Source organism: Argentina anserina, chromosome 1, assembly GCF_933775445.1.
Source record: "Argentina anserina chromosome 1, drPotAnse1.1, whole genome shotgun sequence".
In the NCBI taxonomy this organism is placed as follows: domain Eukaryota; kingdom Viridiplantae; phylum Streptophyta; class Magnoliopsida; order Rosales; family Rosaceae; genus Argentina; species Argentina anserina.
In genome coordinates this window covers 7582856-7635316 of record NC_065872.1, presented here as the reverse complement: position 1 = coordinate 7635316, position 52461 = coordinate 7582856, and the positions used below count along the sequence as shown (strand labels likewise).

The window sequence follows — 52461 nt, the reverse complement described above, 5'->3', positions numbered from 1 at the left end:
GTAGTACAGATACAGACACGAGTGTCCGTATTAGACATAATCTGATACGCGGACACGGCACATGAAATTTTTATTGGACACATACACGTTTTGGACACGTTAATTGAATATATTTTTTAATATATATACCTAATTAAATATTATTTTCTGAAAATTAATTTTGGGTTTGGGTTTTGGTTTAAGAGCCTTGTGTGCAACCCAACTCTTGAAATCTAAGACCCGAGCCCAAATCATTTCCATATCTAATGCATACCATGAAGTTTCTCACACTTGATCACAACCTAAGTATAATAAGGAAAAGTGAATACATATTCCCCATTCTCTCTCTTCTACATCTTCTCTGCCGGTATTTCACTTCACCTTCTCTGCCTCTTTTTAATTCTCTCATCTCTCTCTGTGCAATGTGTTTCTTAAAACATTTATGAAATACCTATTTTAAAAATATAGAAATGTCTTATTTATAATAACAAACTACTCAAAAGTAACACACAACAATTTAGTTTACAAATAACTCAATACTTAATTTGATAAAGCAAATAAGAACCAAAGTTTACAAATAAAGACAAAATGATGACAAGTTGCCACATGTCATAAAATATTTTATTTTTTTACCTCTCTTTTGACCCATAGTGTTTGGGGTTTGCTACTATCAATGGAGAGGTTATCTGCTACTGTCAACTATAAAAACTAACTGCTACTGTCGAGTTAAAAACTAGCTGTTACTGTCGACTTGGAAGACACATGTTACTGTCGACTTGAAAGGTACATGCTACTGTCGACTATGAATTTAACTGGTACTATCGACTTAGAAGGTATCTACTACTGTCAATTATAAATCTAGCTGCTACTGTCGACTGAGAAACTAACTGCTACTGTGGTTTTTGGTGAGCAAAATTTGAAATTTCAAAAATTTTCAAAACATATGCAATATGGTACTTAAATGAAAGCCCATGACATAAAGAACGACTTTATATATTGGCTCACCTCTAAATTACCGGTGGTTTGACCGGAAAATGTTAATTTGCTGGAAAAAAAAACTATAAAATAAGGAGAGAGAATTTTGTTAAATCTAAAAGTGACATTTAGTAATTTTCACGAAAAAAGAGTATTTTAGATATTTTTGCATTAATTATTCAATCAGTTTTGTTTTACTTATTCTTTGGGCTTTGACTTATATCCTAATTTGTATAAGAAATATGAAAAGTGAGTTTTTAGTTAATTTAAATGTAGTCTAGTTATTCTAGTACCACTAAGTAATTTTCTATATTTATAATGTTTTTAAATATAAAAATTACTTTATTGTAATGACCTCGTTCTAACGTTTCATATGAGTTTAATATTTGATATGTTAATAATTTTGTACTTAAATTTTTTTTTTGTATGATGTATACTCATATGTGTTATTGGTCATGTAAATGGACTAATTTATTGATAGCCTCGTCAAAACCATACTTGAAAATAAATTTCAAGTGGGAAAAAAGAGTACTAGGAAGTGAAATACAAGTACATAAACAACAACATAAAATGTGTGTGGGTATATATTTATATGTATATATGTGTATATATGAGTAGTCAAACTAGCTGTTTGTACAATATTTGACCAAATGGCCTATGATTTTTAGTCTATGATGAGAATGCTGATTTTAGCCTATAGGTTAAAAAAACATCTATATAGAAATATACTGAATTTGTTAGGCTAAATCAATATGGTATTTTTCCCACTGGGGAAGATGCCCTTAGAAACACATTGCACACTGATGCAGACCCTTAGCTGATCGGCCTTAGACAGCTGAATTGAATTGGTTGTAATTTGTAAAATCAAAAAGGAAAGTTCCTATTCACATCGTTGCCGACGGACCTCTCAATCTGGTCAATCTTACACAGGAAAGGTAAACAGACATAACTTGGAAAATCATAAACCAACAGAAGAAAAAGCAGCTTTGGTTTGCTGAACACGATTAAGGCATATGAATCTCGTCCATATATATATATATATATATATATATATATGTCATCACTTCCAGGTCGTTGAATCCAATCAATCTCTTGAAAACTTTTAACAATTTGATTGGTATTCCATGTCAAATCCATGCACGTTACCACCCACTCTCATCAAACAGTTTTAGTAGAGAGTCAAGAAGCAGAAAGGATATAAATCGGGAAAATAAGAGTATCGAGAAAAGGGTGAAGAATAAAGAAAAAGGTTTTGAGATGGATCATCGACAGACTGGTTGATATGCATGCAGGGGCCAGGTCAAAATCCAACAAAGTCCATGTTGCCCTAGATTTTATACTACTATAGCTACTGTGAAGTTGAATATTCGAATATATATTCAGGTGGTCGATCGATCATCAAGCTGGCCTAATCCACAGTTGGAGTAATTTTCTATACCTTTTCGAATCGTATAGTCTAAGTCAATTTGCTCGTTTTGAACCACTTTGCAAAAACATGGCAAATAGAGTGTCGACTGAGAAAAATTATTGTATATACCCGCCACATATCTAACGTTGTATACTTCTTTAACGTTATTGATTCATTTTTTATTATGATTTATTTCTGATTGGTTTTTATATGTAAATAAACTTTTGACATTTTCACTATTTTCACCACGTGTATGTTAATTATACCATAACGTAATATGTTTGGCTGAGTACATCACATGATGTGTGAGATACACATAATTATTACTCGTCCAATGAATATATATAAACGGCAAAGTGAAGAAGAAACTAAATCTTAGCCGCAATGATGGATTGATGGGTATCCTAGAATTCACTCGTGTGCATACCGTAGCAATTGCCACTTGGATTAATTTTGGAGTTTTTTTTTTCGACAAGCGATTAATTTTGGAGTTGCTCATACGTTTTGTAAACCACTTTGTATAATACAAAAAAAAAATTAAGAAAGATTATTAGAAATTCGGCGCCTAACGTAGTCAAGTTCCATATTCTCAAGCTAGCAACTTCAGTAGATTGTACGTTTAAATTATCAATTATATGATGTGATATTTGCGTCACAATGAACTCATTCGTGCATAGCATATATATTACCTGTGTACACTATTCTTGTTTTCTCAAACTTGTGAATTGTGATGCTGTTAAAGTAGTTGCGAGCGAATCGAATTATATCTAGGTGATTGATTAATGTACTTCTAAATAGAAATTATGCGATATATTATAGAGTCGTCGACCCAGTATCTGTATTCATATATAACTCCCTGATTGTGTAAATATTTCACTACAGTGAGCTAATGGAATACTGTTTCCATTGTGTCATTTTACGATTTTACGACTGTTTAGTTAGGAAGTGGTTGAGTGTTTGCCCCTAAATTGTTTGAATTCTTATTAACCTACAATGAGATGGAGAAATATCATCATTTTCATCCAGTTTTGTCGATGTCATTGCATATTTTTGCATAATGCAATATTCTACTTGAAGATAAAAATTCTTCCTTTTTTAATCCTATTACGGATGGAATGTTAGACTTACGAAAGAACAGCTTGCGTTGAATTCAATTTATCTAATTAATGCCTCGTACTACAATAACATTTTATTTTTACTGTTGCAAATTCAATGAAAGGGAGCCCCCATCGAGTTTATTTCATGAACCCGTCGCTGCTAATGAAATGTGTACGCCACAGATACAAAGTTGTACCTACCATATATCTAAGTACCACTAATTCACCAATTAATCTACACTAGAGTAAATAATTTTGTCCATTTGGTACATTTGTAGCTATTTGTACATTCCATACTGTCATATCCACTTCAAACTAGCTAGATGGTCAAGAGATGTTCTATGATTGACCACACTATCGATGTCTTACATATATGTTAAACTCTTAGAATAACACATCGGATTCCTGGCATTGGAAATTTATGCTCTCACCTACTGCAAGGAGATCTCTGACACATTAGAACACAACTTGAATGAAATGTTCCTATTGTGTTTTCATGTGATCGATATATATTCACATTCCCATCGACACTAGTTGATGAGCCTACCTAGCTGTACACACGTATGAGTTATGAAAGGTGTCGAACATTTATGTTTTATATATATATTGGAGATCGATTTTCGAATTTATGTCACAATCTTCGTCCCTAGTTTGTATTATTGTTTCTCACCAATTAACTGGGGTTAAATTACATAGTAAACTGATAACGAACTACTTCATCGACTAGCGTCTGTGTGGCATGAATTAGAAAACAAATCAACCTTAAAGTCCTAAACATATTTAGAGGATCAGAAATTATATCATCGCAATTTCATTAAGGATTAAGGGCGGGCGCCAAAAAAGTATACCATCGCACTACGTATATCTACAAACTTCTTATACTATCTAGTATCTACAATGATCAATCATCAAAACAATTGTACGTCATTCAAACTTTTCTAATTCCATGGACAATGAAAAGGAGCTGAGAAATAAGGACAAAATGGCAGAAAGAGACAAGCAGAGACAGAATGGGTCTTTGATGGTACGTATAAACATTAATTGAAATTGAACCCTGTGCACGCAATTGCCCAACAAAGGCATACTGTATCACTGCACAAACCAAAACAGAGCGGCAGACGGGGCCGGACTAGCCTCTGGTCTCTCGGCGTATGCCTCGGCCTCACCTTCAGCTTCAGGCTCAGGCAGACGACCCCCCCCCCCCCCCCCCCCCAAATCTCGATCTCAGTCTATCTCAGCTCATTGATGTGGTTTTGTTTGCATTACCACCACCACCTCCCATACTGACCGGCCACCTCTCCCAGCCTCCGTTTTGTCTTCCCCCTCACCTCCCGCAGCCTGCCCTACTGTTTTCGCTTCCACAGTTCCACCACTCGATCGACTGACAACACGTTTGCCCTGACTAGCTGTCGTCCCGTTAAAGCGAAGTGATCGATCCTACGCACAACGTACAATAGGGCTCTCGCAACAGCGTTAGTTTGCACAGAGCTAGGGTGATTATGTGGGACGCTGAGTTTTACTGTTTTAGCTAATATGTAATGTATGTATGCATGCATGGGACTCTAGCTAGAAGCAGCTTCCATCACCTGGGGATATTCACTATTTCGATCTCTGTTCGATCGATCAAAGCTGGCTGAGTGAGTCAAACACTCAAACTCTTCGGGTTGTATTATATGGCATGGTGATCGATTTGATAGGTCGTTTCCTTTGAAAAGATATGCTTTCGATCGGTTATATACTTATATATCCTCTAAAGATATTCACTGCTTGGAAAAAGAATGACAGCATAGTACTCACAGTTTAAAGAGTTCGGTATTTCCTATTTGGATTTACAGATTAAAACTACACGCAAGAAGATTTGCTCTGCCTTTGATCATAATCGCGCTAGTTATGAAATAATTTGCAGATTATTCTGTTAAGTATTTTGCAACGATACTCACTGCCAAAAGTAGAAGATTGACATTGTCAATGAAATCATTAGCTCTCATGATGATTTGAATTTCCCTATATAATGGAAAATGATTTGATGAATATGAACGAACATCACGGTTCCTTTTAAATTAAAACACCAAATCGACTGGGGAAGACACACACACACTAATTTCAAACTTTCAAATCCAATCTAGTTAGTTGTGTGCGTAATTATTTGATCTTCTTTAAATTTGAGAATTATAAAAACTTGTTGGAATGAGATTTCGCAAATCACACACACACACACACACTTTTGTTCTAGCTGTATCCAATCATAATTGACAAGGGAGGAAATTATATCGCATCTTTTTTTATCTGTAGGTGATTCAATTTGATTTGATGTCACTTTCTTTTATCACTTCTCAAACCGATCATTTACGTTGAGATTTTATAAACATTGATATTATACATCAATTATTTATATGTACATTCGGTACTTTCTTTAGTTTAATCAGTAATCATCATTTGATTAAGCATGTACTTAGAGTTCATACCATTACAATGTGAATGTGATTGATGAGTAATAGTTTATGTGTGTGAAAATTGTCGCTCTCGTTTCCCAAAATTGTATTAGAAAATAGACGAGTTAGGTCAAACAAACTCACCAAACAAGCAAAGGTGTACCATATCAATAGCCACACGTGCCACTCAGTTTATGCTCAAATAAGACCAACCAGGTTATTGTACCCGGGGCCAATCTCACGCTAACTTGTATAGACTCGTTTACAAATGCCCTAATGCACCTCAATGATCATTTCGGGGCCTAGAACATCTCGTAATCATTGTGAAGTCCTCAATTTTCACGTATGCATGATTTAGATCACAAATCGACTTCGCATTAAGATCGATTATGAAAGTTTAGAGCGAAATGAACCACTCAAGATAAGTACATAAATTACATAAACCTGCAAAAAAATGTTAGTAATTAACTAATTCGAAACAAGTATTCCGACGTGAAAAAGGAAGAGGGGGCATGATTGACCGGTTGGACAGTGGAGTGGTGAAGTGAAGTGACGTGATTAGGCGGTGGCTGCCTGGCTGGTGGACATGGCCTGACGGCTGAGGAGGCACGAACCCGTCAGTCGCTAGGGGGGAGGCTTAAGGTTCGATCACTTCAATACAATGATCGAAATAGTGACCACTTGTCGAGGGGGAGTCGTGGTACGGACGACGGTGGTGGCGGTGACCGGCAATAGCCTGTGGAGGAACGGAACCAAGCCCATACCACCCACCTGACGGATTAGCCCGTTTTGATATTTTGTCCGTCTCTCGTGACTCGTGCGTCGATGATGCAACGAAGCTTGGAGAAGGATTGAAGGAAGCATTGATGATCGAATCGAGAAAAAATGAGCTGAGCAGGGACGGGAGGGAGGCGGGTTTACATTTTTGCCCCTAGTTGGTTTGAGAGACTGAGTGTTTTCGAAAGAGACAACTGTCAATTTCGCGAGGGTGCGCAGTGGGAGGAGGGAGGGAGAGTGGCAGTTTGGTAAATTTGAACGATGAGGTTTAACACGCATGGTATCCGGGACGTACTGTTTGCCGTGAATGGGGATAACTATGGCCACCGGCCAGCCAGGTCCACTGTTAATTACGTAAATGCCCTTTTTTTTTACCACAGCAAATTTGGAGATCAGACATTTTTTTAATCAAATTTGGAGAATCGGAGATTAGACCGTTTAAACTCGCTGTTGATAATTGATAAGCAATAGAAAAAGGCCTACCAATGAGGAAAATGATTGTCATTTTCTATAAATAGGTAAATAATGATATTTTTCTCGTGTCAGCTACGACAAATTTTACAAACGAGAAAAAAAAGATACTTATCGAACTCACGAAAATTTAGTTTTCAAATTAACAAAAAATTGCATTTTGGTCAATTTATCACACCCACTTTTCTTTCAGTAGTAAGGACCTAATGTTGAAAACATTATTACATTATACACCACGCAAATTTAGAATATGTAACGTCGATATAACAATCATATTACTAGTCACAATCCATTTTCAAGTAAGAAATAAAGAATAAGGATATATAGATACGGAAAATTCTAGTATACATCAATGTATGCTATGCATCTCACATTCAACGGTCGATATTGTTTTGTGAGTGGGGTCAGAAAAATAATATCCGTTGTCAACCGTTGGATGTAGGATGTATAACATACATTGATGTATAGTAGATTAACCCATATAGATACAAGGTTTTAGAATTCAAAACAAAGGATACACTAAATTTTAAAAGTCAAAATTCATTGAGGTTTTCTGGTTCATCCTTCATAATTTAATTCAAGGAAAGATGATCATGACCTTATCTAGTTACCATAATCCAAATTAACAAATGTAATTTGTTAATTGCATAATTGATATCCTCATTAATGGCCCCAAAATATTAATAACAATATTCCACAAAGCAACCATTATCATCCAGGATTCCCTAACTAAAACAATTCCATCTCTTTGACTTTCTCATCATCATATCCACACTAATTAAATCAAAAAACCACCATTAACGAACATACCATAACAAACAGAAATTTTACATTTACCATAACAAAACCAAGGCCATTTCGGTCATTCCACCCGCCCTTACACTGCCAGCCAAGGCAGTGAAAGCTTCCAAACGAGGGCAGTATCGGGCATTAAACGCAGGGGGACAGAGTACAGGGACAAAGAGGAAACTCAGAAAGGGGGCACTAAATGGGGTTGCTCAGAATAAGTGAATAGCATCCTTATAAACGGACAGTAATGCCAAATACCATATTAGTATTTTTTTTTTCCATCAAGATCCAACGGCCACCACTGCCCCTTCATACTTTCAACGGCTCGCGATACGACGCATACATAAAAATAAATTGACGTCGTTCGCCATGGTAAAAACCCTCCCCTCTCATTTCTCTCCCTCATCATTTCTGGCTTTCTCTCCCATTTTCGAAATAACAAAAATCTTTCGGCTTCGTTTTTTTGTGGGATCCCTGAAACTCGAAGATCGGATCGAGCTCTCGAGTGCCCTGAATCGACGAGCTCTCCGTCACTCTCTTCCCAAACGTCGTTATTTTCGCTCCCAGCCCGCCCTCGTGTTTTTTTAGGGTGTTCATGGAGTTTGGGGAGAGAGAAAGAGAGCGGAGGAGTCGACCGTGATCAAGTAGCAGCTCAATATTCACATATACAAGGTGAGAGAGGGTCATGTTTGGGTTTTTTATTTTTATTTCTTCGTGTTTGGGTTATGATCGAGTGTTGAAATCTGGAACAAGAGATGGTTTCTTGTTGTGGTTATTCATAAGGTGACTATGAGAACCTGGTGTGGATTTTTCAGAATCGGTTTGGGAGATTGGTTCTGGTTTTACTCGGATCTAGAAAGATCCCTAACCCCAAAGGTTTTTTTGTTTGTTTTTGTTTTTGGTTTGGGGTAGCATTTTTCGTGAGCATGAAGTTAAGTCAGGCAAAACACAGTGAGCTTGTTCTTGACTCTTTTGTGTTTCTGGAAAAATTGACAGGAAAATAGCTCTCGTTTCATTGTTTTCTGTTCCACTGTCCCTCTCTCTCTCTCTCTCTCTCTCTCTCTCTCGTTTTCACAGTGTAGAGGAAGCCATTGTTGCATTCTTGGCCGTATCTCTGCGATCTTTTCACCCGTCAGATTCAGAGATTCTGAAAATCGAAAACTCAGTTTTGTGTTTTAGTTTTTTCGAGTGAAAATATTAAAAAAAAAGGGGGGGGGGGGGGTTGCTTTGTTTTGAAGGTACTGTGTTTGTGATAGGTATCAGGTCGGTTGTCTTTTAATACCATTAGATTAGGAGAAGCCTCTTAATGGCAACACCTTGTGTTTCTCTAAAACCCATAACAATAGAATTCAATGAAGCTTCCCTGAATCCCCTATGCATTTCCATCTCTCTGATCTCTCCCTCATTTCAATGCTCATTTAAATATACCAAAAACAATTTTTTCTCTTAATTTTTTTGTCCTTGGTGCAAAGTCCATTTGTCTCTCTTACATTTTGTATCAAATTTATCAACATTGACTTGGATTGGTTTCTTTAATCATATATGGGGGCATCTCTCTTGTGCAGTTGTTGCTGTTGTTGATTTGATTAGTTTAAACTCAAAACGCAAAAGAAATGTCGTCGTCAAATTCTCCCTGCGCAGCGTGCAAGTTCCTCCGGCGGAAGTGCACCCAGGAGTGCGTGTTCGCGCCGTACTTCCCGCCGGACCAGCCGCAGAAGTTCGCCAACGTCCACAAGGTGTTCGGCGCCAGCAATGTCGCCAAGATTCTGAACGAGCTGAGCGCCACGCAGCGCGAGGACGCGGTGAACTCCTTGGCCTACGAGGCAGAGGCTCGTCTCCGCGACCCCGTCTACGGCTGCGTGGGGCTCATTTCCATCCTCCAGCAGAGGCTGAAGCAAGTCCAGCTCGATCTCTACAATGCCAGGAAGGAGCTGGCTACTTACATGGGCCCACAGGCCATGCTGTCGATTCTCCAGCCAGCGTCTTACACGCCCCAGCAGATTCAGGGAGGCAACGCCGGGTCTTCCTCCGCCGTTGTGCCGTACAACATGTCGCCGATGATGGGTATTCCGACCGGGGCGGCCTCCGGGCAGTTAATGGTGAGAGAGCAGCAGCAACATCAGCAGATATATGAAGCTCAGCAACTGTTGGCAGCTAGGGAGCAGCAAGAAATGTTGAGAAGCTTTGAGCAGAACAAACAGGGAGCTTTGCAGAGTCAAGAAGCGCATCATCTGAGGTTCAACAGCGGGTTCGACACGGTGACTGGAACTGGGTTGAATCAGATGAGTCCTACCTCACCAACTACGGCGAATAATGTAAACATCTCACCTGCTTTGGCTCTGGGGTTTGACAGCTCTTATCAGATTCAGGCACAGCAGCAACAAGAGCCTCATCACCACCACCACCACCATCATCTCCAGCTTCAGGCTTTTCTTCAGTCCCAACAACAGCAGCAGCAACCACCGCAGCTGCTGCCGCAGAAGGTGGAGGGCGAGGAGGGCAGAAGTAGGAGTGTGGGCCCATCTTGCTAGATAGTTCCAAGCTCCATTTTTTTGCCCTTCCCCGCTTTTATATTAAACAAAGCTTCATTCTGGGTATGCTTTCTCTGTCCTAGCCTTCTGCTTCCCTATTTTCTTTGTTAATTTCAGATATTTATTGATGCTGTAAATATGGGGTTTTGATTTATCATGAATATGAGGGAAAATGGTGTAGAGGCAGGAGAGGGAAGAAGTATAACTACTCTTTATTGCATAGTGCAGAAGGGGAGGTGTGGGTTTGGTTAAGAGAATTATTGTCTTTTCAGAGAGAATGGGATGTCCCCTCCTCCCTTACTAGGCTTGTTCATCATCATTAACATAGCATCTGAGGGTTTCATTTGCACAGTTTGGTTATATCCCTTTCTCCTCTTGATGAATATTTGCTTTGCCATAACGTTCATTGTCAGAAATATAAATACCAGTGATCTGATGCTTTGGTTTGTTGAGATAATATATATAGGACACATTTATGGTGATGGAGAGGAGAGGAGAGGAGAGGGGAGGGTCCAAATTCTGGAAATTAGAAAAACATGTCGTTATTTGGTTTGACTCATACTGCTAGCTACAAGCATTATTGGACAAAATGAGGGTAGATGGAGGGGTTTTTAAGGCAACCAGAGATCATCATGATGATCTCCTCTGTATACACTGACATCGTTCATCCTCACTTTGTAGAAAGACAATATTACCCCTTGTTTCATTTTCGGTATCTGTTGCTGTGAAAAACTGATGATAAAGAATTACAGATTCATTCTGTTGTATATATTCTGGATTGTTTCCATCTTTCACATAACAGTTGGAACTTGCTGCTTTGTGCTTTTCATTGACTTTGGCTTTGCTAACTTTGTTTCTCCAAACAGCTATGGATGAAACAGTCATATATTGCCCTTATTTTCAGTCACTATCCCAGTGTGACATGTAGAATAGATAGGAACAGAAACTATCAAACTAGGGGATAAAAATCATAGAGTGCTTCCAAGTTCTTGAAGGGATTGAGCCATTGAGGGAAACTGAAGTCTCTTTCTGTTTTAGTCTGATAACTGTTTTCATTGACAAAATTTTGCATTTAAAGTTTATGACATGATGATCATCGTGTTTATGCGTATACGTTTTCGTTTCTTATTTTTGACGATTTAACTCATTAAAGTATCATGTCATATTCTTGATAATGATATAAACTCGTGCAATAATGGTTTCTTGAGTATCTTATATTGTGCACTGAGTGAGACTATGATAATGATCATATGAGTAGGGCATATTGCTGCTTGAAGTAAATGAATCATGTCAAAGGGCCGGCTGCTAATTTATGGTTCCCTTTCTTCTATATTTCTTGTGCAGTTTATACGTACCTTCCCCCCTGCATACAACTGGAGACAGTGAGAGAGACTTACAGAGGAGATTTGGAGATATTCAAATAGGCCGGGTCCGATATCTACATCAATTTTGAATTCTAAAGAAAATTAACTTGTGATTTGGAGAGAGTCATTTCGAAACTTAGGATCGATCTTGATTGATCTTCGAGTATAGTCTTAAATTTATCTTCTCGACTAGTAGTTTTCATAACTTGATAATCCTTTTTTTTTCTTTTTTTTTTCTATGCAAAAGATGTAAATCTGAACTAGCTACTTCTCATGATTCTTTAATCGCTACTAGGATAATATATAATCCTTAATGATTAGTTTACTATTACTATCATGACTATCGTTCGTGTTACTATTATTGTCTGTCTAATACCGTACCGGCCAGATCTTTACCTAATTAGAACTTAAGACTTTATAATACACATGCCACTGGATTTTGCTTCTGGTTTATTCTCTATCCGATCTTCATGAAGAAAAAGTTTGTGTCAAATTGAGTAAAAGCCAAAGAGAGATCTATCATATGGGGATTAGTGTTAGATAGCTTTTTAAGATTTGATTACGTCCTTAACAACTTTATTTGAGTTATAGTAATAGTTTCTGATTCAATTACAAATGACAAAGCTGCTATCACCACTTTTTTAAACTTGCTAATATCCAAAGTGTAGTAAGATAATAGGGGGATTGATTTGTCTTTTAGTACTGAGGATGAAGACCTTGACCTATGATAATTCGCTGCATGAAAGTGCATCCCATGCATTATTCTTTATTTTGTAACTTAATGTCTTAAACTTGTCTATTCCTCATGTGTTATTTTCCTTAAAAAAGAAAAATAATAATAATTGGACCATTTCTCGATCATTTTATGGATTATATGTGTCATCCTTATGTAGGGATTATGTGTTATTGACACAGTTTAATTTCGGTTAGTTTGAGAGAAATTTTTATGTCTTCAAAAATAAGTATATATATAAAAAATTAATGTGTTATTGACATTCTTTTATCGGTTTATGGTTTATGCATGCGTATCAATTACTCAATTGTTATTGACATAGTTTAATTTTGAGTAGTCACTTTGATGGCGAGAAAATTTTCTATTTGTCTTCGAAATAAGTATATATTAAAAACAAATTGTATAGCCTTATATATATATATATATATATATATATATATATATATATCCAAAGGCGATCTAGGATTGAAAATGGGGTAAGCTAATTTTTTTTGTAACATCTATGCATAAGTATGAGTGATAGCTCAACAGACACTACAAAAAACTTGAACAAAGGCCACAAAGATTTGTGGTCAATTTGTGGCCTTTGGTGGGTTGACTATTGCTTAAAATCCCACAAAATGCCACATTTGTATGAGTTTTGTGGGATTTTAAGCAATAGTCACCCCACCAAAGCCACAAATTGGCCACAAAACAATTGTGTCTTTGCTCAACTTTTTTTGTAGTGAGGCTAAACTTACCGTTAATGACCATATAATCATTGCCATTAAATAAAAGAGTGAGTAAAAATCAAGGAAGTACATTGCTAGAAAGAACTAGAACAAAGGAAAACAAAGAAAAAAATTGTGGAAAATAGGAAAGAACAGAAGAAGGACAAAAATGAGAAAATGGAAGCTTTTATGAAATCAACACACTTAACCAACTGAACTATCACCGGTCAATTTGTATAAGGCACATAAAAACTTAAAGAATAGTAGGCTATATTCTGTCTGGGCTAGGCTGCAGCCCAAGGTTCAGGTCCCCATATATGTGTGTGGGGGGGAAATTGATAAAAAAGAACGCATGAAAGCGGAGCTAGAATGAGATCGTAAGTGAAAATCTTAACATTAAACGTTTACTTTCATTGCTAAATATTATTATGATGATAATCAAATGTAATCTATTGCTTACTGCGCATACCACACACCTTGATTTTTACATACGTAGAAACCAGTTTTTCTTCCTACAATTCAAGAGGACAATTACGTAAACCACATGTTTATAAAGTAGGTACATGAACCCAATGTGCATGCTACATTTTGCAATTATTCAGTTTGGCTCCTTTCATTATATTTTTGGATTAGTGAAATTCCTTTCGTTCCAATTAGTCGGCTTAGCTGAGTTTAAAATCAATTGGTCATATGTTTATATTAGCTAGGCACATCCGAATCGTACCTAACCCATTTAAGAAGATTAAAGAAAGGATGATCCGATGATCGACAAGTATGAAGGGTGAGTTCTCCATCCATTGCATCTGTTTTTATTTGGCAAATTATATTAAGAAATAAGAATAATGTTGTAAGTTAACAATGGCTTTAGCATGGTGTCATGGTGATGGGTGGCTTTTTTTTTATGGACAAATTTTTCTTATAAACAGGGATGGACCAATGGTGGTGGGTGACTGATGAGGTTGAATGATATATGGTTACAAACTTCAACTGTAGACATAGTTTCTGTTTTTGAGAATGTAGCCATATACATTAATTAATAGTTTGAGACGGTTATGAAAAAGTAATGTTAGATATCAAAAATACATTCAGTGACATTATACAATATCATGAGAATGATTTTTTTTTTTTTACAATATCATTAGATCAATAGATCTCAAAAACATGTTGAACTTCGCTGTTAGTACAATCAACTGAATCATCAGACCAAAAAAAAACATCAACTGAATCAAGTGCGGCTACTTCATCTTCTTCATTGTCGTTTTCTTACGCTGAAGTTTTAAAATTCAAATCTCGAACCAAGTTGCAAAAATTCAACTATTGCGAGGATGCAAAAGAAATGATAAAGTAGCCATAAGGAAAGAAAAACAGATTAAAAAATAGATAAAGGAAAAGAAAAAATCAGATAAAAGAAAAATATTAAATGTTATATTTTGAATTGCGGTGGAGATGGATCGGATCGAAAACCTGACCTTCAGATCTTCAGTCTGACGCTCTCCCAACTGAGCTATCCCCGCTATTTGGCAACAAATGTAATAATCACAATAATTTTTTAGTAGAGAACTAGAGATGGAACAGCAAAGCTTAAAACTTAAATGGGCTACAGGCATAGCTGGGCCTATATGTATTTGTTTTTTCTGGCCCTCTATCATTCACCAAAAAGCTGTGCTGAAAGTACGAAACCTCTCTCTCGTTAATACGGTTGGAACCCATATGTTTACTAATGACAATATGATTAAGATTAAGAACCATACGTACGTGAACGCGCAATAATTTAACCATGCATCGATCGAGTTGTATAAGTTAAGGAAATTGTAGTCAGTAGACGAGGTAATTTTTCTGGAAAGCACACAACAGAATAATTATTTACATGCATCTCAAAATTATGATTCACATTAAGTACGTTACAACAAAGACGGGTGCATTATGTAAGCCAAAAGGCTTTTTTTTTTTATTAAAGAAGTTAACTCTACGTTTTGTAGGATTATTAAGAGGTAGCTAGGGATAGAATATACTCGAATTGTAATATATATTGGAGCATAAGTGCATAATTGCATATATGACAGAAGTTTTGCTGTAATCACATAAACGACTGACAGTAATAAAGGATATGCTATGCAGGACAAGAAAAGATGAGATGACCGTATAGTAGATCATGGAATTTGAAAAGTATTTTCGAAATGCAGGTACCACACAAAGTAACATATATAACTGCACACATATATATATATATAATGAGAATAATATTGCGGTAGCTACTGTACATGCAATCGGAAATTCGGAATAGTAATCAGAAATAAGTTCAAGAAGATAATCTTAGTACTGTTGAATCACATGCGAGTCTTATATAAGGAAGTGTAGATTTCATGTCGAGTTCCCATGGTAATGATGGATCGGAATATACTTACAGCAGCGAAAAGGCGACAACAATGATGGAGAAACTGCATAATTTATTATGAAATTCCCATGGTATTTTTCGGTTTTGTGAAGTTTCCAGGAACCTGTACAACCGCGTAGGCGACGTAGGCCGCCGCATAGCCGTGTAATTTGGTCGGTATGTTCATGAGGTTTTCCATCACTACTTGCCATGTAAGTCTTGAAAGGGTTACAGACTTACTTACATGTAGAACAGCAGAAGGGAGTTTCTGTGAGATTTGGACAACCGATGCTGATGCATTCCAATTAATGGAGTGGCTTTTGATTTTTGAATCGAGAATGGGGTGTTATAGTAGGGATGGAAGAAGGGATTAAGTGGTTGAGGCGACAAATGATATAGGCATAAATGTCGATTTGCACCCTAAATTTGGTTGAAATTGTCAATTTACACCTCGAACTTGCATTTGAGTCAATTTACCTCTTAAACTTGGTAAAAATTGCCGATTTACACCCCGAACTTGTATTTGAGTCAATTTACCTCATAAACTTGGTAAAAATTTCCGATTTGCACCCCATCCGTTATATTTAACTGTTTCTATCCAATTTTGCGTCACATGTCATGCATTTAAGGGGTAGTATTGTCATTATTGATTGATAATAACGACGTAATAGAACAGAACGTAACCGTTTATTGATTGATAATGAGGCCAATATATAGGCATTACATAACCACAATCCCGTAGGATTCGGAGTCATAATCTATTACAGAGATGTGAATCTATCTCTAACAGAAATCCTAATAAGGCTAAGACACACAATGGTAGAATAGTAATTCTCTCGGAACACACATTTATTTTTAATTTTCAATGTATTTATTTATTTATATTTTTTCTAATATCTTTTAACATACCATATCACATAAAATAATAAATATATAAATCAATAACATGTTTCGAAAAAACAAACATTGTAGCAAGTGTTCCTCTTAAGTAATTTTATTAATTTATTTCATTATTCAATATGAATAAATATATAATGACAATACTACCCCTTAAATGCATGACATGTGACGCAAAATTGGATAGAAACAGTTAAATTTAACGGATAGGGTGCAAATCGGCAATTTTTACCAAGTTTAGGAGGTAATTTGACTCAAATACAAGTTCAGGGTGTAAATCGGCAATTTTTACCAAGTTTGGGAGGTAAATTGACTCAAATGCAAGTTCGGGATGCAAATTGACAATTTCAGCCAAATTTGGGGTGCAAATTGGCATTTATGCCATGATATATATATACAAGATACATTTATAGAATGTTTTCTTTTGATTTTTGTTTACGATATTAACAAAAATAAAAGAACTTATATCAAGTCTCATCTAGAAGAACCGAGGGAAAGAAATGTGCGCACTGAATTTTTTTTTTCGAGGATGAAGTGTACACTGAGTTTAATTCGTAAGCATTGCGCACTTTCCTCTTCCTACGAAAAATCTGCAATTGGATACTGAGAATGTCGGCAATTTCGATAATGTTGGAAGTTTGTTTAAAATTCTTGAGAAAATTAGAGTTAAACCCAATAATGGAGCATCTTTTTAAATCTAAGCACATATCAATTTTTTCTTTCATTCTACACCCAAAATCATTTATTATTATTAATTTTTATTTTTGTATAAGTCTAATCTACCCTTCTAACATATAAAAAGGTTATATTAAATAATTTTCCTAATCTTAGGTTTTAAAATCAATTTTAAATGTGAAGCTCGTCAATTGTATCCATAATTATTTCATTATATTTAATTCAAACTGGTAACATCAATGTGTGTATATATTCATCACAAAATTCAGTTTTGCAACTTCTTGTTCTTCTTCTATCAATTCCATTTTGCAAAAAATTTTCACCAATTTTTTTTTTCAAGCAATAGGAGCTAGTCATATGAAGATTATATGAGAAATTCATATGAAGATCATATGCGAAATTCATATGAAGGTATATAAGGTACCAAACGATCTTGATTCAGTATGTGTTTCTCATCGTGAGGTACATATTGTTCTTGTTGAATTATCTTTTTTTTCCTTATTGTTAGGTATATTGTCACATTAATCCATTGTAAGAGATATTAAACAATATTCTGTACAAGAATCATAGGTATATACATACACTATAACATCTAATAAAGAGACATATTAAACTTCCCTTATATATTGTCTTCCTCAATAAAAAGGTAGATTTCTATGGAATTTTACATGAACCTTCTAAATAGATATGCTTCTCATTCTTAGGTTGTAATTAAAGAGGTACCTACTAACTAGGTTAAACACTTAAAGTCCCACATACCTTTAATTTAGATTATTTAATAGATGAATGAAACTTAAAAAATCAGAAAAAGACTATGATATAACAAAGTTCTCCAAGTTAACAACTTTATCGAAATCTTAAATCACCAAAATATAAGTTTTACATTCATTATCTTAAGGTATTTGAATATAATCTATTGGTAATAATGATGAGTTAAAAAGAAAACTTGCAAAATCGTATTCGATCTATAATTAAGGTAAAAAAATTAATACTAAAATTGACTAATTAGAATTAAATAGTGGCAATATGTAATTTTTGTTAAAACGAAAGACAATTTAGTATCTTATTTGGCAATATTTGAGTAAAAATTATAATTAAATAATATGTGGGTTTATTTTAAAATCATGCACCAAAAATGGGTATGAAATGAAATACCCCAAAATTCTTTACTATATTCTGATAAATTAGGAGCCAAAATACTCGTACCGAAAATTTCGGGGAGGAATATCTATAAACTCATACCGAAAATTCCGCCAGGAGGAATACGTATCTATAAACTCATACCGGAAATTTCGAAGGAATATCTAAAAACTCACTAGCAGTAAGTATATAACGACGAGCCCTTCAAAATAAAAAATGTATATAACGACGAGAAACTTCGACTGGTATGCAAAATCGTGGAAGTTACCATGATATTTCACGGTATATTTCTTGTTTTTCCTACTCCATTACTTGAAAGTCCTTACGTACCTGCTAAGATGTTCAGTTGTTGGCCTCTGGCTCACTTGAAGCTCTATATATAGATCTAATGGTTATATTGCTTCTTATATATAGTAGAACACATAGAACCCTAGCTGCTGGACGCACGACTTCATTATTAGCTGCCGGCCAGTTTTAACAACTACACACCATCTCGTTGTTCACAGTTGAGGAGAAAACCCCAACCAACCGAGCTGGAGGAGCATCTGGTAGCTAGATCTTTCACCCATTCACCCCTAGTGCCTAGTGCTGTGTGTGTGTGTGTGTGATTAATTTCCTTCGTTTGCTTGATGTTCATTGTATTCTGCTGTTTGTAAATCGAGTTAGGAAATTGGTCAATTATCTTAACATGAACTGGATCGCCAATTTAACTTTTAAAACTTTAATTTTGTATGGTTTCTCTGTATATATGGTGAAAATGATCTATATCTTTGTAGGGTTATTCAGTTGAGTATTGTCTGAGAAACATGCATATATCGCACGTACGATGATGCCGAGTATCACTAGTATTTTGTACATCATCTTCGATGATGGTTCACAACTCGAGTTCTATATATAGAATATGTAGTATACCAAATAATACTGACTCTGACGCCTTTTAGGGGACAAAGATCCTCCTCATTTGCGTCTTGTATATGGAAGATCCTTTCCCATTTTCTGGGAGAATGTTCATGTATGGTCTAACTCTCATGTACCGTCTTAATTAAAAGAAAAGATCGATGATGATGTAGAATTGGTGAGGCCACCGTTGGAGAGGACATAAAAAGATTCTGATTTTGGTATCGAGTGTCATAATGGCACTATCACTGGTACTGGATGTAATCGGTGGAGAAGCTTTCCAGCTGCTTTCTGGAAGTGTTACTAGAGCGTTAGACAGGAAAGCGGCTTTTAGAGACCTTCTCCTAGATATTAGACACACACTCCAGTGGTTAAGAAGACAGGCTACAGTCTTACGAGAGATACGACAGTCTAATCTGGAGTTGAATCTCTCAAATGATGAAATCAACTATGTTGAAACACAGATGACCAGGGGCACAGAACTAATTGAAACGGTCTCTGGAATTAGATTTTGTTTCTGGAACTTCTGCTGCACAAATGATTGCAGTGATCAACTTAAAGACCTGAATATGAATCTTGAAAGACTGCTCGACACCCTGTTCTTGGAGCAATTAAGGGATGCCAAGGAGACCTTGAGATTGGCAAGGCAAAACCGTGACGATTTTGATGAAATGAAGCTTCTGTTGGAGAAGAGACTGCAAAAGATTGACGATTCGGAAGTGAAGGGTCTACTGCAGAAGCTGACGGACCGGAATTCGATGCACGCCTCATCCTCAACTTCAGACTCAAACTCAGCTTCAGGAGGTAATACAGACAATGAAGGGAATGGCGTGACGAAAGGTGAAGTACTTGGAAATAATTGGTTTGTAGTACTTTTTGTTTTTATTTTCTTTGCATGATACATTCAAGCACCATGAACTCCAAAGTTTATATTAAGAGACTAATTTTTAGTTTTAGATTGAACAAATAATATAGTGTGCTGATGTTGAATACTGTTATTAATAATGGCAGGGGCATCATTAGAGGTACTAGTAAAAGCAGCTTTTGGATTGCTGATTGATGCTGTTTCAGAAGTGAAGGAGAGCACCAAGATGTTTAGAGTCTTTAGACCCCTCTTCAAACGTCTCAAATCCACCCTAGACTGCTTGAGGCCATTCATTGAAGAGATGGCACAAGACAAGAAGCTACTGGATCGCCCAGAGGAGGAGCTGAGGAATCTTAAAAGACAGATGGAAAAAGGTGTAGAGCTTGTTCGCATGTGCTCAAGTGTCTGTCGTTGGACAAGCAACAAAAAGGCCAATTACACTAACCTACTAGCTGAATTGGATGAACGTCTTCAAGGGCACTTGAGTATACTGATGGAGGAGGTAGCAAGGGATGTGAGGGAGGCCTCCGATTTTATAAAAAACATGCAGGAGGTGGTCAGAAGAATTGAAGAGAGTGACTTTAGGGGATCAACCGACATAACTGAACCTCTCATCTCTCCGGTTGAGTTAGAGGTACTGAACATGCCGGAATCAAGGAATGTGAGGGAGACACGGGTTTCAGAGGTGAGTTCAAATGAAGAAAGTGGCAACGTACAAAATCAACTTGAATTCAGAGGTTCTTGCGATGTACTTGGACCTTCAACCCCTACAGTTGGATTCCAATCCCAGGAACGAAGAGAGCATTTGATCAAGGAGACAATGCAGAATCCCAGGAGACCAGGCCAGCCTGAGTGCCAGTTTTACATGAGGACAGGTGATTGTAAGTTTGGTGCAAACTGTAGGTATCATCATCCAGAGTGTGTTTTCAGTCCAGCAGGTCTTCCCCTACGACCGGTGAGTTACTTAAACCGTTGCCCAAAAAAAAAGTAAAGAGTACTTCCATTGTGTTGAAATTTTGCACATCTTTTGCTTTGATTTTTCTTGCGTTGATCATATCAGATTCATAATATCTGCATCCTTTAATTTCTTTTTCTAACATATTACTGTGTTTGAACAACAAATGTTTAAGTTTTACGGTGTCTTCGTGATGAACACGTACAATTTTAAATTTTCAACAGGAAAGTAAGAAAACAATAATCCCAAACTTTTCAGAACAGTCCAACATTATGAGGACTCCAGTCGGATTGAACATGCATTTGACACAATTGAAGAAAAAGCTTCTCAATCATCAGGAGTCATCAATTCTTGTGCTCACTGGCCCTGCTGGATGTGGAAAATCCACATTGGCCAAAGCTTTTTGTCATGATCAAGAAGTTAAAGGTATCACATTATCAAATTCTTTATTTTCCTTCCAAATTGAGATACTTTTATCTATTGAAGGGATATATTGAAGTTATTTTTCCACATGCAGACTTGCAGTACTGTTTGTATCAGCGTTAACATTTACAGATTAACTGCAACCACCACAGAACTGTAAAATTTCAAGTTATTTACATAACTGTAAAGTGAAATACTATTTCTGACCTCTTTCACCTAAAAAAAGCAGTGAAAATCTACAATCTTGTATGTAATGAACTGTTTTGAAATACTTATCTATATAGAATAGACCTGGCTCCTTCTTCTGATACATATTCTAGGCAAGTAAGCTACAACTAACATCTGGACGTTCATTCTTAAGTGTGTTTATCTTTCTTAATTTTTGCATAATTGTAGAGACCTATTTAAATGACCTTGAGTAACAACTATTCTTCTATTGTATTTCGGTGTAGAAACATTCAAGGACAATATCTTCTTCGTTACGGTTTCTAAGAACCTGAGCATAGACCTCATTGTACTGTAAATAATATCTCAACTCAAGGAGTATATGGTGCCTCAAGTTGAAAGCCAAGCCACTGCAGTTGAGTGGCTGGGACAATTTCTGAAAGAAGCAGGACAAAATCCTTTACTATTGGTCCTGGATGATGTTTGGCATGTGTCAGAATTTAAGAAATTGAAAATAGCAAATATCAAGATATTAGCGACATCAAGATCTGAACTCCAAGGATTTGGTTCTCCCTATTATATAAATGCTCTAAGTAACGAAGAGGCTATGACTTTATTTCAACGTTCAGCATTCCTGGAAGACGGATGCTTTTATGTTCCAGAAGAGATCCTGAGAAAGGTAACTTTTGACTCCTATTCACAAAATTTATGCTTGTTTATGCTTTGGAGAAGGTAAACTAAGTTTTGATACTTGTAAAAAGGATTCATTTAACCAAATTAACCTGCAAATGGTGTATAATTACTTGACTGATGAACCTAACACTGTATCGTTGAGCATATTATCTCTACATGAACCACTGAGATAGTTTAGGGATGGCTTAAAAGTTAAAACTCTAACAATGACTTCATTTGGCTGAACTGCAGACTGTATCTTACTGTCACGGACTCCCACTTGCCCTTCAAGTCCTTGGAAGATCACTGCGCGGGAAGCCAACAGATATGTGGCAGAAAACAGTAGATGAACTGTCCAAAATTTCTTCCATTTCTAACAGTGAGAGTGATCTGCTTCCTTTCCTCAAACTCAGTTATGATGCCTTGGATGAAATTATGAAGGAGTGTTTTTTAGACATTTGTCTCTTTCCTGAATACCAAAGAGTCCCTGCTGCTGCCCTCATTGATATGTGGGCAGAGTCATATGGAATAGATGACAATATATCCATTATGAACCTCCACGAGCTCACCACCCGGGGACTGGCTAAACTTGTAGGCACACGGTATGTGGATTTCTCTTCATTAACTGCCTCTAATTAAGAAGTCCTTTATTGCAAATGTATGTTAGTCTCCGCTAAGTCACTTCTTTTTATCATAACCAGGAAGGAGAAAGTGGATGTGGATGGCTACTACAGTACTCTCCATTTTACCACGAACGATATTATAAGAGATCTGGTAATCGATCTGAGTGATCAGAAACCGATAAAACAGAGAAATAGACTGAATATAGAAACTCTTGGAGGCAAGCTTCCCCGCTGGATCAATAACCCTCAAGAACAGAAGTATCAGCCTATGAATGCTCGCCTAGTATCAATTTCAACAGGTTGTTCCATATCTCCTGTTCTTCACATAAATTGATACCCGATCACGTTTAATCTCTCCTAACATTAACCTGACATTGTATGTTGTTTGCAGATGAGGCATTCTCACAAAAATGGCACAACATGCTACTTCCAGAAGCTGAGGTTCTAGTTCTGAATTTTCAAGCAGAGAACTATGCGTTTCCCATATTTGTGCAAAACATGACAAATTTGAAGGCTCTAATAGTCAGGCGTTGTGATGAACAACCTGCTCTCTGGCCTATTGGTCCTTCACCTGCTGAATTGAGCAATTTTCAACTACTCAGTTCATTGGAAAATCTGCGCACAATAAGACTAGAGAGAATTTCGATTCCTTCCATAAGAATGAACTCCATACAATTGAAGAGCCTACGAAAGATATCCCTGTTCAACTGTCGCATTGGTCAAACTTTCAACAATAGTTCCATCCAGATGTCAGATACATTTCCGAATCTGGAGGAAACAAAGATTGACCACTGCAATGATCTGGTGGAATTGCCTGCCATCTGTGATCTTGTTCGTCTAAGGAAGCTGAGTCTCACCCGCTGTCATTATCTACTATCTTTGCCTCCGAATTTCGGAAAGTTGCGCAAACTAGAAACTTTACGCCTGAAATCATGCACAGTCTTAGAGATGTTGCCAGGATCGATGATGAAGCTTACCAAGTTGGAATTTCTTGACCTATCTCATTGCAGAAGCCTTAAAGCGCTTCCTGAACTTGGTGAACTGAGCAAGTTGAGAACAATCAACATGAGCCAATGCCGTAGGCTGCAAAACCTGCCACTCTCTGTTTTGAATCTTAAACAGTTACAGATAGTGATATGTGATGAAGAGACTGAGAAGTTATGGCAACCCTTCCTGCCCGGCCTCAAAAACTTACGCATAAAGTTGAGCTTCCCCAAGCTTCAATTCTGAACCCTCTTTTAGTCAATAAATGTTGATATTCAAGATACCAAGGTATGTGTGGTTTGTGATTCATCTCAACATTCATCCACCTACCTTTTCTTTTTGTTTGAGCCACTTAATTTATGTGCTATAATATATAACGTTTGGATTTGCAATTGCAGCTGGAGCTGCAGCTATGATAGGTTGACATGCAGATCAAATCACGGCTGATGGTTTTGTTTCTTCGACTTGTCCTTTTGCTGTAACTTAGCACGGAATATGTTTCTGGTTAATTTGCGTTTATGATTTGGACTTGTTTGGGACCTCATCTGTTCGGCCTTGCATGGTTTTGCTCTACTGGGCTTGAATAATGTGATTGGTGTGTGTAATAATGTAATATTGTTTGAGCGCTATAGTTTCATGGTGAGATCTTTCATCTATATAAATTTCAAAATAAAACTAATTCAAAGCTTCGTGCACTATGTTTTTTGGCAAGTTATAACTACGGTGAACCTAAAATACCATTCACTTCTGCCAGCCAGTAATACTATAAGGCTACAAGCGGCCAGAAACTAGTTATGTAGACCATAAGAAAAGGAAAGCCGAAGGCAACGTCGTCTTTGCCTTGGTCTTCGAAAAAGGGAATCCAGGATGCAGGGTCCAGGTATGTGTTGCGATTTGTGAATAAGAAAAGATAAAAGAGTTGATTTTGATGAATGGGGGATGGGAGGCATTCCAGATCAACCCGCTTGGCAGGTCAGCTATATACGCTTGAGCATGGGGGGATGCTAATCATGCAAACATGATTAAGAACTTGTTTTCTGGATGTGATGAGTGGTTAGCAGGAGCTAAATAATTCATTCGGTGGTTATGCAGTTCCGATCTTACAATGCCATGCAGTCTGCCCATTGCACATTGGCTCTGAGGCTGTCATTATCCCTGGTTTATCTATCTATCAAGAGGCAGAGAGAGCACGGGTCACTTCAATGGAACTAGTATTACTACACCTGGCTAATTTATCTACCAAAAGGACAGAGAGAGCTACGGTAACTACAGTGGAACTTCTGCAGCTCTTACGAATTACGAGATGTCAATTACGACCGCAACAAGAATCCTCTGTTCCAGAAACGGAGCTTTCAGAGATAAAGATATACAAAGTTAGCTATATGTCATTGTTGTGTAGCTTTTTTTAGTTGTTATTAATCAGTCATCAAGTTGCAAGTGTGTAATTTTTGCTTCCATCAAGTAAACTGATTTTAAAAACAGAAATTACGAAACACCTGTCATTTACATAAAAAGAAAAATAAATGACAAGAGAAAGGAACATTTACACTAACCAGAAATTAATCTGAATCCGAGGAAGTTTGAAAGCGAGGATTCAATTCCATTATTATTTTAGACAGTGTCTCACCCATGTCATCTGATTCATCCTTTGCGAAGCCCCAACTCCTAAGTAACTCTGCCCCAGGTCCTCCTCTGGAAATTCCAATCTTGCGAAGATCTGTCAATCTATTCTCCAAAAATGGTAAGATGGCACTGCTAGACTGCAGTCTAGCTGCCATAGGGATGGAATGGACATCAAGTGATCCCCTTGATGAGGAACCAATAACTGGGGTGCCCAGAAGCTCACCATGTTGGCCAACATGGTTCCCAAAGATTGAGGGAAAGGGCAAAGGTATTGGCAGAGGACATTGAGCCACTGAAAGATGGCTAAATATTGGCCTTGTTATTACATGCTCATAAGCAGCATGTACCATACCCCTTACTTCATTAATTGATGCCCGCTGACTTCCTGTTGAACAAACCAACCAATCAGAATAATTTAGCATCCGGTCACCAAAAGGCCCAGTAAAAGTTGCATATGCACACGCAACTTAATGCCTACAGCACGGACTAGAATGCATGTGCAAATACCATGATCACGAACGATGTTGCATATGCACACGCAACTTAATGCCTACACCACTATCAAGTATCCTATATTAGCATGCTAATCATTTCCTAGGAGATGGATGGAAATGATAATAAATGAAATGATGCGTTGAGAGCTCAGAAACAGTACCGGTTCCAAGGGCGCCGAGAACAGTCATGGATTCAACAGATTGTAAGTCTTTAACATGCTCTGAAACCTCTGGTGTCAGTGGCTGCAAGTTGCGAAGTAAAGTTTGTTCCACCTGGCTTCCTGGATTTTACAATGCAAAAATAATTAAGCAAATTCATTGTTGATAACTGATATGAAATTCAACAGAAATAATACCACTTAAAGAAGGTGCTGGCATTGCAGTGTCGAGAATAGCAACCATATTCTGTCTAGCTTGCCCTGATAGGATTTGCACAACCTCATTCACAGTCAAAGCACCAGAAGAATAAGTTGAGTTTGCATTGGGCCCAAGCGGTTCCATACGGAAAGGCATGCTAACAGAATGCAGGGTAGCAGCATACACTGCACTGCAATGATAATGCTGTTCATCTTTAATGCAGAGAAGCTTTGATGCTTTGCCTATGAAATCAAGTTGACAGAAGATTAGTATATGCAGAAGTGTTAGAGAAGCTAAAAAAGTATTGACATGTACCACTAAGCTTTTGTTCAGAAAAAATTTACAGCCTAGCCTCCATATTAAGTTTAGTAAATACTTGTTTTCAGCTGATTAATGGGATAAACCACTTTGAAGAGGAAAAATAAAATCTCCAGAAATGTTGTAAAACAACAGCCTGGAGAACTAGATAAAGGCAATGTGTCTTACTTCTACTCAGTGATGGTAACCCAACTGGAACAATCAGTTTACATAAAGATGACAGCTTTGAAAATGAAACCGCATCATGAAGCTTCCTGCTGACTCTATGCTTTTGGCTCGTGGAATCTATTGCAGAGCCAGGACCCCGTACAGCATAGAGCAACACAGGAACATTTGTGTATTCATCTGCAATACCCTCCAGAAAATCAACTGCTATCGGAGAGAAACCTCCCGAGTCATCAACAATGAACTGGAAGCCCTGTCAAAATACAACAACATTCAGACTATATATCCAATTCAAATTATAAATTATTTTAGTGGATGGCTAGTTGGCTAGAAAATAGGTATTATCCAAATATCATGATGAAACAGGCACTATGTACTAATTCTACTGTTTGTTGTAAAGGCCAATAAAGATCATCTAAGTCCATATTAACCTAGGAACAGCTCACCGCCCAGGTTAACATGGCTGATAGAGTTTGACACTATACCAGTAATGACCATACATAAATCATAATCCATCAAACCAGGGAATGAATTCACATATGAATTTACCTGGATATGGTCACACTCTTCTACGAAAAAACGAAGTCTATCACTCATTTCTTCTCCATGTAAACCCCCAGAAAAGGAATCCCTTCCAATCCCATAATTGTCAAACTTGTGAGCATCTATCCATGATCCACTTAATTCATACAAACTCTGGGGATGATAGTGGGCCTTTGAATAGTCAGTCCAGTATTGAACATCATTTTCTAACTGTTCCACAATGTCCCTGTCAGAAACTTCCTTTCGAGAACTGTTCTCCCCACTACTAACTCCATTTTCAACAGTAAAATTCTCCTGCTCTTCCTGGTACAAACTTTGCAAGAACAAATTTCTCCGGCGGGGTTCAGAGGCTTGAGTAGTAACATTACCATCCCTGCACATTGGTCTAGATCCTATAAGTTTCATCTACACAACTAAAAAAAGCAGCCAGACAGATAAAACAGACAGCTCAACATTAAACATAATTACAAAGAAAGGGCCTCACCATGTCATAATACTTGATGGTACAGATGAACCCCCATTGTACAAAGTTCCAGATGAACTCATAGACCCAAGAGAACCTGCCACAAGCAATCAATCATTGTAATTTTCCATACATTCTAATTTCTAAACAACAAAATCAACAAATCCTAATCAAGTAAGCTTAATCCAATTATTCCAACTTCCGTATACACAAAACCCAAATCAACCAGGCAATAAAAATTCGATCTTTGCCATTTCCATACATCCTAGACTACAATACACTCAAACCCTGAACCAAGTAGGCAATAAAAAAATTCAATCTTTACAATCTCCATTACATACAACTAAAAACACAAACCCAAATTCAAGTATAACTACCTTGAAGGTCAATAGAGAGCAGCCGAGGAGTGTAAGTAGGAACACCCTGTTGATTTTCAATGTACAAACATCCAAGTAAACCAAAATGAAACTCAAAAAATGGTAACAACAATGTAAAAAACAAAGCTTGGAAAGATTATAACACCTGGTGAGTTTCACCATAGCGGTAGAAAACGTCCATGTTCAAAGCCTGGTTCTTGAACACCGCGTCTGCTTCAGGGTCTTCTGCCAACTCAAGCAGCTCATTCTAGAAGCAACAATAAGAAAACATGAATGAAAAACTGCGTACAAGGAATCTGAATGTGGGGTGTTTGTGAGCGTCAAGTGTATATGTACCTGGAAGTTCCAGAAATGAGAACCCACGAAGTTAGCGAAGCCTCCAACTTGGAGGGTGACGATTTCCCTCATAGCTTGAGCTTTGTTTGGAGCCAAATTAGCGAGCAAGTTGTTGTGGGTGAGGCTAGAAACTAGTGTTAGAGTTCGACTTAGCTATTGAGTTTGGGTTTCACGATGTGGGGTCGGTGAGGGAGTGTAGGAGACAGAGAAGAGAGGACGAGGGAAAGGGTGCCACTGTTGCCGCCGCTGTTGGAAATTTTCCGTTTTTCTTTTGTTTGGCTCTGTTAAATGGGAGGAAAATTGAGTTGAGACCCAATTGAGTTGGGCCAAATGAGTTGTGTGCAATGTTTCTATTACATTCATGAAGCACTTTCATCGGTACATATATTTTAAGTTGATTGCATACGAAATAATGGAAGGATATTCATTTTGAACTTAATGGGATTGATGTAGTGGAAGTATGTTAGACTACAAGTGGCGTATACGGCTAGAAGTTACAGAGAATTTATAGGTAATTGGAAGTACCTAGTTCGAACCCTAACTTGGGGATGCACCGTGCCACTATACGTCAAATTGCTCTCAGCCTCATATTAGTATTTCAAAATCACTCAACCAACTCATTTTCATGGAATAATGTTCACTTTGAGCTGCAGGGAAATGCTGTAAGCATAAGTTTTCATGTATGAAATTATGTAAGTTGCGTTGGAGCAGTAAATTAGTCATTTAGCTACCATTTACCTAGGAGACTTAAATTTGAGTTTGTAGAGAAAATGGCGTTAGCAAAGTTTCATGTATCACTTTAAATATGGAGATCGAAGATGATACCTACAGTATCTTCCCGAGACTAAATTGAAGAGCATTGGCGAATGATGCTAAGGCCTAAGTTCCGCTTTGTGCAACAATAATTTCTCTGTGTATCTCTCCCTAAGTGGAAGATGACACCAGATTGTCTCAATCAAATTCTAGTTAAGGAGGACGGCCTGGACGGGAGTGTTGAAATAGAGTGTGGTACTCTGTTATACGAACAAATCTTATGATATATACTCTGATCTCTCATTTTTCTAAAAAAAAATATTTTAAAGATAAATATCTTATTATTTCTCATATGTACGATATTTTTCCGATAACATAAAATATTTCCGATATTTCTCTAATATTTACAATATATGCGATATATCTTTGATAATTTGGAGAAATATCTAAAAGAAATCACTTAAAAAATTTATCTCAACTTGGACAATCAATATAACCAATTTTCAAATTGTTAATGCAGATCATATGCTTTCCGGATGTAAAAGGATCATTTGGTCAAACATTAACAAAAAAAAAACAAGAGGGACCAAAAGTTCACGTTTGTAGTTTATATAAAGTTTCATCATTTATGAAAGTTGATGTATTTCGTGGTGACCAACTATAGTTCATTTACAGTTGATTGCTGGGCACAATGGGGGTACTCTGCACCAAACGTATCAAAAATTGTCATGCGTATTTTAGCACAAACGGCTTCCTCTTCTGCTTGTGAAATAAATTAGAGTACTCTTGCTCTTATTCATACAAAAGCAAAGGAACCGTCTTGCATATCAAAAGTTGGAAAAACTCGTATACTGCTATTACAATATGAAGTTACGACTACGTGATAAACGAGCAAAGGATAATGTGATCAATGAAAATAATTATATCAATCTACTTCATGTTGCTAGTGAACCACTTTAGAATGACATTAATCTTCTTCATAATTGGATTATGCATGCACACATCAATGATGAAAATGATAACCCTCCTTCACAAGTCGTAGAAAAGGCAACTAATTTTGTTATTAATGTAAACAAAGTATTATCTGATGAAGTTGGAGACCCGGAAGATGATTCTAATAATGTTAATGTGTGGGGCAGCGTAGCAACTCCAGATAGTTTAGATGATGGTGGTGGTGGTGGTGGTGGAAGTCAACAAGGTAGTGGAGATATAAGATTTGAATTGGACAATCTTATGTAGGTGGAGGATTTGAGCAGTTTACTTGTGAAAGTAATTTTAATCATGCTACCCAATATGAGGATCATTGATATAGAGCAGGTAATCATGGTGCGCAACAACAGAATAGGTGCGATAGGAGGACAAGAGGAGGCATTGATGATCAAAATACTTCATTTGATGTTACTTCAGTTGCCTTAAGTTTTGATTCTATCAGTTTAGACACATAGCACAGTGGGACGTCAAACAAATCACATGAAATCAACTATCAATCTGGTTATCCTATTTACGACTATCTAAGACGTATATGATCAATCATCGAGTTGGATTTATCTTTACTATCCCATTTTCAGAGAAACTGTCGACAGTTTGAAAGATATATATGACTATCATGTTAACCATTACAATTCGTAATATATGGTTCGTATGTCTTAAGCAGAGTATTGTAGTTTTATTAACTAACGTGCGTCTATTCAAGCACCTAGAGTTTCTGGTATTAGATAAAGTTAATAATTATATTTATTTATATGTAATTCAATAATAAATAAATAATTTTGAAATAAGAACGAATTTTTTTTCAATATCTCCAATATATCCGATATCTCATTTTAAAAATATATATATCTACTAATACCGATATTTTGAACTTTACTTTTGAAAAGGTCATTATGAACCAACCTTGTTTTGATCGCAACAAAAAGTGAAGAATAACATTATTAGGATGAATAAGTTATGCACTTATCCAATAAGGATTGATTTTCATTCTTTTACTTAAAAATGAGTTATCGCTTTTGGTTGTACTGCGAGGAATAATGCTTATTCGAAATACTTTAAGTGACCGATACCTTAGATAATTAATTTTTTTTCTTTAGGTTTAGTCGCCCCTCTTTGCGAGGGTTTGTTGTCGTCCTTCCTTTTTTGGAATGAGGATTAAGGGTTTTGGTAGAATGAGTCGTAGTTGTGGACTGTGTTTTCAAAGGCTATTTCAACGTTGGTTAGTTCTTGTTGTCAATGTGATAGGATGTAATATGTGCAAATATCCTTGTAGTTTTGGCATGTAATGTTTGAAAAAATTGTTACTTCTTGAGGTTGACTCTAACTCTGTAAGTATACACTAATGATTCTGGAATATGTTAGATTATAGTTGAATTTTTCAATTTTTGTCCACTACAATCGTTGGTGTTAGAGAGAAAGGTGCGACGTGCGAGGGGCTTTTTGTCCACCATCGAAGTGCCACGATTTGTAATTTTGGTTTGTTTAATATTCTTACAAAAAAAAAAAGGCACCACGAGTAAACCATTTTTCATGAAATTTCAGCGTGTTGGATTGTCTCATTTCATCATACTTATCCAACTAATGGATTCTGAAATCAGATATTATTGTAATAATCGGTACCACTATTAGCGTGCTGGAAGCATAGTAATGAATACAATTGGGCAAACACCAAGATCTGGAGTCATCGACTCAAATCCGTAGCTCATTTCCGGTTGAACAATAGCTGAGGTGTGACTAAAGCACGTTTTCCTCACCACCACTGGTTGTGCTCCCACCAAAGCAGTGAAAGCACTATATAGAACGTCCAAGAAACCCGACAGTGCATCTATGTTAACATAGAAATATCAAATTATCAATGGTTGACATCAAAGAGAACAAAAAAAAAGAGGAAACTATGTACCAGTCACCATAACTGGGTACGAATAAAGGTTATCTTTTGGATCATTTCAAATTGTTATTAAGCAAAAGATTCTGGGAGGATCACCATATCAAGAAGATTGGATTCATAAATGATTTGCTTCATCTTGAGAGTGACTGCTTTGTCTGGATCTATAATTGTTTTTGCATGAGCTTAGCTGTAAGATTAGGTTAACCCTATGAATGGATAATGTAAACAATTCAAGCCATTTGTTTGGCTGTTGAATGGTACTATTTTCCAATTTGATTTCAATGCTACTTTAAATTTCTATTTATATCAAGAAGCCATATGATGTGAGAATGCAACAGTGCAGTTAATTTGGAAAGGAACTTCGCAGAATAGTATTTGTGGCATACGACAAAGATTTCTATTGAAGATCATAACCAATAACCTGGGGGTTTGAACTTCAATGCAAATAAGATTGCTTACAGTATCAGCTTGGAACTTTCAGGTCCAAAAACACAGATGCCATATAAGTTTGAGCACTCCTGATTGCAACACAGTTTCACTTCTCGAGTTCAGAACTTCAGAAATTGGAGCATAAACTATGAATTAATACTAGATACACAAACCAGAAGAGAAGTGATTATTAAGTTGGGATACAGTCATGTTACTTCCTACAATCAATAGGTTATAAGTGGTCATTACATAAACCTGTATAAAAGAAGAAGAGGGAAGAAGCTTCTGCATAACAATGGCTAGTTTTTGTCACGTCTTTCTATAATTAAAGTAGCTAGTGCCTCCTTGGAAAACCCTGAGCTTCAAGTTCCTCTCTCTTTGTTAAACACCGCTTATTATAACTACGCTCAACAGATCAGAGAATATGATATTATCCCCATGTATATATTTGTATCTGCAAAATTCAGAGGAGACTTGTATACGACTATACATCTCCACTGGAGTTGTGGCGTGCCCCTTTCCAACTGTAGCCATCTGACTTCTGATCATCTTCTTCTGTTTCTGTGCTCTCGCCTCCGGTTGTAGATTGACCACCTTTGGCAAACTCCATACCAAGGAGGGGACCCTGTGGAGAACCAGACTGTGAAGCATTTGCCTTGGAGTTGTCTTCACAGTGATCTTGGTTCATCCATAAACCATTGGCTTCAGCAGGAGAGGAAGTGGGTACCTTTCGGACATGAAGTCTATATTTCTGCAATGACACAATCAAACATTTAGATTAACACACCATTCAGACATGGATAAATATGAGGTTATGCAAATCAAATGCCTACCTGCAGATGGCTTTTCACTTCATCATTGGTAAGACCATCCACCTGCATAAGCTCTCTTATCTGTTTAGGAGTAGCTACTGCAAAACAGAATGAACGAATAAGTAAGGTGCACACAATGGAATTTGATTCAAACAATTAGAAAAATGGCTCAATTCAAGTAGGTTGGCACAACATCAAGGGACAGATTCAAGTACTGTGTTGGTATATTAACTATATTCAAACATGGTCATCTTCTTTACACAACTTCTCACTCTAAGCTAATCACAAACTAAACAATTCCTTTGTTGATATTAGTTCACAAGAATAAGTGCAATTATTCTTCCGCTAGGTTCACTTACCTGAGCAAATTCTAATTTGAAATTGGACAAACACCAAGCAGGATTAACAAAAATCCAAGTTCAAGTTCAACCTCCTACTTTCCAAGCAAGCAATATCAATTTCCCCCTAATACTTTCTAGTCACAATGTCTAACCTTGTGATCCCCCAAGCTGCTGTAGCGCATCAACAAATCGGTGATGAAGCTCCGGTGACCAGCATCGCCTTTGTTTCCTAAAATATTGTTGCTGGTGATGCTGTGACAGCTGCTGAGCCTCAATCTGCAATTTCACCAAACATGGACCAGACCCTCCTCTAGTGATGCTCTTAGAGGATCCATTCTTAACTTCACACATTGGAGTCATCAGAGAAAGGCTTGACACCTCTGAAACCTCCTTATCTTCCTTCACGTAGCTTCCCTTGAATGGCACAAATGCCCCTCCCCTGCTTCTCTTCTTACTCATCTCAATCGGATTCTCAGGCACTGACCGATCATCTTCCCCATTTCTCTATCATACCAAACACAAAAATAAATTTTAAAAAAATCAACTTTCACAAATTAAATCCAAATAAAGTCACAATCTTTAGCTTAAAAATTAGTATTTTACCACTTTGAGCTCTGATTTGCTATAATCAAAGTTAATATTAGTGCTCCAGAGCTGAGCAGAGCTCATCCAGCTCTTCATATCATTATTCTCCATTTCCGAAACCACCCCTCCATTCTCATCCTCCTTCTTCTTCATCGGTACGAACTCTTCAATCACAACAGCCCGATATCCCACTCCCTCACACTGCATTACTTCCTCTTTCAATCTCTCAATCGCTGCACAAGCCCCAACAAAATCATTAAAAAAATGTCCCAACAAAAAAAAACATTTCTTGAAACAAAAAAAGGAAACCAAAATCAAAGTATCAAACTTACCATCTTTCAATATGACCATACAAAGAGGAAGCTCCCGCTTGAAAACCTCGATCTTGCTCATTTCATCTTCGAGTCTCTTCATGTATTCATGGAGCTTTGACGACCTGGTGGCGCCGTCTTTAACGGCTGAGAGATGTGAGAGAAAGTCGGAGATGGTCTTGGGGACGAAGACAACGTTGGAAGAATCTAAGCTGAGCTCCATGTTTGATGTTGTTCTGTCTCTGTGGTTTGTTGGGGGTCTATAGCATTAGGCCAGATAAACCTGATAAGGAACAGAAGAGGTATATATATGTTGTAAGGGAATTTTCAGATTCAGGACAGCAAACAAAGTTAGATTCACTACTAGTCGGGTCGTCGCGTCTGAGTCGACTCGGGATGTGTCGGCTCGGGTGAGTCGGGGGCGAGTTGAGGAAGAGATGGGGAGAATCTTTTGGAATCCGTACTCTTCACGCGGCGAAAATGCAATTAATTGTGTTTTTTTTACTTTCGGTATTTTTTTTCTCGGGGGCTTGGTCAAGAAGGAAGATTCGTTAGTGGGTGAAAACAAAATTACGTAATGTCTGGAAAGGGAACACACTAGTTGACCTTCATGTAGGGGCACTTTGGTAATTCAAAGTGGTAAAATACAACCATGTTTAATTCAATTTTTCTATTGCATTTTTGGGCAATCTGATTGGTTTTGTGGGTTTCATATGATGTTAATGATGTTAATAAGAAATTCTATTCACAATGTTTACACATACGTTATAATTTTAATCATTCATATGTTTAGATGATTACCATACATCTTTATCTGTCACGATGTGTAGTGAATTTGCACGTCATGTATCGGATGTTCTCTTGATACCTATTGAGAAATGTTTATATGTTACTGTAGTACCAAGTTACAATATCTAGTGGTTCTCTTTACCCGATGGTCCTCCTTACTTGCTATATTTCGACACGTGAAGTTATTACACCAAAATTATAATTTAACATATTTTTATTATTTGTGAAATGACTTTAATGAGTATTAATGATTTTGAATTAAGATTTCGGGTTAAGAGTTTAGAGTTTAGGGTTTATGGTTTATGATTTACGGTTTAGGGTGTAGGGTTTTGGAGTTTAGAGTATTAGAGTATATGATTTTAGAAAGAAACCCAAAATAGCTTAAATATAATTCTCTTTACGCCGTTGTTGTAGTGATCGTAATCATAAATATATGATAGATTTGAATGGCACAATAATTATTTTCGGATTTTTCACAATTAATTCTTAGAAAGAAAATGAAATAATTATGATTGTTTCCTGATTGAAATGATTTGGTCCCTCCTAAGTGCATTGTTGTACACAAGTCGATATCAACACTTTCGTCTTCGACCCCTTGAGCTACTGGGGTATAACTTTCCGAGTTATGTGCTAGTGTTTCCAATTCGGTACATTTTTTTTGTCGGAAAGCATGTTGTTTAAACCCTGAAAGTAGTTGGCACGATATAATATGTTCATTTGAAATATCTAAACTCTGTGCCTCTATGACATACCAATTTGGTAGCCTATTTCTCTATGTAATGAAATTCTCAATAACCCAACAGAAGAGAAACAAAATTCTTCCTCGATCAATAGCTACTTGGAGTTGGCGGTCAAGACTCAAGATCACGTTGGACCGTTGAAAGCCCCAGCGCGTAAGACCGGCCTCTACTATCTGGACCTTTTCCAGCTGAAAACTAGTTTTCATTTTTCACCAAAACCATGGTAATTTTTCGTTCCAGTTTTACTCTCGTGTGAATATCACATGATTCCTTTCTCTTGTTTCTATTTTCTACTAGAACGGTAGCTAGGTTAGGTGGGGGCATTTTTCTTGGATTACTAATTGGTGGCGTGTCAAATCGGATCGCGGCCGACAGCAAACACATCCGGTAGCGACCATTCAATATCCAACAATAGAGTTATTGACGTTTTTTCTAGCTTGTTCATATACAATGTGCACTATTCAAACTTCAAAGGATCTAGAATATCTTCCATTGTGATTCGCTTGAACACTAACCATAATGTAGTTAAAAGTGATAAATATGTATATTAAACACTTCATAGTAATCTTGTTTTGCAAGGATTTGGACCAAAATTTTGCGTGGTTTAGTGAGTCGTCCAATTGTGAGTTTCTAGTTTAATACCGTGATGTTATTCACCCGATTTTTTTTAAAAACAATTAACATGACAAGTCATTCAATTAAAATAAAGACAAAATTAAAATATATTAGCAATAAATATAATCTCATTTGCCTTAGTTAGATTATCTCCAATCGTTTATTCATATTTTCTATAAAATAAAGAAGTAAATTCTAAATGGTAGATTATAAAAAAGTCACATTAGATAGACCTAATTATTAAAAAAAATCACCAACTGTTTGTAAATTATAAAAAAAGTCATTGTTTCAAAACTCTAAAAGCATTGCCCCTGAATTTCCATAAATTTATGATTTGCCACTGTTCCCCCTATAACACCAAGCGCTGACAAAAAAAGAAGAAGCAAAATGCAAAAACACTCCTCTCAAATCTCGTCATCTCCATCCTCTGCAAGCTTAGCTTCATACCGATCTCATCAAATTCGTGGTGTTGTGTTCTTCTCCGTCTCTGATTTAGCTCAACTCATTTACAATTAGTGACACCAACCAGTGATTTCCTCCATCCTTATTGCGCCATCAAGAGGCCTGACGCCGGCGACAGCGGGGACTGGGGGTCGTCATGCCCAACCAGAAGCAGCAACTACGATCTCAAGGCAGTGACGATCTAGAGCGGCGGCGAGGAGGAGGAGGAGAGGATAGGATGGCATCGAGCAGCTGCACTGCCTCCACAGAGCAGTTAATGGTGGATATCTTGCAGAAGAAAAGGGATATCGATGATGATAAGGTCGAAGAGGTAGAACCACAGGACATTGACTCCACAGTAGGTGCCGAGCTCGAGGGCTCTCTCGACATGGAATCGATTAGGGAAGAGTCATTGTCGCGTCGTGTTGATATGTGTTGCCGGCAATCATCACTCTTTTCCGATAGGTAGAGATGTGGGTGCCCACATCAATTTTGTTCAAATTCAAAATTTCAACCCCATTACCACCTATCACACTACTAGTTACACCACTTATCACATTATTAGCTATACTAAACCCTAACACATAAGAAATTCAAATTACAACCCATTCGCCACCTATCACACTACTAGCTACACCACTTGTCACATTACTAGCTATACTAAACTCTAACACTGAAGAAATTCAAATTTCAACCCCTTCACCACCTATCACACTACTAGCTACACTAAATTTTTTTATGTGACATGTAGTGTGACTATTAGTGTGACATGTAGTGTAGCTAATTAGTTTTCTAATCACATATGTATTGTGAACTAGTGTGACTCCCCATGTGTGTCTAATGGTATGATTATCAGTGTGACTACCGGGTGTGACCCTTAGTGTGGCTATTAGTGTGCTTACGAGTGTAACATTTTGTGTGACTCCTAGTGTGACAACGTCAATGTTGATATTTGGATTGTATGAGTTAATTTGAGCATTTAAAGATCACATAACATCTACAAAATGTTTGTTATTTTTAGTCATTCTTCTTCTTCTTCTCTTTCTTATCACAATATAGTAACACTACCATATACACTGGTAGTCACACTACCAAATACACGAATAGTCATACTACCAGATATAATGACAGTCACAATGTCATTATTGTAACAGCCAGTGTGACTAGTGTTGCGACCGGTGGTGTGACTGTAAGTGTGATTTGCAGTGGACAACATTATAACTACCAATGTGACTCATAGTGTGACACATGGTGTGACAATCACATTACCAGTCACAATGCCAGTCACATTAATATTTGTAATGGCAGTCATACTACCAGTCACAAGTGCAGTCACACTACCAGTCACAATGTCGACATTGTAACTACCAATGTGACTAGTAGTGTGACACCTGATGTGACTATATTCGCTGGGTACAAAGAGAAATTTGTAAATCCGTGAAATTATGTCAAAATTCAAAGGAGATCGGTATGATTATGCTCAGAATGAAGCGAATAGCTATAATTAAGAAGCCTTAGACTCTGATTTCGCCGAAAAAGCTTGGAGCACTGTCATGAACGACGACAATCCATTTTGAGGGTTTTTTCACCTTATACGGTGGTCAATTCGGAGTGGGTATGATATCAAATGAAATATGGGGAAAAGATCTTTCCAATGATACCAACCACGCTCAAATCCATCGCCAGATATAAAAGTTATGGTTGAAATTAGAAGAATAAGGAAAAAGAAGAAGAGAAAGAGTGAGAAATGACAAAACAATCAGCAAAATATTAAAAAGTGACTTTTTTCTAATTTTTTTTAAAGCTTGTTGATGTTTCTCTAATTTTCAATTGAATGAGATGATCAACTTATAATTAGATTTTCTTCTTTAACCTTTTTATAATTTAAGATTTATTTTGGTACTAAATAATAATTTCCCAATTTCAAAATCTCCCAAAATTTTATGTTCAAATTCTAATAGTTTTTCATTTTGTTGATTTCTGCATTTATTATAAATGAATAAAATATTATATATTCTTTTTATAACCATATATTATTTTATATTTTTAATTTACTAATGTGGAATAAATTATTCAAAAATTTTGATTATTTTAATTGGTTGTTATTGAAACTTGAGTTATTGAAAAAAATATAACATTTACTATTTGGTTATGCAAAACTTTAGTCAAATCCATAAATATAGAGATTCATCCATTTCTCTATTTTGAAAAATGAGAAGAAGAAGTTGTTCAAAATTGGGCAATTTTTATCTAAAATCATATTTTTCTCTAAAATTCTGAATTTTGTAGAGATGCTCTCATTAACGTATACACATAGGGTTTACAATTGAAGATAATCGTTTTGAACGTGAAGATTGATAAAATCTTCGCTTGTGGTATGAAAACGTGATGCACGACGCTACACACACTGCAATGTCATAAGATTCAAGAACTAACCTATATGCGTGAAAATGAAGCACCATTAATCCAGAACGGTCTTCATGTGAGAGATTCCTTCAAGCGAAAGGAGACATTTCTTTTTCAAGACTGTTGGTGCCCTCATCCATCCATCATGGCCTCACCTGCACCACTGACCAAAACTCCATCACCACCAACCATCCAATGCCACGTGGGTGTCTTACATTATTATCACCCAGCGGTGAGATTCCTCTCTCGTCCATTACAGTACGTATAATCTCGGATTCCAGAATTTAATGGCTCGGAAATCCCGCTCAGGTAAATCGCGGGATTCCTCCTGTAAAGATTCTCTCCACTCTGCGGCCGAAACGTGCCCCCAGCATCAAGTAGCACAAGAACACTGAAAATAAGGATAAATAGACTGCGATTCTCATTTTTGTTTTTGTTTTGTTTTTTTCTCTCTGGCAAAAGATGCCCTTTATTTGCAACCATCCATGGTGTGGTTACTAATTGTCTGTACAATTCCTTGTTGTATTCTTTGGCTGCTGTGTTTTTGGATAAACAAGAGGCCATATGATTCATCGAGAGAGTTGGATGTGATTCATCTAATTACTTACATGATTTTTGGGCATTTGATTCACACGGTCACGAAGAGTATACGAATTCGTACTAATAAATTTGATTAATTCTGTTTAGTTAAACGTTGTGTTATTGCACGGAACATGCTTTAATACTAATAGTTCTATGCACTCTGTGTGCTTGTGAATAAGTAGTAATGGTTATGGAATGCTGAAAATTCTATTCGTTAATTTAATGATAAAATACTGGTCACTTCTCACAGTTTTACACTTTACAGTTTACTCTTTTAAGTTTCAATTTCAATTGATTACTCCTTATACTTTTCAAATTCGAGCAATCTGATATTTCTGTCATCTTTCCATCTAATTTAGGTGTTAAGTCCATCTAATTTATGTTTGCCAAAAAAAAAAAGTTAACACTCAAATTAGATGGAAAGATGACAGAATGACTAGATTACTCGAATTTGGAAAGTATAAGGAGTAATTAGTCGGATTTGAAACTTGAATGAATAAACTGTCGAGTTTGTGATAATTTAAGAAGTGACTAGTATTTTATTTTTAATTTAAGTAGTTTTATAAGTTAGTTCTCTTCTTAGGCGAATGTAGATTAATCAAGTGCATCTAAGTATAAATGCTTTTCTTTATGAATATTTTGACGGTATATTTGACAACATGAAAAAGATTTTCAAAGGACGAAAGCTTGATCATTGATATTGTTCTACATAGTGAAGCACATTTGAACCGAACGTACAAAAGAAGAGATAGCCCACTTTCAAAAGCTAGAAAAATAAAGAAGTTTTAGTAAACATGTGCAATATTAATTGATTTTGATTGGGTTTTTGAATGAACAAGAGAGTCGGATAAAATTTTACCTTAACTAGCTCATTTTTGGCATCCTAATAATAGTTTTGCTAGCTCATATATCGCAGAGTTCGAATATGAATTTATATACGGTATGGAATGTGGTTCTCACTAAAATGTATATGTAATTGTGAGATTCTAATTTCTGTTAGTTCAAATTAAGATAGATTCATTAGTTGTCGTTTTATCATTAACAAATCATTAGTTGTCGTTTTAACATTAACAAATTACTAATAAGTATTAGATAGTAATTTGGTTTATAAAAAACTTACTTATTAATTTGATATAGCAAATTAGAACCAAAAGTTACAAATAAGAACAACATAATGACAAACTTTCACGTGTCATATGATTTGTTTACTTTTTTATCATTCTTTAGCACATCAAATTTAAGAGAATTCAAAATTCATTATCACTACCACATATCACTTATACATGTGTACTAGTACTATCAACTAAGAGGTTACCTGCTACTGTCGACTGAGAAACTAGCTGCTACTGTCGATTATGAAACTAACTGCTGCTGCCGATTTAAAATGTGCTACTATCGGCTGAGAAGCTAAATGATACTGTCAACAATGAATGTAGCTGTTATTGTCGACTTAAATCCTAACTGCTACTGTGGTTTTTTGGTGAGCAAAAATTTAAAATTTCAAAATTTCTCAAAAAATATGCAATATGGTACTTAAATGAAAACCCTTAACGTAAGTACAAACTTTATATATTTACTCACCTCCAAATTCCCGGTGGTTTGGTCGGAAAACTTAAATTTACTGAAAACTTAAACTTATATTTACGCAGCTTGATAATTTTCGCGAAAGTAATGGTATTTTAAACATTTTTGTATTAATTACTTATCAGTTTTGGTCAACTTATTTTTGGGTTGGAGCTTATATCCTAATTTGTATAAAAAATATGGAATGTGAGTTTTTAGTTAATTCAAATATTGTCTCGTAATACTAAGTAATTTTCTACTTTATTATTGTGTTTTTGCAAATCAAGTATATATGCCTATTCTTTTGGATTTTGTAATGGTCTAATATATACCATATACGGATATACCACACAATCAGTTTGAAACGATTTACAAAGCACGAAAAAGTTAAGATCATTCTAAAAGGCTCTCAAGCGATGGCGCATTTGAACCCCTAAATTACATGATTGTTAGATACTCTAACTTTCCGAGACCATATCATATGTCAAAGAGAAGAAAAGTTTGTTAAAAAAATGTATTTGAGGTGGATAAAACGAGACTTAAATTCCTACACTCATCGTGTAGGAAATGTTTTTCTTCAAAAATATGGAAGTAGTGGAGATAGGGAGTGAGGATATGGAAGTTATATGCGGTGGCTTATTTTCTTTTTATTTACATTTTTATTTTGTTAATTACAGTTACATTCTTCATATATTAATAATTTCTTTAAATTAACATATAATGTAGGGTTATTTATGTAATTTCACTGACATTTTAGTTGACAAAACTTATTTGGATTATTAATAATATAAATATATAGTACTGATATACAAATTATGAACCAAGTTATCGATGTGCACACGCTAGATCGTATAAATATGTATGGAACTTAAGCCAAAGCAATATCTCTAGAATGAATGGATCATAATCAAACGGGTGGCCGCATACGAGCATTTCTTGTGCAAAATGCTCTTTTATTTGGTTTGGTTTTTCTCCCTTCACATTATGATGGCCTCTTGTCTACCAATTTGCTTCTAATAAGGGCAATAAAAAAGGGATTGCAAAGGGAAAAACACAAAAACAAAAACGCCGTCTGTGGGAATCGTACCCACGACCACGTGAGTTAAGACGGCTAAATGCTTAAATTTGTCTCCAAAACTTGGTACCAAAAATTTTCTTGAAGTATAATGCTTCCGTGAGTTCTGTCTCATGAGTCATGACTTGCAGGATTGCAATATGTCGTGACTTGAGTCTTAAGAATGTGACCATATACGTCGCACTCTGACATGACAATGTTATATTTTGCTCGCTTTGCTGTTATTGATCTGGGTTTATAAAACGCAGGAACGTCGACTGATGTGTTGATTATAAATTAAAGGATATTGCAATTAATAAGTTTATGGTTTATGCTCTTAAGATTGTCTGGTATAAACCAAATATTTGTCTTTGTTACTCAATTCTCATGAGATTGCCTTGACAATGGACATGATTTATTGGGCCTAATCTGTATGCTTATGCAAAACAGATTCAAAATCAATTCGAGAGTTCTCGCGTTGATTAATCCAATTATGCTCTAATGATTTGGTTTGTTAGTTCATTCCAGATCGAGCACTGAACTTTTGGGCTATAGTGCTTTGCTTTTGAATCCCAGCTCAACCCAAAAGGAAAAGGAAATATATCTTTGTTGCAATAATTGCGCCCAAAGGGATGATTACACTTTTTTAAGTTTGTAGGTTGACAACTTGTATGCCCAAACAAAATTTATAGATAAATAATTGGATTATACAAAAAAAAAACTCTCAATGCAACAAGTCCTGAAATCTAAGAGCGTTAGAAACTATAATGACAAAAAGAAGAAGATAAAATAAAGAATGCAGTCCTAAAAAACCATGAAATGAATGCTCTAACTTAGCTTCACTCCAAACATTACTTGACGAGACAAATATAAAGTGGCTGAAAATTCCTTAATGTCTTTGAATTTGATCTTCAAACTCCACATATAGAACCGTTTTTTCTAACAATATTCAATCTCCTTAATGTCTTAAAGTGACTTATAGATTATAATATTTTTCCTTCTATATGTCATAAAATTTGGGAGACATGACATCATAATATAACATTAGACTTAATGCTTTTTTCCTTCCCTTAAAAGAAATTTGCTTACACTACCCAACTTCTCGCCAAGACCACTCCATAAAAACAAAGCAAACCTTAGCATACTCAACTCTTACATGAGAACTATCTATCGCTCATACCGTCTTAATTTGTTATTGTAATTATTGCGTTCCGATTTAATATTCTCTGCAAATAAGTAAAACCTATACATATCGAAAAAACCTATACACCAATTATGTATCGTCCTTGGGGTTCGACAAGATAGATGAGCTAGGTACTTTTATCTACATTAGTGCATCATCCCATAGCTTGACAACGAGAGTAACATAGGACTTTAACATCTTCCTCCTCACTCATCGCACACAATCGCCCATAAAGTCACACACCATTATCATTTTGCTTCCTCAAATTACTTTAACCTTATGCTGCTCTATCTATCCCTCGTGGTACAACAGTCCAAAATGCAGGTACGAACCAGAAAAGGGGGACTTTAAAGCCTCAGGGGAGCAGATAAGAAGAAAGCTGCTTCACGGTAGAGGTTCTATGAATCGAATAATTCACTCCTTGGTGCATCGAAAGGACATGAACTTCCCTAGTAATCCTCTACTTGTATGACATAAGCTATGTGTTATAGCGAAATTTCGGCGAACCGATGAAGCATTCCGTCACTTGTAAATCACGAACGCACGGTATCACGGGGTGAAGACCGGATGGCCGGCCGGTTTTCAACTCTCTGATGCCTAAGTCAGCTATAAAGATTTAACATATAGTGTTAGGTAAGAGAATGTGGGAGTAAATGCTTATCTTGTTTGTGGAGAGAAAATGTCTATTTATAGAGCTAAATATGGTGTGGTCACTAAAATTATCAAACTGTCTCTATATGCCTAATAATGCGTGTAGTAGGTCTTTGGGCCTAATCAGACTCAAAGTAATGAAGTATGGCTCTGAGAGCTAAGTTACGACGAGTGATCTCGATGTTTAACCCCGTAAATGGCATGATGTTTACACTATGTCAATTACAAGTTTACAACAAAAGATGTGGTAAGAACGTAGACTTGAGTACGTTTTCCATATTACTAAGAAATTATGAGAAAAGTTATAAAGAAGTTCATGCAACAATTGCGTAACTTGTACGAGATTTAATGACTGTTTATGAGCATATGCTGATAATGATTTGAGATATTCTTAGCTTATGATGTAATGATGTTTTAGGCATTGCGGTGTTCTCAGCTTTATGAGAATATGAGATACAAGTTGAAGCATTAGGTGGATTGGTGGAAAACCCAAACAAATGAATGCTTGATGATCCATCAAATATCAATCTCACCATTGTATGAATGAATTTAATGGGTCGTATAACTTATAGCCATATAGTGTTACATAACATGTGTGATTCTATAGTTTCACCATTCATAGTTGAATTCTCCTAACTCGCGGCCCTCCTAGAGTTAATTAATTTGGTGTACCCCAAAAGGCCAAAACCTTTCTCAGCACATCACATCCTTCCTTATTAATATACGAATTGTGTGTATGAGTCAAGAAGGCACATCCAACACGCCCATTCTCGAGCTACGAAATTAGCAACAACGCATGAGCAACCTTTTCTTCTGTCATAAACAATGTAATTTTCTTGGGAGCTGTGGTAAGCAAGTTTTGGAGTTGACATTAAGAAGCTGCCTAACCAATCAAGTGCGATAGATTGATTCCACTGAATATTCCTTCATCCTGCACTTACCGTACGTGCAGAGGATAACCCACCCTTCAAGTCGTCAATTGTCTCTCTCTCACGACTCAACACCATCCGTCCGATCCTCTCATACACTCCTCCAAACCCCACATCACCCCACACCCACTTTCCCCCACTGTCCAACCCAGGGGCAACATCGTCATTCCCTCCCGCAACCGAGCCAATCAAAATCGACAAAACCAGACTTGAAAGCAGCCGCCAGGAAACGGAGGGAAGCCATACACTGTGCTGCTGACAGCAACCAACCAACCAGCCAGCTCCTCCCCCACCCTTAAAACGACGTCGTCGTCCCCTTCCACACCACGTGAAACTACGCCGCTTCTTTTGTCTCTCTCCCTCCCCCTCCCAACCTCGCGCAGTAGATAATGTAATTTCCCTTTCTCTTCTCCTCCCCACAGCAACAATAATATCAGTCCGCACCATTCCAATCCCAATCTCTCCGATCGCTAAACAACCTAACAACCCTTGTCTTGTCTTGTCTGATCGAACTCGAGATCTGTTGTGTCCGTGTTAACGTAAGTTCCACTCGACTGAGCTGACGCTGCTTTGTGGATTTTACGGCCCGGATTTTGCGGCGATTAATGTGATTTGAGGTTTGTCGGGTTATTGGTCGGTGGAAATGGATCGGGCGGCGGTGAAGGTGGGGCCGGCGATGGACATGCCGATCATGCACGACAGCGACAGGTACGACTTCGTGAGGGACATCGGCTCCGGGAACTTCGGGGTGGCGAGGCTGATGACGGACAAGCAGACCAAGGAGCTCGTCGCCGTCAAGTACATCGAGCGGGGCAACAAGGTCAGTTTCGTGATTTTGCGAATCTGTAGTGAAGGAGAGGGAGGGGGAGAGGGGAGTTTGTGTAAAATTGTAACTGAATTTTTTGGGAGCATCCATTTATGGAAATTACAGTTGAGGCTTTTTCGGTTGGGTGATGTTGTGAATTGTCATGCCTTTTCCTTTGGGTTTCTATTTTTAGCATTTTGATCGGTTTTAGGGTTGTTACCTCTTTTGTCTTTATTACCCGCATATATTTGTTTGGGGTAAGTTGTATAATTCCGTACGGTGGACTACGGGAAATCAACAATTTGAGTTTTAGTGTTATATGATTAGCTGATTATATGGTTAGTCTGTAGTGCATTACTAAAATTGGAATTGATTTTTACTGATTGGTAAAGAGGTTTGTGTGAGTGGAGTGATATTTTGGGAGCAGTTTGGTTTTGACTGTGGTGATGGGTGTCTTGCAGATTGATGAGAATGTTCAAAGAGAGATAATTAATCACAGGTCATTGAGGCACCCCAACATTGTTAGGTTCAAAGAGGTTAGTGTGCTTTTCCTTGATGGTAAAGATTTTGGTTTTCGTTTGAGGTAGGGTAATTGGCTGCTGATGTGGTTTGAATTGGACTGATATACAGGTTATTCTGACTCCTACACATCTGGCCATTGTAATGGAGTATGCTTCTGGTGGCGAGCTTTTTGAGCGGATATGCAATGCAGGGCGCTTCAGTGAGGATGAGGTCTTTATTTGTTTACTGTCTCTAATTGGTTTGTTTTTGTTTTTCTTTGCTGATATGTGTTGTTTGTTTTTGTTTAGGCTCGCTTCTTTTTCCAACAACTCATATCTGGGGTCAGTTACTGTCATGCAATGGTATGTGAAGTTTCTTTTTGGCTAATCTAGCCATTATATGTTCTCCGCTGGAATTGGGGTGGCAACTTACGTAGATTTTTTTTTTCTTGATGAAGCAAGTATGTCACCGGGACTTGAAGTTGGAAAACACTTTGTTGGATGGAAGTCCAGCTCCTCGCTTAAAAATATGTGATTTTGGGTATTCAAAGGTATCATTCTTTGTTTTCTATTATTCACTTCTCTCCTTTTCTGTTGGACAATCTCTTTGTTACTTATCTGGTGTATACTTTGTGTTCACATTTTTGATAGATGAGAAGGAAGCTCAGGTCTAGATGAACTTCTGATAGAACACTTGTTTCTATATCAGTTGCATTTGAATCACTTTAGCTAATTCAAGCCAGTCTAGCAATGGTTTTCTTGTTAGAAATTTACAGCCTACCTGATACCTATCTCATCGTGTTTGTGCATGCACATTGATGAGCATCCTATTTTAAACTAATCTTATTTTTTTCAGTGAGACATATGTATTGTTCTGCTGTAGCAACCATACATACAATCATACTTGAATTATTAATTCAGCTTTACCATTTGTATGCATTTGTTGGATTGTTACCTTTTATGTTTCTGATAATTAGTATTTTGTCAGTCTTCAGTACTTCATTCACAACCAAAATCAACAGTAGGAACCCCCGCATACATTGCTCCAGAAGTATTGCTGAGGCAAGAGTATGATGGAAAGGTATGAATTTTGTAGTTTTGAATTATTCTTTTATTTTATTGCCTGGGTTGTTTGAACCAAGAATTTCTTTGATTATTTGCTAGCATTCTGTTCTGGAGTAGCCTATGAAGCTATAATTCCATGCTTTCAATTCCCATTGAATTTTAGACTAGTTTAAAACTTCGAAGGGCAATCTATAGAGAGCTGCATATTTTAAAATCTGATATATTCTCCCACAATTTAAGCACTTCTATTAACTTCAAATACGACCCTAGCATGTGACAAATTATAGGTTGAAGTCTCTTCGTATTTGATTATTGTTCCAAGGTTACTTATGTACATGGCAACCCAATTGGCTAATCACTATTGATGGCTTGTACAAGTTTATACTGCAAATGAGTGTTTAATTGTCGGAAAAAAACCAATGACCTTGACTTTTGTCTAGTAAATATGGAGTCCTGGGTTAGGGCATCTAGTGTAGTTCTCTTTTTGCCCTTCTTCATAAAGTAGCAGCTCTATGAATCAAAAACAGTGATCGCATTTGTTTGCGGAACATGTTTTACCATTGCACTTGACAATTAAATCTCCTAAAAGTGACTCTGATGTTGATGTTAATGTTATATGGGGAGTAATAAACATAGTTTTCATTCAAAATGATATTGGATGGTTCTTCCTGCATTTCATCTGTGCTTCTACAATCTGCATCTGGTTGACTGGATGAATCATGTAATAGTACCGCCATCATTTTGAGTCCAGATCTTGTATGTCATATTCATTGAAATCATTCATTTTATCTTCTTAACATATGTATAAAGTTGAAGTTTTATATGAATCCAACTAATGTAGTTTCTATTGTGTTTCAATGTCAGACTGCAGATGTATGGTCTTGTGGGGTAACTTTATATGTGATGTTGATGGGATCATATCCTTTTGAGGATCCTGATGAACCAAAGGACTTCCGCAAAACTATACAAGTATGTCATCTGGCCTTATCACCACATAATGTTTCTTCATGTAGAATGTATGACTCAAGATAAATCATCCGCTGTCTCTTTGCAGAGAATTCTCAGTGTTCAGTATGCCATTCCAGAATCCGTTCCATTATCTCGTGAATGTCTTGAATTGATAGCAAGAATCTTCGTCCCAGATCCTGCTGCGGTTAGTTGATTTTCTCTTTTGCTATACGGATTCAGATAACAGTTACTTTTCCTTGAATTAGTACCCATGTTTAGAAAAAAATACCTGGTTTTCAGAATTTTGCTGTTGTTGAAGCAAAATATGTTTCAGACGTTGTCTGAATATATTTATTCTTTGTAATCATATTCCTTTAAATTTGAACTCACCTAATTTATGAAAAATAATCCGTTCTTTTCAATAGTGCCGGTGGTCATAGAAAGTACAGTACACTGTTCAAGTTTATTATTATTATTTTTTAAGGAAAGACTTGCATACTTCAAGTTTTTGGTTTCTGATCATATAGAGTTTTAAGGTCATCACAAGGTCAAGGACAGTTGTCTTAACCACCCTCAAGGGATATAAAAAACTTTTTTTTTTTTTCACTTTGGAATCCCTTAAAGTAAACATGCGCAATGGATGGATGATTACATTAATCTGAACAGGCCCATATATGTTAGATTCATCAAGTTAGAATGCAAGTATTACTGTAGAAATTGTTATTTTTCTATTTTTCCGTTATTGAGCACTTAATGCCAGCATCAGTACTATTAGACTTGTTACAACATGAACATACTCCAGAAAATTAGACGCTCTACTGATTGCAGAGAATTATCTTGAAAGTTGTTGCTTCTCTTATGTTAATCTGCGAGGTCCAAAAGTAGAGAACTTAATGCTCTAGTTAATTTATTCCACGCTTTTTTTTTGTTCTTAATTGTGTCCATATTTTATGCTTGTATCAGAGAATCACCATTCCTGAAATAAAGAACCACCCATGGTTCTTGAAGAATATTCCCGCAGATTTGATGGATGAGATGACGATGGGCAATCATTTCGAAGAGCCTGATCAACCGATGCAAAGCATTGATACAATCATGCAAATAATTGCTGAGGCCACTATACCAGCTGTTGGAATCAATCCTAGCCCGTACATGAATGACAGTTTTGACATGGATGATGATATGGATGACTTAGATTCGGAATCTGAACTAGATGTTGATAGCAGTGGGGAAATAGTCTATGCTATCTAATAAAGGTTTGTGGATGTAGTCAGAAACAAAATCTACAGTTAAGTTTCTTTGTAAAAAACTAGAGAGAATCTGCAAGTGTATGGTAGATTAGCATTAATATTTCAATAGTAAAAACTGCTATGCTTCTATCATATGCGAGCTCCTTATGAAGTATCTCACTGTCATATAATCATAACATGTAGTTTTATACCTCCAATCATATGACTGGAATTTGATTTTAAAGCTATAGTGGTTTTATTCTGCAGATATTGATCACCATGTTGCATACTCTTCCGGACATTTTTGTTGAACCTTGACCTAAGTTTGGAATGGGTTATGTGATTTTTTTTCTTTCCCTTTTGCTACAAGAAATACGACAGCACAATAAAATCACAAATATTGCAATGTCTGTTTCAAGTGTGCTTGTTTTTCTGGTGTTGCTTAAGATTTGAAACTTCTTTAGGCAGGAACTGCAGAGTTCTTGAAAGCAGTCGACTATGCAGCAAGTTTAAGGTCCCAAGTTTAAACATTGGTTTGAAAGATTAATCGAGGCTGGCAAGTGGCAATAGTACCAGGACTGTGCAACGCCGCGGCCCTCAACCTTTCTATAAGCTTAGAATTTTCTCTTCATAAGAAACAGACAAGAAAAAGAGCATACAAGACCATAAAACACTCCGACAGGTGCCCTAATGGGAAGTGCAGAGAGAATTGCCATCACTAGTTCTTAAAAAATGAGATGAGGAAATGGGAAGTGGCTGTTTGCAGGAAAGGTCTATGATAAGTAGATAATGTCTGCGGATGTTGCTTGTATACTTATGTAATTTGTAGTAGCATGTCACTATGATGTTATCAAATTTTAGTGAACAGATAATTGAGAATTTAGGAGCTAAATTCAGGTAGAAAGCGCCAAATTGATAATGTGAAATCCAGTGGGGGTGTACGCGACATACGCCCGACTAAATGAAAAACAAATGGTAATTATTTAGTGATACAATATTAACGCCAAATTGATAATGTGAAATCCAGTGGGGGTGTACGCGACATACGCCCGACTAAATGAAAAATAATTACCATTATTTAGTGATACAATATTATTCATGGAAGAAGAAGAAGAAGAAGAACCAGTGGGGGTGTACGCGACATACGCCCGACTAAATGAAAAACAAATGGTAATTATTTAGTGATACAGTATTAATCATGGATGCGATCTTTGGTAATTATTTAGTGATACAGTATTAATCATGGATGCGATCTTATATGGAATCACTGATAGCTTACTAGAAGAAGAAGAAGAAGAAGAAGAAGAAGAAGAAGAAGAAGAAGAAGAAGAAGAAGAAGAAGAAGAAGAAGAAGAAGAAGAAGAAGAAGAAAGGCGGGCGTTTGTTGGGGAGTAAGAACAAAGTGCCCAAACCAAGTAAGAAGCCGGGCCTTTGGGCTCCACGGGTGAAGCTTTTCTCGGGGTCTATTGGCAAGAAGGCTAGCCCTAGCAAGGGCAATGAGGTTGCTTAGATCTCAGTGTCCCTTACCTAAGTTATGCGGGGGTGAATCTTTTTTATTTTACTTTGCATATTATTTGTTACACGTCAATTGAGGTTCTAAATGACGGTAGCATCTTTTATAGAGGTTTAATAGACTGCTCGGTTCATCATTGATAATTTAGGTTTATTTGTGCAATTTATAATGAATGTTACATGTCATAGGATTTATACTTATTCCGGGTGGCATTGTTACACCTATATTTTCTTAGATTAAGGACAACTTATGATGTACATGTCTTCTGGTTGGTTAATTGAACTATTTTATTTTAAAAAAACAAATGGAAAGAACATAATTAACAACTTAACAACCCTATTAGTGAAGGGAAGAAAATTTGCCGACCACCTTTTTTGACCACCTTCATGCACACTCACCTAGATGAAAGTCACATGTCTTTTTTACTGACTATAGTTATACCATAGTTAACTCTTAAATTTCTTAAATTAATTATTGATTTATTTTTATTATGTGTTATTAATTTATATAGATAACTATTATTATACCATAATTAATCTAGGACACATGATTTTGATCCAGGTGAGTGGGCATGAGGGTGGTTAAAAAAGCTAGTCGGCAAATTTGCTTCTATGAATTCTAACTCACAAGGAACTTAAATTTGTTGTGGGTTACACTTCATTAACAACCAAAATTCTTGGGATTCGTAAAGAATAAGGCTGCAGACTATAAGGACGTGTTCCTTGGT

The 52461-nt window shown here is 36.7% G+C and overlaps 5 protein-coding genes across 5 annotated transcripts; 3 read left to right on the top strand and 2 right to left on the bottom strand.

Annotated features, from left to right (window-relative positions):
- The first annotated feature begins 9498 nt into the window (after positions 1–9498).
- LOC126782183 (LOB domain-containing protein 36) lies at positions 9499–11293 on the top strand. The gene has a single exon (XM_050507382.1). The coding sequence runs from the start codon at positions 9542–9544 to the stop codon at positions 10457–10459; it is 918 nt and encodes a 305-aa protein (XP_050363339.1). The 5' UTR covers positions 9499–9541; the 3' UTR covers positions 10460–11293.
- A 10094-nt stretch (positions 11294–21387) lies between these two features.
- LOC126796797 (probable disease resistance protein At5g66890) lies at positions 21388–24539 on the top strand. The gene is made up of 6 exons (XM_050523524.1): positions 21388–21495; positions 21945–22336; positions 22582–22931; positions 23031–23251; positions 23344–24224; positions 24335–24539. Exons 2-5 carry the CDS (start codon positions 22040–22042, stop codon positions 24180–24182), a joined length of 1707 nt encoding a protein of 568 aa, XP_050379481.1. The 5' UTR covers positions 21388–21495; positions 21945–22039; the 3' UTR covers positions 24183–24224; positions 24335–24539.
- Positions 24540–25343: 804 nt separating this feature from the next.
- On the bottom strand, positions 25344–28868 carry LOC126789467 (uncharacterized). Its single transcript, XM_050515623.1, has 9 exons — positions 28613–28868; positions 28422–28523; positions 28277–28322; positions 27921–27996; positions 27443–27809; positions 26897–27146; positions 26410–26652; positions 26215–26334; positions 25344–25944 (listed from the first exon to the last, which is right to left on the bottom strand). The coding sequence occupies exons 1-9, from the start codon at positions 28682–28684 to the stop codon at positions 25496–25498; spliced, it is 1725 nt and encodes a 574-aa protein (XP_050371580.1). The 5' UTR covers positions 28685–28868; the 3' UTR covers positions 25344–25495.
- Positions 28869–32851: 3983 nt separating this feature from the next.
- On the bottom strand, positions 32852–35042 carry LOC126786416 (transcription factor HHO5-like). The gene is made up of 5 exons (XM_050512241.1): positions 34743–35042; positions 34429–34643; positions 33978–34329; positions 33506–33582; positions 32852–33423 (listed from the first exon to the last, which is right to left on the bottom strand). Exons 1-5 carry the CDS (start codon positions 34942–34944, stop codon positions 33157–33159), a joined length of 1113 nt encoding a protein of 370 aa, XP_050368198.1. The 5' UTR covers positions 34945–35042; the 3' UTR covers positions 32852–33156.
- Positions 35043–46019: 10977 nt separating this feature from the next.
- LOC126802349 (serine/threonine-protein kinase SRK2I) lies at positions 46020–50487 on the top strand. Its single transcript, XM_050530297.1, has 9 exons — positions 46020–46494; positions 46941–47015; positions 47110–47211; positions 47289–47342; positions 47438–47530; positions 47968–48060; positions 48909–49013; positions 49099–49197; positions 49956–50487. The coding sequence occupies exons 1-9, from the start codon at positions 46318–46320 to the stop codon at positions 50241–50243; spliced, it is 1086 nt and encodes a 361-aa protein (XP_050386254.1). The 5' UTR covers positions 46020–46317; the 3' UTR covers positions 50244–50487.
- The last annotated feature ends 1974 nt before the right edge of the window (positions 50488–52461 follow it).

Coding starts and splice junctions, on each gene's coding strand:
- LOC126782183 (XM_050507382.1), top strand. CDS start 9,542: ATGTCGTCGTCAAATTCTCCCTGCGCAGCGTGCAAGTTCCTCCGGCGG.
- LOC126796797 (XM_050523524.1), top strand. CDS start 22,040: ATGGTGCCTCAAGTTGAAAGCCAAGCCACTGCAGTTGAGTGGCTGGGA. Junction 22,337..22,581: donor CAGAAGAGATCCTGAGAAAG/GTAACTTTTGAC, acceptor GCTGAACTGCAG/ACTGTATCTTACTGTCACGG. Junction 22,932..23,030: donor GCTAAACTTGTAGGCACACG/GTATGTGGATTT, acceptor TATCATAACCAG/GAAGGAGAAAGTGGATGTGG.
- LOC126789467 (XM_050515623.1), bottom strand. CDS start 28,684: ATGAGGGAAATCGTCACCCTCCAAGTTGGAGGCTTCGCTAACTTCGTG. Junction 27,997..28,276: donor GCTCTCTATTGACCTTCAAG/GTAGTTATACTT, acceptor TGCTTGTGGCAG/GTTCTCTTGGGTCTATGAGT. Junction 26,335..26,409: donor GCCAGCACCTTCTTTAAGTG/GTATTATTTCTG, acceptor TGTAAAATCCAG/GAAGCCAGGTGGAACAAACT.
- LOC126786416 (XM_050512241.1), bottom strand. CDS start 34,944: ATGGAGCTCAGCTTAGATTCTTCCAACGTTGTCTTCGTCCCCAAGACC. Junction 34,644..34,742: donor TATGGTCATATTGAAAGATG/GTAAGTTTGATA, acceptor GGGCTTGTGCAG/CGATTGAGAGATTGAAAGAG. Junction 33,583..33,977: donor GCAGCTTGGGGGATCACAAG/GTTAGACATTGT, acceptor TCTGTTTTGCAG/TAGCTACTCCTAAACAGATA.
- LOC126802349 (XM_050530297.1), top strand. CDS start 46,318: ATGGATCGGGCGGCGGTGAAGGTGGGGCCGGCGATGGACATGCCGATC. Junction 46,495..46,940: donor ACATCGAGCGGGGCAACAAG/GTCAGTTTCGTG, acceptor GGTGTCTTGCAG/ATTGATGAGAATGTTCAAAG. Junction 47,016..47,109: donor ACATTGTTAGGTTCAAAGAG/GTTAGTGTGCTT, acceptor ACTGATATACAG/GTTATTCTGACTCCTACACA.